The sequence below is a fragment of the Simochromis diagramma genome, unplaced genomic scaffold (genome assembly GCF_900408965.1).
Source record: "Simochromis diagramma unplaced genomic scaffold, fSimDia1.1 OVJJ01000361.1, whole genome shotgun sequence".
NCBI classification, from domain to species: Eukaryota; Metazoa; Chordata; class Actinopteri; order Cichliformes; family Cichlidae; genus Simochromis; species Simochromis diagramma.
The window spans coordinates 2,452,087-2,524,175 of NW_024386860.1; the positions used below are offsets into that span (position 1 = coordinate 2,452,087).

At 40.9% G+C, this 72,089-nt stretch overlaps 1 protein-coding gene and 1 long non-coding RNA gene across 2 annotated transcripts; both read right to left on the reverse strand.

Moving 5' to 3' along the window:
- Nucleotides 1-16,478: 16,478 nt before the first annotated feature.
- Nucleotides 16,479-33,004, reverse strand: LOC120732196. Its single transcript, XR_005695548.1, has 3 exons — nucleotides 32,877-33,004; nucleotides 22,460-22,466; nucleotides 16,479-16,490 (listed from the first exon to the last, which is right to left on the reverse strand). It is a non-coding gene; the product is annotated as an uncharacterized LOC120732196 (long non-coding RNA).
- Nucleotides 33,005-50,337: 17,333 nt separating this feature from the next.
- Nucleotides 50,338-57,384, reverse strand: LOC120732197 (transcriptional repressor scratch 1-like). Its single transcript, XM_040029619.1, has 2 exons — nucleotides 56,152-57,384; nucleotides 50,338-52,222 (listed from the first exon to the last, which is right to left on the reverse strand). The coding sequence occupies exons 1-2, from the start codon at nucleotides 56,264-56,266 to the stop codon at nucleotides 51,495-51,497; spliced, it is 843 nt and encodes a 280-aa protein (XP_039885553.1). The 5' UTR covers nucleotides 56,267-57,384; the 3' UTR covers nucleotides 50,338-51,494.
- Nucleotides 57,385-72,089: the final 14,705 nt, after the last annotated feature.

Sequence of the window (72,089 nt, forward strand, 5' to 3'; positions counted from 1 at the left end):
GCTTGATCATATCATTCTATTTTTATCTAGACCTTAGATATACTGCACTGTGCAAACGTTTTGAGCCATCCCTTGTTTATTTCTATTTATCTTCCAAAGAGCCGGGCATCCTTCTATTTTTAATTTTTAAAAGCCTTTTTAAGCAAGAATTCTTCAGGCTTTCTTAAGGTATTTCAATGTTTTTCTTTGGACATTGGCTGCTTTTTCAGGCGTTTTCAGTCCAGACCATGTACCTAACCATTTTAACATTTTTTGTTTTGTTAAACATCAAAACAACAGTCTAGGAAATGATTTAACCATAGAAAAAGCACCTAACCTCAAGAGATCGACCAGTGTTTCCTCCACATATAATAGATAATTTAGCAAAGAACCCATTTTAAATTGTATTATTATACACTTTGTAACTAGAAGGCCATTTTTTTTTTCAACACAGTCTGACAGACACTAACTAGTATTTAATGCACCTCAAGTTTGATGTTTTCAATTATATTATAGGGAGCAAACACAAAAATGACTTAGACTTGTGAAAACAGGATGTTGTGTTCCGCATCAGTTGATTCTGTTCATCTGGACGTAGCGAGTTCAGTGGGAGAAACGTTTCGTCACTCATTCAAGTGACTTCTTCACTGTCAGCTGACTGCAGGTTTCCCCGACCTTATAAACAATTTGCATCTTAATGATTTGTCATTATGCAAATGTACTGTTTATAAGGTCGTGGAAACCTGCAGCCAGCTGAGACTGGGATTTACTTACCTGGATGATTGAGCATGCATCAAGAGGATGTTGTGTTGCTCTTTTAAGTGTTAAAATTCTGTTTTTAAGCATTCTAAATGCATTTCTCTCCCTTGTGTCTGAGGTTTTTTTGGGAGAGCTCAGGTATAAATATTAAAATCATCAGAGGCTGGCTGTGTTTGTGGATTGTAAACACATCTGTCACTACTGTTTAATAGGTAAACAAGTCTGACCGCTTTCTGTTTGTTTGTAAACAACCATGTCCCTGTGTGATATGAAAGGTCATTAAAACAACCTGATTGCCACTTTCTACTCTAGCTGAACTGTCTGCACCTCTGTGTGCTGATTCGGGGGCACATTTCATTTACATTTAAATTACTGGGCCATAGATGATGGTCTACACATTGCAATTTGCAGTGAATCAAAACTTATTTTGTTAAATCATCAGCACTGTGAGCGCAAAGCTCAGTCAGTTGACCTCAGAAACAAGTGCTGAGGAAAAGGGATGGAAGTCGAGGGAGCGGAGGAGGACGGTATACGACATGCAGATGTGCTTCCACTTTAGTAAAACCTTTTCTGAATGCCTTTCAATTAACCCACACAAAAGGAGTCAACCTTCTGATTTTTAAGGTAATAAGACGGGTCTAAATATCAGTAATGTTTATTTTAGTCAGACTTTTTCTGCTGTTGTAGCTTTGCTAATATAATTTCAAAATCAGACATCAAGTTGTTTGGAGTGAGAAAAACCTATTAATCCAGGTCTCTTATAAAATAATTGCTCTTCTGACACATGGGAAGCCGAGCAGGAAATTTTAGTTTGTTATTGCAGGGCTCAGGCCAATTTAAAGCATACAGTTTTCATATGGGCATCCAAACTAAGACAATAATATAAAGACTAGTAAAAGTTTCCTGAAAGAAACATTTTTATGAAGCATTTATGAAGCAGTGAAATTTGTTTTATTCCTAGCAGTTGTCTTTAGTCTTGGAATACTTTTTGTATCCTTACAGTAAATATGCTCAACCTTGAACTGCTGTTATTTAAATCCAGTGTCAGTTATAATCCAGTTCAGTGGATGCAAAGAAGTACTTTAAATGTGTTTGTATTTGTGTTTGCATATCAATCCCCTGGGAAGACTCAATAATGAAGAACAGAATAGAAGCAGCACGGGACTCTGTCAACATTGAACCATTGTGTGTGTTTGAGTTTTACTGTGTGTGCACAGGCAAAATGGCAGCATATTTGATAAGCTGATGTATTGTCTCAGTGTGTGTGTGTGTGTGTGTGTGTCAGAGTGGCAGTGATCCATTGACCTGACAGCTCTTCCTGAGGGAGTGCACACATCCCTGTCATTACTGCAGTACCCACTGCTGATTGACTGCTTTCAGCACTGCTCAGGAGATGTCTGTCAGTCAGGCAGTCACACTGTTGATTTCAAACCAAAGTCAACACACTTGAGCGCCGCTGACAGAATAGACTGGTCATTGATGAATTTCAAAGTACATTTGATAAACAGTTTTATTTCTCAAAGTTGGTCAGCAAATGCACTGATTTAGCTGACGAAGAAGAACAGCACTGTTATCTTGGCATCGGTATTTTTTTGTAGAAAAAAACCCTATAACAGTTATCTAGAAACTGTGTGGCTTGTTGTATTGTAGTTGTTCTAGTAGTAAATGTGAAACTCGTTTATCAGCACAAGCAGATTCTTTTTTTTGCCATGTGGAGATGACACTGCACAGATGTAGTTTAATTAATAATAATAATAATAATAATAATAATAATAATAATGAATTACTAAAGTTATAACTTACTGGTCAACTTTGCTTATGTATTTGTTCATAAGCTATAAATAAAAGAGTGAAAAGTAACCAGTTAGAAATCACCCTACAGGAGTACTTTGTTAAAGTGTGTCTTTCTTGTACCACATGACATCATCAAATGTGTAGCTGTTATGTTTAGCAATATAGACAAAGCAGTGTGAAGGAAAGAACTTCATACACACATTTATATGTTTGTTTAGTTGTTTTGTGTTTGTCAACCCTCTATGAAAAAAAACCTCCAGGATTTTGTTTATTTCCAACTAATCATTTGTTATTATTGAATCAGAATCAGAATCAGAAAGGGTTTTATTGCCAAATGTTGAGCAGGTTTACAACATTAGGAAATTGCTGCGGTGCTTAGTGCAAACATACTGTCATAAATGCTTAAATAGATATAAAAATAAAAATAAGAATAAGAATTAAAAGTGCTAAGTAGATAGATATATACATGAGTGCAGGTGGTGATCAATGCCAAACATGGAATGATGCAGTGAACCCAGCGTAGGGTCATGTGTTAGTGGTGGGAACAGTCATACGGTTATTGTTCATGAGTCCAACAGCAGAGGGGAAGAAACTGTTCTTATGGCGAGAGGTTCTGGTGCGAATGGACCGGAGCCTCCTGCCTGAGGGGAGCAGGTCAAACAGACTGTGTCCAGGGTGTGAAGGGTCAGCTGAGATCCGAGCTGCACGCCGCAGTGTCCTGGAGGTGTACAGGTCCTGCAGAGATGGGAGTCTGCAGCCAATCACCTTCTCAGCAGAGCGCACAACACGCTGCAGTCTCTGTTTGTCCCTGATAGTGGCTCCAGCGTACCACACGGTGATGGAGGAGGTGAGGATGGACTCGATGATTGCAGTGTAGAATTGCATCATCGTCCGTGTTGGCAGGTTGAATTTCTTCAGCTGCCTCAGGAAGTACATCCTCTGCTGGGCTTTCTTAATGACGGAGGTGATGGTGGGCTCCCACTTCAGGTCCTGGGTGATGGTGGTACCCAGGAAGTGGAATGAGTCCACAGAGGTGATGGGGGTGTCAGTCAGGATGATGGGGGGGAGTGGGGCTGTGTGCTTCCTGAAGTCCACAATAATCTCCACTGTCTTCTGGGCATTCAGCACCAGGTTGTTGTGGCTGCACCAGGACACCAGACGTTCAACCTCCCTCCTGTAGGCAAACTCATCCCCGTCCGAGATGAGTCCAATAACGGTGGTGTCATCTGCAGACTTGATTAGCTTGACAGACTGGTGGGTGGAGGTGCAGCAGTTGGTGTACAGGGAGAAGAGCAGGAGAGAAAGAACACAGCCCTGAGGGGAGCCGGTGCTGATGGTCCGGGAGTCCGAGACATTCTTTCCCAGTCTCACATGCTGCTTCCTGTCCGTCAGGAAGTCAGTGATCCACCGGCAGATGGGATCAGGCACATTCATCTGGGAAAGCTTGCCTCGGAGATGGTCTGGAAGGATGGTGTTGAAGGCAGAGCTGAAGTCCACAAACAGGATCCTGGCGTAGGTTCCCGGGGAGTCCAGATGCTGCAGGATGAAGTGTAGGGCCATGTTGATGGCGTCATCTACAGACCTGTTGGCTCTGTATGCAAACTGCAGGGGGTCCAGGAGGGGGGCCGTGAGGGTCTTGAGGTAGGAGAGAACCAGGCGCTCAAATGACTTCATGACCACAGATGATTAAACAGTTAAACTTGTTAAAGGGATAGACTCGAGATTTTGTGTTTATTTTGTGTTTAAGGCCACACACATCTATCTATCTATCTATCTATCTATCTATCTATCTATCTATCTATCTATCTATCTATCTATCTATCTATCTATCTATCTATCTATCTAGACTGGCATCTTGATGGTTAGTATAGTAGGATGCTACAAAAAACAAATAGCTAGCATATCAGGCATGCTTTGGCATTCTGTTAGAGCATGCAAGGCGCAAGGCAGGCACTGCTTGCCCTATGAAACATAAAAATAGACATCATCAATTAAAACCTACCCAGGTGAAAACAAACTCTTTCCTTACATCTTAGACAATATTCAGTTGCTTAAAGGATCTCTTATTGCCATCCAGTAGATGATGTCATCTTGAGGCCACAAATGGCAATTGTCTCTGGAAGCTAGATTGACTCTACTTGCCACTGGAATCTATAAGATTTTCTCTTACTAACCACCTCGGCCAACATGTATTGCAGAAGAGTTAGTGTGGTAAGAAGAAACATCCAATAACTCCTTTTGCACATAAGCAAGGAAGCCCTAATAAACAAGAGGGGGCATCCAATCCTAGCATGTCCAGTTTATTAAAACAGGTGCAGGCTGTTTTATTGAACAGGTGGAGGCTCAGATTTACATCTGTGAGAAATCATTGATTGACTGAATGTACTAAGTTTAACCAGCTGTTTTGCTAATAAACCACCTTAATTTTTCATTAGCATTTTAAATCCCCCTGTAGATATTGTCAGTAAACATCATCATCATCTAACTAAACAACTAATAATACCATAAATTGCTTTAGACAGGAAGGAGCCCAGAAAAGGGAAAAGAGTCCAGAAAGACTGTAGCTATGTGGTCATCATCTCTGCTTGTAAAAGTCACTACATGTCACTCCAGATAAGCTCAATTTTTTTGTCTTTAGGACTTCAGCAGCTACCATTATATCATTTGAGGGCAACAAGGGCTGCCGTTCATCTGCTTTGCTTTGTTTTCTTTCTCAACAGTTTAGTAAAATAGGTAGAAAAGGCTGGCAATGAAACTATTTGATAAAGGATTTCTATTTTTCAGTATAACACATATATCTATGCTATCTCTATTCACCATGATCACCAGTATACTGTAAGCAGTGTTGGGACTAACGCGTTATTAAGTAACGCGTTACAGTAACTACGTTATTATTGTGGTAACGAGCACGGTAACTAGTTATTATGCCAAAACCAGGAACGCGTTACTCGTTACTGGGATTTAGATAGGCTCGTTATTCGTTACTTCGTGTGGTGGCTATCGCGGAGCTTCCACAGATTCAATAACATTAGCAAGTGGTGGATGCCAGCAGGTGGATGAAGGAAAAGGGAGGCAAGAGGAGAGACCCGAAGCGGCCGCTGGTCCGAGAGTGTCAGGTGAACTGAACTTCAGGTAAGAAGTTATGACCTGCAGTCCATCTGGGTCAGATATAAACCAAGTTTAGGTGGAGTTTATTTTCGTTATGTTGACTTTTTCGTACTGCGTGCTAGCTAGCATTACGGAGTTTCTATACAGCTGGGTGGTGCTATGAAGTTACTGATGTTGAACTTTATTTTGTTCATAAGGTTAATTATTAGAGTTGCCAACCGTCCCCTAAGAGAAAATATTACGCGTTTCGTATTGAGGTGAAAAGGAATGCAGTTTGTCTTCAGCTACAATGAAAAAGACACAAAGCTGGAGTTATTCTGTTTACGCTGCACAGCTGCCTCTTCTCCTCTCATTCTCTCCCCCTCCCTCTCCTGATTCTACTTCAATCATGAAACTGATCAATGATCAGCTGATCAGCTTTTCTCTCTTGTTTATCGCCTACTTTGCGCCAGAAAGAGGAAACCAGCGGATGTCGCGCTAAACAACAGCAGCACGTTTAAGCTTGATCAGCTGTTGTTAGAATTTATTTAATATTACTTTCTAGTATCAGCTGATGTTTGCTGGAGCCACAGCTGTAAAGCTGCTGGTCATGATGTCGGTTTGGATATGTGGTGAGAGGGAAACATGAAGATGAAACCAGGAGATGTCCTTACTGAATCATCAGAGCTGAACAGGTGATGGAGAAACAGGTTTACCTTTTAGGTGACATGAATGAGTTGAAGGGAAGTTATGAACTGTTTCTGAGAGACAAATAACACCAGGATCCTTTTTTTATGTAGCTGACAGCTGGTAACTGTGCAGGGGCGGGTCTAGCAAAGTGTTGCCAGGGGGCCATGTAGGGCATTAACGGGGAGAGGGGGGCACAAGGAAATACTTTTCTTTCTTATTCTCATTTAAAATGTCTAGCTTTTAAAAAAATAATTATCTGAGTCTTACAACAAACGATTGATAGATTAATGCATATATACCATCAGAACAGTGTACATCACTGTCACAACAGCGTTTGTTTTCATTCAAAGGCTTTATGATTTTTCCTATAATGGTGGGCCGGTCTCTAGTCATATTCCCCGGGACGATTTTTTTTTTTGTCCCAGTCCAGCCCTGTATGCAGCTCATCTGCAGTCTGGTGTTACCTACATCTTCCTATTCAGAAGGCAGAATTTCCAAGTTCTGAGTACAATCGAAAGCACCACGACTGCAGTTTTTGTGTTGGATGTAAAAAGCAGGCTAGAATCATGCGGCGGTCAACGACGGTCCAGGCGTGGGATTTCGCTCGTGGAAGTGTGCACATTATTTTTTTCCTTTCTATTGGTAGGTGGCACAGTGCACTTGTGGCAAGTAAGCAAGCTCGAAGACTGGCAGTCTGGCTGGGTATCCAGCTACGGAAGCAACACATTAACAAGAGAATTCTGAGTAAAACCAAAGTTACTTTCCCTAGTAACTAGTTACTCTGAAAGTAATGAGTAACTTGAAGTAACTGAGTTACTTTTGATAGAAGTAACTAGTAATGTAACTAAGTTACTAATTTAAAGTAACTTACCCAACACTGACTGTAAGTGAAGGAACATGGAGGTCACGGAAGGTTGCAGAAGGCAACTTTAAGCAGATGTAATTTAGCTTATGTATGTATGTAGCCCAAGTCTCAAAATACCACAAAGCTAAGGAAATAATGTTAACACAGATACAATGAGGAAAAATGAAAAATGAAAGCATGATATAGCCTTGAAACATACGAAGCACCCATGCAGTGTTTTGGCATATAAAACCTGTAAGTAATCTATAAACCTTTAAAGACCTGCTTCAAGTATTTTAATTCAAACTTAGTTGTTTGTTTTTGGGCTTTATTTGTTGTTGTTGTTGTTGTTGTTGTTGTTGTTGTTGTTGTTGTTGTTTTTTAATGAATGGATGTTGGTAGTCACTTATGTAGTGGTAGTCATTTAAATCATATGCATACTTTTGCCATGATTGCATGTATATATAAAATGTAGTTTAGCCTGAGGGGAGTGTAGGTTTATTCAACAAGGAAAAATTAAAACACACATATATATGCAAAGTACTTAATAAAACATTTTAACTGTTTTTTGTGGGTGTATGGAGTCTATATTTTTACATTATACACCAACATGGTGAATTAAATATGTGATTTCTTTCATCATACTAAAGGAAAATAAACAGGAACAAAACCAGAGAATGATAAGTCGAAAATAGTGCAGCTCCCATTTGACACACGCACAAAGAAAAAGAAAAAACAATTTAGCAGTTTCAATTTATTTCTTCAAAATGTTCTGATCAACAGCTTATGACACAGGTTATTAAGCACAGAAACTACACACACACACACACACACACACACACACACACACACACACACACACACACACACACACACACACAGTGTTTTTGAACTCCAGCCTTGTAAAGGATTGTTCTGCTCAGCACCTTCACATCTGATTAATTGACTTGTCAGCACAGTATTTTTATCCTGCTCCCCTGTGTAAGTGTGTGTGTGTGTGTGTGTGTGTGTGTGTGTGTGTGTGTGTGTGTGTGTGTGTGTGTGTGTGTGAGAGAGAGAGAGAGAGAGAGAGAGAGAGAGCGAATTGGTATGTGTGTCTGTGTCTGCAGTCCTTCCCAGTGTCCTCTGTACTGGTGTTACTCCCTAGGCACTATGGCAAACAAACCTATAGGAGAGTGTGTGTGTGTGTGTGTGTGTGTGTGTGTGTGTGTGTGTGTGTGTGTGTGTGTGTACAATTGTGCTGGGCAGGCCTGGGGGGTATTTTCCTGCTGTGTGCTGCCCTCTGATAGGCTGAAGCCTGTGGGCACTTCCTGGTCTCTTCCTGTCCCAAAGCTTTTTGTGTGTACTTGTATTTCAGATGTTGTGGGGACATAAATATGTTTACAAATTCAGGGTTTGTTTTTAATTTATTTATTTATTTTGGTGCTAAAAGTAAACCTCCACAATTAAATCTTATGTTGAAGTTGTAAAATGCAGTAAATGAATCTAGATGGAATGCTGATCTTAACCTGTTACTAAAGTTAATCTGGCTAAACGAATATGAGGCTTGAGAGCTCACAGAATTGAAAAAGGCTTCACAGACAGATAGACACAGAGGTTTAAAGAAAATGACAGTATATCAGAGGAAAAATTGCTGAACTTGAGAATATATTGTAAAATTGAAAATATTGTACATGCTGCAATGTTGCACCTGCGTATACAAAAAGATTGTATTTCTCTCATTTGCTGTGGTTCCTGTTGCTTTTTTCAAAAATTATTTAAAGGCAAAAATATATCACAATTTTAAGAATTATGTTCAGTATCATAGACGACCCCCGTTTGGGCAAGCATTTGGTGACAGGAAGAAACCTCCAGCAGAACCACGCTCAGCGACGGGAAAACAGTTGGACATGAGGGGAAGAAGACAGGGCAAAAGACACGCTGTGGAAGAGAGATTAATAATAATTAATGTTTAGATACAGAGTGGTGTATAATCACATAGTGAGTGAAAAAAGGTGAGTGAAGAAGAAACACTCGTCATGGGAAGTGCTCAACAACCTAGGCTTATTGCAGCGTAACAAAAGGAGGATTCAGAGGCACCCGATTCAGCTCTAACTAAAAGCCTCATCGAACTGGAAAGTTAAGAGGGTGTCTGTCTCCCAAATTCAAACTGGAAGCTAGTTTCACAGAAGAGTGATCTGAAAGCTGAAGGTTCTGCCTCTGATTCTACTTTTAAATATCTAGAAACAATAAGTAAACTAGCAGTTTGAGAGCAAAGTATTCTGTTGAGGTGGATATGGTACTGTGACTGTCCTTAGGATAAGATGGGTCCTGATTATTTAAGACCTTGTATGTGAGGAGAAAGGTCATAAATTCAGTTTGGGATTTTGTAGGGAACCAATGAAGAGAAGCCAATGTGGGAGAAATATGCTCTCTCTTTCTTGTCCCTTCAGTACTCTCGCTACAGCATTCTGGATCAACTGAAAGTAATGAATTACAATAGCCCAGCTTAAAAGTAATAAATGCAATGAACTAGTTTTTCATCGTCACTCTGAGACACAGCATATCAGCACAAACACCTCAAATCAACTGTCAAGCATGGTGATGGAGAGGTGATAATTATGCTTTTTCTTGCAACCACAGGAGTTGGGCACTTTGCAATCATTGACTCGATGATGAACTCCTCTGCATACAAAAAGTATTCTAGAGTCAAATGTGAGGACATCCATCTGACATCTAAAGCATGGACGAAATTAGGTCATACAACTCTAGGACAATGATTTGGGATCCAAATCCAACAAATGTATCATTTGTTGGATTTGGATCCCAAATCCAACAGCATCAAACACAACAGCAAATCTACAACAGAATGACTGAAAAAGAAACGGATCAAGCTGACTGACTGAAAAGCTGTGGTGGGACCTAAAGAGATTTGCATAAATGAATGCCCACAAACCTCAATGATCTGAAGCAATAAAGTATTCTTCCAGAAAACAAGTAATTCAACTTATTGTTGCTGAAGGAAGTTCTACAAGCTGTTTAATCCTGTGTACTTAGTTTTTCCACATATTTCTTCTGGAGTTTGGCTTAGCTTTTTTTAAAAAAAACAAAAAACTAATAGCTGTATCAATTTTTATAACACCCTGATGTGTAAAACATTGTAATCGACCAAAGGTGTACTTTCTTAGTTTGCCAAAGCCATGATGAATTTATTTCTTTTAATAACACGTATCGTTATTGACTAGCAGTTGCGGTTTACCCAATCTGAAACCTAATTATGAGAGTGATGACAACCGACAACAGCTATTTCATGAGGTGATAACGTTTGACAACACGTACAATAGATAGAAGAATTGACTCTTCTGTTGTGATTTATAATTGTATCTCCATCTGCCTGGTAGAAATTGTTTTGCTTTATTTGCAGCTCCAGTGTAGAGTTTAAATTACTTCCTCGCTAAGAAAAGAACTGTATTGTTAGTCCTTCAAACCTGCTGCCTATTTGCTTTGTTGGCCTTTTGTTTCTCATCCAGTTCTGTAATTATTTCTATGCTGTAGCTGTTGTTCCCACCTCAAAAGATTCACCTCAAATGTGTAATACTTAATTGAAAATCCTTTCTAAGGCAAAGTAGAGGCACACATCAATTTTCTAGTCATTTATTAGGTATTATCAGGATATATGGAGCATGGCTGTGCTGATCAGCACTAATCATTTCTGATTTGACTTATAAGTTTGTGGCATTTCAAGTTTCATATGTTGTAAGGATAATATAAACCAGGAAAAACTTTTTCTGTTGCCTCTTGCTAAACAATATCCTGCAGTTTAGGTGATTTAAATCAGTGAAATTTGCCATCTTGCACCACATGGATAAGGAGGAAAATGTGTTTGCCCTTCATCTTGTTTAGTTACTCTCACTGGGATCATTATGGATATCTGTGTCTTTGCCTTTATCCTCACAGTGGAATTCAAAAATTGGGAGCTGCTTCTTTCTTCAGGCTTTGGCTACAGACACCGTAGCTACTCAACACTGACAGAGATCACAGTCATTAATCTGTTAAAAACAATAAACATCTGGCTTTCTGTCTTCCACATATTGCACCAATATGGTGCAACATGAGCCAATTAAAAACTTTTATACACACAGACACAAGCTTTTGTTCAAACACTCTTGATTACACTCTGTAATTCAGAGGACTGCATACACACTTACTGGAATTGGCATGCGCATACACACACACACATGTTCACGCATTAAAAATAGACAAACATTAAAGAGTTTGAGGAAATTAAGAGAAACACATAAAGAACTTCAGAACTCCAATTCCCAACCTCCCACTGGGGCAATCCCAGTGCTTTTCTTGCCTTTAGAACCAATCGGGAAAGAGCTAAATGAGCCTCAGTCATCAGAGGACTGAGTGATTGGTTTGGGGCTTTGAGGACGAGATAGGGACTCTCAGAGAAACACGTTCATTCCAAAATCCCAAGCAAGACTTAGTCAGGCACCACATGTTGAAGACAAATTTGTTTACAGAGGCTGATTTTCACAGTGATGTGGCTAGATCTCAGATGAGTCACATGAGTGAATATTACAGATATTGTTAGAAAATGTGGGATTAAACCTAACAGTGCAGCCTCAGATTGTTATTTTTACAGCACTGACATTAGCTGTTGCAGTTTTTGTCCCTCAGGATGCTGCAACGTCGTCATAGGTTAGTTGGGTGTCACATGCTTCTTTTCTTGAGATCACAGCTTCATTTAAAGATTTCATTATGCTGTGCTGTAAAATGGCCTTCATAAATTGCCAAGTTAGTGCGATGAAGGGGTTTGTGTGATCCCAGGAGCTATGTTGTCCAGGGCAGTTTGCGCCTGGTAGGATCTCCACAGGAGGGAGATAGGCCTGTGATTGACAGACAGATTGGTGCTGAGCTGAGCAGGAAAGCAAAACTGTAAATATATCAGTCAGTCTACATTGTCACTGTCACCTACGGCCACAAGTTGTGGGAAGTGACCGAAAGAAAAAGGTTGTGAATACAAGCTGCAGAAATGAGCTTCCATAGAAATGGGGAGAAGAGCTTGGTCATTCAGAAGAAGGAGCTCAAAGAAGAGATGCTCTTCCTCCACACTGAAAGGAAAGAGTGGAGAAGGTCCAGGTTCTGACTAGGATGGCCTTTTAGGTGAGGTGTTTAAGGAATGTTTAACTGGTAGAGACCTCAGAGGTAGACCCAGGATGCACTGAATGGATTAGCTCTTGGCTGTTCTTCTTCCTGACCAAGAAGAACACAAAGGCTCATCTAACATTTGTCAGAAAACATCTTGATGATCCCTAAGACTTTGGAGGAAATATTCTGTGGACTGATGATACAAAAGCTGAACTTTTTGCAAGGTTTGAGTCCCGTTACATCTGCATAAAACTAATACAGCATTTTATAAACAGAACATGATACCAAGAGCCAAACATGGTGGTCTTTGGCTGCTTTGCTACCACAGGATCTGGTGAACTTGTTGTTATTAACTCAAACTTACTTGGTTTCTGCAGCAGGACCCAAAACACACCAGCAAGTGTGTTTAATGGCTCTGAAAGGCACAAGGAAATAAAATATAGGTTTTTGTGTGCCCTAGTCAAACTCCAGACTTAAATCCAATTAAGATAGTGGACCTTAACTGTTCATGCTTGAAACCCTCCAATGTGAATTAAATTCTGGAACAAAGTGTGGGCCACAATTCCTCCACAGCATTGTGAAAGACTCCAGTTACCTGTTATTGCAAACTCTTTACTGCATTTCTTGGTGCCAAGGGTGGCACAACAAGTTATTAGGTTTGGGGGCAATTACTTTTTTACACAGGTAGGTTTGGATAGCTTTCTTCACTTATTAAAGGAATTCATCTTTTAAAAACTGCTTTTGTATTTATTAGAGTTGTCTTTGTTTAGTCTTAGAAATTGTTCAGTGATCTGAAACATGTAAATGTTATACATGAAAAAACAAAATAACAAGAAGAAATCAAACAGGAGGCAAATACTTTTTCATAGCATTATAATATTAACAAATTTAATAAGAAGAAACTGATATAGATATCAACAAGGAAACAACCTAAAGCAAGCATACTGAACATGGAGACAATAAGACTCGCAGTAAACATAAAGATAGATACAAGGGAACATGTGAGGACAAAAACATGGACAGGATGAGAAAGATGAGCCAGAGGTCGGAGCAGATAAGAAAACACAGAAGAAACTTAAACTACTACTGATACAAATCAGAAGTCAAAGATGTCAGAGGAAATAAAGCTTCCAATATACTAGAATTAAAAACATCAAACCAAGAACCCAAAAATCTAACAAGCACAGGAATCAAAACTTCGAATACCTGGAATTTAAAAAATAAATAAATAAAAACATCATAAACAGAGAAAAATTCTCCCAAACTCCCAAATGGCAAAAACCCTTCTGATAATAACAACAGATGTTTAGTACATGGACTCCAAATAAAAGAGTGTTTTGTTTAGTGTGCGTACACTGAGCATTGGGCTAGTAGGGTTCTTACGCTGAGCTGTTAGCTAACAGAATCAGTGCATGGACTCCTGTCATATTATTACATTTGAGGCGTTAGCTGGCGAAGTTAGAATGGATATTTTCCCTCCCTGGGTGCTCCTGGGAGGATAAACAGGCCATCCATAATTAACAGCCGCTCCGCCTGCATTCTGATCCACTCTGCTTTTAAAAGAACAACTGTCACCATCAGTTAGAGAGAGGGAGAGGGGGATGAGTAGCGGTAGAGTGGGTGAAACACAGACACACACACAGAGATGGGGAGATCACGCTCAGGAAAAGATTTGCTTCCTGTATATTAAAAGCACCGTTACACATTCTCTCTCCTAGTTTGATGTGCTTTGCATTTCTTGGAAAAAGCTGATCCAGTCAACATCACTGCTGTTTGGTTTACAGCTGGAGAACCTAGGAAGAGTAGTGTGAGTTAAGTGTAGTTGTTTGGGTGATCTTCATACTGTGTTGTGAGTATGATATGTGTTGTGCTTAGCCTGCAGTGTGACTTTAATAACTGGATGATCGTAGGCTCTCTAAGGACAGTGTCTCCACAGCAGCTCACGAACTCCATCTCATTCTAAACTCAAACTGTAGGAAACTCAAACTGTAGGAAACCTGCCACAGCTTAGTGAGGTCGTGTTTTGGATGTTATCTTTAGTTAATATCTGCTGCCTCACTGTCACCGCAGTGGTTTTCTCACAGCTAATAACGGCTGCGTTTCCTCTTTGATTTACTAGTGGCTGGCTCTGTTACCATAGTTCCTTTCATTAGTACCTACTTGGATCGACTCGCCACGGCTCACCACAGCCTGACTCCAATCAACTGGTTTTCCTTTGGAATCGAGTACCACCTAATGTGCGTAGTTGTTGTTATAACAATGCATTCCAGCAATAAGTATGCGCCACAAACGCCACAACAAAGGTGGATGTCGAGGCGACGATATACCTGCTGCTCAGTCTGTGGCTTTTCATCAGACTCAGTGGAACATGGCGTTGTTTTTGTAGCCATTTCCCTCGTTGCCAGGTTTCAAAAATGGTAGTTTTGATTTTTGTGAACAAGACGCTCTCATGACTCATCAAGTGACACCTCTAACTAAAATGTGATGACATCACATTTTAGTACCTGCTCAGATTTTTTTTAATTAAAGCAACACACAGAGAGCAAATTGCACTAACTGCAAACTTCCATGGATCTGGATTACAGTCCAAGACTAACACTGAATCACTGCAGCTAAATTTTGGCAATAGGTGACTTGCAGTTCTTGATTTTTATATCCTTTTTGTTGTTGTTGTATTGTGATAACGGTGTTTCCTCTCATTTAACATGGCAAAACACCACCAAAGCCTCTGGCATAAATAAAGTTAAAGATGTGTTTGTCTTATATTATGACAGCATTAGTAGGCAACTAAAATCAGCTGTTTGCTCTAGTCATTATTTCTTGGATTGACGAACGACTTCAGCCACAAACCCATGCCAACTTTCCATACAGACATATTTTAAACAGATTAGAGATGATGTCACTGATCAAGTTCTTACAATGACTCACTGATGACGATGACTCCTCTGGGTCCTCAGAATGATGTCATCAGTTTAAATAACATGCCGGTGATAACCTACAGCGTTACTAATTTAAAAAAAGACACATGTTTAATTCAAAACATGCACACATCAGGCTCACATATGTGGGAAAGGTACACATAGTTCCATGTAAGTGCTTGCATATGACACACACATTCACACGCACGAGCCCAAACACAGGGAGAAACATGTATATTCTTACTCACCCAGAATATATGCCTCTGGCTCTCAAATGAACAATCTGTGACTTTATAATGTATTTAGTCAGACCATATTCAACATGAAAGCAGGAAGCTTCTACTGTGCTTCTCCGAATGAAAGGATGCAATTATCCAGAGCTTTTACAAAACAGAATATTTCCACCTGCTGAACCTGCCAGCTAATTCAAACCGTAAACAACAACAATGCAATATTTTATACCTCCACCAAGGCTGACAAGTTCCCTCAACACTATACATGGACTGAGTTTTAAGATCCAGAAGTATTTCTGAATCTGTATTAGTTTGTGATATTACCTTAAGAAGATCAAGACAATATATGCCAGTTTTGGATATTTCAATTTGACAAGCATATAAAGATATGATATGAAATCTACAATTTCAGTGTGAATTGCAATGTAAACTGAATCCTTCCAGTCCTTACTAGATCCAGATCTGAAGTCAGATTGATGTTCAAATAAGGCAAAGCCCCACCTTCGGTAAAGTTTTAATCCAAATCAGTGGTTAACACCAAATCGTGTTTGTAGTTAAGGTAAACCCCCCAAAAAATAGTAAAAAAAGAAAAAGGTACAGGCAAATCTAGATATTGTACTAAAGTAGTTGTACTTTTCATTTTGCATTTTTCATTTTGATTCATAATTACAAATAATATTTAACTTAAGTAATTGAAATAATAACCTCTTGTGAATCACCACTCTACCATGATGAATGGGTTTTTGTGTTCCAGTGATTCCAGGAGCTCTGAGTTGTTGTTGTTGTTGGGTTCAGTTTCCCCATCACCAAATTGCTCCTGGGTGAGGACTTGGAATAGAGCTGCTACTCCACATTGAAAGTGCCAGTTGAGGTGGTTTGGGTATCTGAATAAATGCCTCCTAGGTGAGGTTTTTTAGATATGTCCTACCAGGAGAAGAACAAGGCAGACCCAGGGTATGCTGACTATCCTTTCCAGCTCACTCTGAGCTCAAATGGATTGCCAGGAAGGTGGGTCGGTGGATGGATGGATGGATGGTTATTTACCTTATACTGGGCCTTGGTTCAGCACCTATGTTCAAGCACGAACCATTTTAGTACTCTCTCTGTCCATTTGAGCAAACTTTCTTCTGATTGTCCGAAAACATGTGAACAAAAGGTTTGGACTGCAGGACATTATTGGGAATGCTTGCTATCACTGGCACCATACAAAGCTGAGACAGAATAAACAAAAAGCACCAGTGTGGTATTTCTTAACTACTCTGCCTACTGTGTCCTGCATTTGAGTTGTTAACCTGTTGCTCTGTGTTTATATCGATAATGTTCTGGATTTTAAATGAATGAGCACATTTGCATACTTTTTTGGCAGTTTTACATATTATGTCTGATTTGCAGCTTATTTATAATAAATGTGTGTTATTGTGTAAGATGCTTGAATCAGAATCCAGGACAGTTGTCATGGGGACCAGACGGATGGTGAAACAACAGTTGATTGTACTGAATGTTACTGGCACGAAAAAGTAGCACTGTTCCTTTGTGTCTTCTCTCCTTTGTACCATCGCTCCTCCTTTGTCCCCCCTTCTTCTTCACTCTCCTCTCCTGTCTTCCCTTGAGTTTTCTCTCCTCTCTCTTCCTTTCTTTTTGCCCCTTGTCTCCCCCTATATTCTCCCCTCTCTCGCCTTACTTGTGCTCCCATTCTCTACAAATCTATATGCAATCATCCTACTGCAGCAGCCGAATTTAAATGTGGAACAAATGTTGTGACAGACTAAAGCTGGATAGAAGTCCTTATCCGCAGAGTGAGAACTGAATTATCCTGCTTGAGTGAGCTGCTGACACACACATATTGAGATGAACAGAGAGAGAGAGGGCAAGTCTCAACAGAATTAAAACAACCTTTCTGTCTGTCTACCAGTAACCCTGGAAGTCAGTAATTCCTTAATTCCACTGTGGAGACATTCAAACATTTTCTTTGACTTAAAGTTGTCAGGTTTTGCCTTTCCTCAGCGGTAGCCGTGAGCCACCAGGACACCTGTGGAAGGAAACTTAAATAGTTATTCCAGCAATGTAGCATTAGCCCTGGATAGAGTTGGGAGGCTTTAAATGAAAGGACTGCATTAGTCAGACCTTGTCTGAAACTCAATCAATGAAAATCCATATTGGAGGACTAAAATAATCTGAGATAACCTGAGATAACTAAAATAATCTGAGGTGTGGCTCTTTGATTTTTTTCTCTTTATTCTGCTAAACTTGTAAAAACAATAGAGTGTGCCTGGTGTCACAAACAACTTAAAATAAACCACAAAGGAAGTGATCAGGTAGTTTATCTTGGGTAAGTACAAAGTGACTACAAAGTTACTTAAGTTGGAGTTAAGCATCATCTCATGCTAGAGGTGCATTTTTTTCCCATGTTTTTTCTTATTCCCAATATGGAATCAAATATTATTAACACGTTAATGTGGATACAAATGCTGTGGGAAAAAGTTATGCTGCATAAGAATTTTAACTTTCTGTGGGTTGCAATTCATAACTTGCTGTACCAGGATGTCATCTGGGAAATACTGCAACATTTCACATACTTAGGTATTAGAAAGAAAAGATGAGGTTGCAGGACAGCTGGTTTAAATTCATTTTATTATAGTGCATGGAAGTAAAATCACTCGCTGATGATTAAATGAGAAAGAAACAGAAAGAAATACAACACAGCTTTCTTCTTGTTTTATTTCTTATTATCTTAACAGAGATTTATAAAGATATCTTAAGTAATCAGGTAATTCTTTGATCTTTTGCAGTTTTGTCTACATTTCCATTCAAATAATGCAAACTGGTTCCAACCCCCCAAAAAAGCTTCTAAAATTAATAACGTCCCAAAAAGATTATTTTGCACCAAAATGGGTCCCAGCAAAGCTTGCTCTAATTGTTCACTGCAGACAAAACAGTTGTTTATTAGAGACTTTGTGTTGTTGCAATCCAAAATGTTTTTATTTTGGGTCATTCAGCCTGGATGATCCAGATTGCTGCTGTTACAATAACATCACATCAATGTTTAATAGTCTGCAATGCAGAGATAACGCCTCTGATAGTCAGTGTGTGTGTGTGTGTGTGTGTGTGTGTGTGTGTGTGTGTGTGTGTGTGTGTGTGTGTGTGTGTGTGTGTGTAGGTGTGTGTGTGACAGAGGGAGAGAGGTTTTGCATGTCACTGACAAAAAAGAAAGAGAAACAAAAATGATGAGTGTGAGGGATAACACATAAATACATTCAAGTGTAACCATATAACTCAGTTTCCATTAACATTTTTTGAGTCTCACAATCATCCTCAAAGTTGAACTGTTATTTTTGGTCATCCCAGAACGGCGCGCCAATCCTGTTTCATAACAATTTGATTTATTCTGCCAACAGGGACAACGATAAGAAAGCTGATAGTGCTGCCAAGTCCTCAAAGAGCAGAGTACAGAAGACAAAACATGAAACATTCAGCAGAATTTGGCAGCTGCTTTTTGAGCGTAAATAAATCAATTAGATGTACAGAGCCTAGAATAAAACACATTTTCCATTGCTATGGGCCCATTTTCTGGTCCAGAGCTGCTGGTGTTCTTATGAAATGGAGCTCATTTAGTAGAAAAAAAAAAAAACCTCAAAAGAAACCAGGAGCAATAATAATCACAAATATTTTCACTGCACCACAGTAACTCAAGAATAGGCAGCTTACCATTTAATACACTGGGTTAACAAACATCTGAAAAATTATCTTGTATTTTGCTTTAAATACTTTTTCCCACTTGTCAGGAGAGCAAGCTGCGGAAGTCAGACGTCAGCCAGGGGTGAAGTGAAACTATAATTCAAGGCTCAAATTTGACCAGGTGCTAATTATAAGTGTGTTGATATAGTCAGGTTTTTTAAATGAGACTTTTTATATATAACTTGCCTGTGTGCACCACAACGTTAGATTTGAAATCAAAGTCCAGACGTCAGTGTCATTTCAAGAGGTTTGAATGAAATATTTAACTGTTCAGGAATTATAGCCACTTTTGTACACTGTTCCTCGTTTTCAGACCCACAAGAATAGCTGGGCAAACTAACATTAAAAAAGAACGGCTTGGTCATTGAAGAATATCTCAGTTCTTTGCCTCAGTTTTGCAGCATTTGGCTGAATCTGAGCACAAGGTGTAGCCGTGTACATCTAAATTTATCCTTCTACTTCTATCAGCAGGCACGTCATCAATAAACACTAGTGACCTGGTTCCACTGGCAGCCATACATGTCCATGCCATAACATTGCCTCCACCGTGTGTGACAGATGAGGAGGTATGTTTAGGATCATGAACTGTTTCTGTCCTTCTCCTTACTTTTCCCCTTCCTATCATTCTGTTCCAAGCACTTGTATCATCCTTTCTTGTCACACCAAACCACTGCAGGTCCTCCTTCAACACATCCACTAATCAAAAACACTTAAGATCTTATTTGGTGGCAAAATATATTTTGCTGACCATTATATACAGGCAGTTTTTATGTCCAAGTGATCATTGCAGTTAAAGTTTATTTTGTTAACGCTTTAAAATAACTGCTTACATAAGTGCCTGGAGGCATTGCAAGGTGGCAGCAGCAGGTCTCAGCGAGTCTGCATATGTGCACTTGAAAAGCAGATGTGTTGTTTTCAGACCTAAGTTATGTTTGCAAAATTATTCCAAAGTCTGTGACTGGTTTTGTTACTGTGTTTTCACCATTGTATGCCCGAAGGCACATACACGCAAACACGCACACAGGTGGCTGTTGCTTTATGCCACGTTGTGTTCCCCACGGCAACCATGCAGCGGTCTCACACGTACACGCACACACCATCCACTTCTTCTATACAGGCTTCTTCCCTCCTCACATAACCGGCTGACAGACAGCTTAGAGTATCTGTTATCTTCCTGTACATGAAGCACCACATACCCCAGTGGTTTTCAGCATTTTGGTGGCACATTTACAAAAAACAACATGATTCTCAAGCAAACTGGAATGACCCAAATTTGTTTAGCTTGGAGGAGGAAAAAAAACATAAGCTCATTAGATTTAATTTTAGACATGTGGTGTTGATGTGGACTACATTTCAAACAAAAATGTAAACTTCCTACATTAATGTGGCATCTTTTACTCTTTCTGGAAAATAGTACACTTGAAAGAAAAGTAGACTCGTAATTCAAGCTCGATTCCTGCTTGTTTCCATCGCTTGGTTTTTCCCACCTCTTGGGCCATTCATTATATTGTTGTCATCTCGGTTTTGCCAGTCACTTCATTTTTATTTTATCTTCTCTTATTTGTTTGTGTGCTTGTGTATGTGACCATGACTAACAGGTCACTGCTGTTCAGCACTGCAGCCAATCCCTTTAGGTCCTTGTTTCTGCTGCTTGTTTAGTGACCTTGACAGCTTTTTCCTGTCCCTCTGAGTCTCACTATTCCCACCCTTTGTTCCTGCTCTTTCCCTACATCTTTCTCACATATTTCTTGAAAATCCCATTCTCTTCTATTCCCTCTTTTCCTCTAATCCACCTCTTTTTTTTGCGCTTGTCCTGGTCTTTCTTCTCCTCTTTGCTCTATGTTTAGCTACCTTCTTAGGGTTTTCCATCCCTCTAGGTCAAATCTTTCCTAATCACTTTTAGTACCCTCATCTCTCTCTTTCCTTCTTTCTTTCTTTCCTTCTTTCTTTCTTTCTTTACATTTTTTCTTTTTGTTCCATCTTCTGCCATCATTTGCTTCTCCTCTATTCAGCCAGGGTGAAAAGTATCATTACAGCATAAACTCTAATGGATTCTGTCAGTATTAAGTGAATGTTGGTGGTTACATAGCGAGTGATGTCAAGCAAATACATATATTAAGACCTTTGGTCATGACAGCCTAGAGACTCTACCACCAAATAAATAATTATTTGCTAGGTTCGGCATTCAGTTCGGTTTTGGTTATGGTTTTGTCTTATAATAGTCCATCCATCCTTGCATCCTTTTCTTTCTACTTATCCATCTCATTCAGACTATCCCAGGTGTCATAGGGCAAGAGGATCACAGATAGAGGAAGTGGCTGATATTGAGAAATCCTACCAATGGCTGGACAAATCTGGACTGAAAGACAGTGCAGAAGCACTAATCATGGCAACACAAAGTACTGTCAACATCAAGTAGCCATGGCGTGGATTACCTCTGGGGTCATTTCCAAGGCTTCTGCAGTGGTTATTCATTGTCAAGGTTGCACAGATTGTTTTTGTCTTTTATGAGATGAACACAGACTGTTTTATCCATTGCACCTGCAGCTACACATCTCCTACAATGTAATGTGTTTGATTTTGTCATTATGAGAAAAGACAGTATTAAGGCTGCGGTGACTGAGTTTTATTTCTTGTGAGTGTTGTAACTCCCACTTGGAAATAAACTCTGAAATCACTTCAAACAGATCAGTTAAGATCAGCATGAGCCAGCAGACTCTTTGACTTGCCTCCTCCCATTCGTCTCTCTCCTCCCCCCCATGTCCTCTCCATCCCTCCTCTTTCCAACCTCCCCAACATCCTTTTTCTCTAATTTTCTCCTCTTTCTATTTGTACCTCTATTTTCCCCTTCTTCCTCCTTCTCTGTGTCTCCCGCCTTTCTTCTCACTTACCCGCTCTTCCTCTGCCTCTACCCTCCTCTTTCTCTCACTCCTCTCCTAATCCCTCCTCTCCACCCTAATTTAAACTCTTTGAAGCCTTCAATAAGGCTCCATAATAAGCTTCTCCCTCTCCAGGCAAGGCAAGGGAGCAGCCTCTCAGTTCCCTTCTGCCTCTCTGTGAGTGGAGGCATGTTTGTGTGTGTGTGTGTGTGTGTGTGCGTGTGTGTGTTCGCTGTTTATTAGCATTTCTGCTTGTGAGCTTTCATGCCTGTGTTTGTGGATGTAGCGTACAAGCATGTGTGTGTGCACACTTGTGTCTGTGACAGAGAGAGTAGTGTGAAGCTAAATGCTGAGCAGAGAGCCCTGAGGGGAACTGAGGAGCATATTGTGAGCAGATCAAAATACGACTCAGCTACAGATTAAACTGTATAAGTAGGTTATTGATGCAAAATGTTCTGCAAAAGCTGGAATTCACTTAGAAATTAATGAATTGAAATTAATTGAATTCAACTGAGTTTAAATTTTGAACACTTAATAAAACAAATAATCAAACAAGAGGCGCTTTCATCTTCTCTCAGTAACTACTACAAGTCACATAATGCAGGCTATCAAACAAAACACAGTCAGTATCAAAAAGATCTTTTTCATTTGAGCAGGTGCAGGTTTTCATAAAGGAAATCTCTGTACTTTCCTAAGTCCAACTCCCTTAACCCCCACCTGTCCACAACCCTCATAGCATGATTCTGCCACCACCGTGCTTCACCACTGGGATGGTATTTCGTAGGGAGAACCTGGTTTCCCCTATGCATGATCCAAGATTAAGGTCAAACAGTTGAATGTTCGTTTCATCAACCATAGAACCTGTAAATGGGCTTTTAAGTGGCTTTCACTAATACATAGGTGTGTCTGGCTATTTGGCCTTAAAGTCCAGATGGGTGTAGTGGCACCTATGGTTGTCCCTGTGGAAGTTTTTCCCTCAACCCCTGTGTCTGGCTCGTGTGTCAGTCTACATGTTCCCTGTTTTATTGAGACAGTCTCACATCCTGTGTTAGTGTGTTCGGTTTTGCTTCCTGTCTCATTTTGTTAGATTAGCTCCAGCTGTGTTCCCACCTGTTCCCCATCCTCTTGCTACCCCTCTGTGTATTTAAGACTTTTGTCTTCCTTTGTTTGTTGCTTCTGCATATCTCCCCTTGTGTTTCCCATGGTCCAGGTTTCTGGTTGCTATTTTCTGTGAGCTTATGTTTTAGTTTCTTCCCAGTTTAGGTTTTGTTAGTTTAGTCATTGTCTCTTTTCACATTTAGTTTGTGTTTTTGTGCCTGCCGCTAATAAAGGCTCACTTTCAGTTTAGGTCCGTTGTCAGTGTCTGCATTTGGGTCCACACTCTCTCTCATCTCCACGCCGTATGTCACAGCAGACGTGACAAGTACAGTTTTGTGAATAGCTTGCAAAATCTTCTGTAACATTTTCACTTTGTCATTATCTTGGATTTTTTTCAAACATGACAAAATGTGAAAAAAATAAAAGGCTCCAAATGCTCTCAAGCTTTCATTTTATCTTAAAATCTGATCATGATGTCTGGTCGACTTTTCGATGGGTCGAGCATTTTCACAGAGTTTCTGCAATCGCATTCTCCTTTCAAATGGATCTTGGCAGTTTTGAAGGAAGTTAAAACTCTTAGTCTTGGTCACCCATTTATTCAAGACTAAAAGCTGAAGAAGACGGAAGATGCTAACTGGCTATGTTCATGTGGCTGTGTGTGTATGTTCATTCTTGATAAATGAGTGCATTTACATAGTGATATTACAATTTAAAAACTGGCAACAAACAGAAAGCTGCTGTGCACATCCACACCAGAACAGCTTAGGATTTTAGTGATGCTGAAGGCTGCTGTGGAGATTTGATACCTCTGACTGCATCTAAGCAAAAAATATTCTGACATAATTTAGGCATTTATGTCTCCAGAGAGAACTCACTTCACTGGTGATGGACAACGTGTCAGTGTTTGGTTCATTATGGGAGTCCGTGGCAAGGATTTGGCTGGTTATCTTTGTCCACTGTACAGTACATCTCTTTGAGCTATGATAGATTAGGGAATGGTTTCAGCACACACACACATACAAACACAAACTTGCGCACATGCACATACACACACAAATCTCTTAGCACTTGTTTGACACACATATAAGTACAAAAATAAGCAAACACACAGTATACGCGCACATCCACACAAATATTCAGATGGCACACAAATACACATTGCCTATTGGCTAACTGTCCGCACACGCACACACACACACACACACTGCTCCATGGGTTTATCTTCATGATGATAGTAATCAGTATGAAGCCCACTGGCTACAGCAGCAGGCTGCTTGGTAGTCATTACCGTTAGCTTAACTGTTTACACTCGTTAATCAAATTAGCAAGTCACACACAAGCCCTGCACACACTCACACACAAAACTGCACACACACACAAACATGCTTTGCATACACTTTGCTGAAACACACTAGTAAACACACACGCAAACAGGAGATGTAAACATGAAGAAGGGCTCTGAGTTCCATGTGAGATTAATTATCTCTGTCCTAAAGCAGAGACAGTCAGAGACAGGGGGGTGGAAGGGAGGAGGAAAACAGATCTCCACACTTCTGCAGGTAGAGAGATAAAAATGAGATAAATACAGCGAGAGATGGTGAAGAAGAGAAACAGACACCGGGAGCCGGTGGGTGGTAGACAGATGGGAACAAAGATGTACACGGGAGCTGAGGTCACACCTCTACTTCTGATCTTAAAACTGAAATCTCAGAGTACTCTAAGTATCCAAAAAAACAAACAAACAAAAAAAAAACCAGGCAGAACAACAGTGACAACCAGAGCAGGGAGCCTGGAGGCTATAAGAGAGTTTTTAGTGTCTAGTGGTGTCTGCATGTTTTGTCTTGAGGCCAACTTGTTGAGGCAGTGGTGAAGTTTTGATTCCAATGAGGATGGTGAGCAGCAGTGAGGCAAGATATGATATAGCCACACTGAGGATCAGTGCATAGATAAAATAGGTATAATTGTAGGTTAAATAGTCAATGAACATTACCTTAAAATCTGACAATGTAGCTGCCGCTATCAACCCCTCTTTCAGCCATTATGTTAGAACATGTCTGTGAAACACCATACCCCATAAATTTGCTGTATGCAACACTCCCAAAGGCAGCAGTCATAATCAAATCATCAAGCTTGAGTATAGAAGGATTTTCTTCTTTTAAATTACAGTCTGAGCTCAGCATGAACAGCAGCCTTAAAGCGCTTGGTCATTATTGTCCAGTGACAGTTCTAATAAAGTTTATTTGACCTATCGCCTGACTGTTTACCAAATGACAACAGGCAAGGGGGTTATGAGCTTGATTTGTACAACATTTACAGGAAAAGAAAGAGGCTTGCTCTGGTTCTGAAGCACAACTTCCATTGTTGTGGGGAAGCAAGGAGGCTAATCGCTGGTAGAAAGGTTAGTTTCAGAAATAGAAAGTGGAGAAAGACACAAACTGACAGTTTTAGTGCAGTTAAATTACTGTGGGGGCTACCTGTAATAACCCAAAGATGTGTTAGACACAAAGGCATCAGCATAATGGGAGAAAGAAAAAATATGGAAACATTTGTCAGAGCTTTGTAGCACTCACTCACAGGGGAAAAAATAAACTTGGCAAGAAACTCAATCCAATAACAAAAACAGAAATGACTCTGTTTTTTTCCACAGCTTTCCATAAGCACTGAAATGAGAAATGGATTTTAATTGTTTTATGTTTTTTTTTGTTTGTTTTTTTGGGGGGGGGGGGGCAAAAAAAACAATCAGGCCAGTGACGTCACTGCCTCAGAGATTTGATGCATCAGTTTACACTGCATGTTGGAAAATGTTCAGCAGAGGACGATGGTGTCCCCTCGCTCAAGATGTTCTCAGTAAAGATTAATGGAGAATAGGACACACTGTGCATGTGTATGTGGTTGTATTTTTGTGCCTGGTAGCTGCCCTGTATTTGGTTTCTTTATAAAGACGCAGAAAAAGGATAAGACTAACTAAAGCAGCTAAAGCGCAGATTAGCAGGCAGCAAGCTACTTTGTGATCCCATCTTGCAACAGACACGCACCATTTTTATCATGGCCATACATTATATAAATGAACATTTTACCATTTGCACACACACACATGCACATACACACACAGATTAGCAGGCAACCATTTATTTGCAATATAATCTTTCAATCCAGGACTCGCTCAGTGAATTTTAGTGACGTTACCATAATGACTGCAAAATCAATTCCCATAGCAGTGCATTATGTGCACATTATACGGCAAGCATTCGTTTTACAAGTAAATGACTAACTCGGGTCCTGAGGAAAGGGATGCTTCAAAAAAGAGTTCATGTATTTACATACATATTTCACAATACAGTAGATCTTTTTATACATACAGTATACCGGTAAACTTCACTTGAACGATTTGTTTCTATGGTTATCAAGACGCTAATTGAACCTACTCTGCATATAAACAGTGCTTTCTTTTAAGCTCAATATAAAAATGGGAGTTTCTAAGGCACACTTCCGATTCTGTTCTTAAACACCTGATCCTTCTCTGGTATTTTACAAAGTTATATAGCAGGTGCTCGCTGCCCACTTTATTAGACTCTTTTACTTTAAGAGCTATCTTCATGGCACAGATTCAACAAGGTGCTGGAAACATTCCTCAGAGATTGTGGGTCCATATTGACATGATAACATCACATGATGCACATCCATGATATGAATCTCCTGTTGCGCCACATCCCAGTGATGCTCTACTCGATTTAAATCTGGTCACTGTGCAGGCCATCTGAGTACAGTGAACTCATTGTTTTTGAAACCAGTTTGAGATGATTTGAACTCTGTGACATGGCTCGTTATCCTGTTGGAAGCAATGGTCAGAAGATCGGTGCACTGTGGGATTAACATGGTCAGCAACAAAATCCACGTAGGCTGTGGTATTTTCATGACGCTCAGTTGTTCCGGAGCGTTACAGAGTAACAGTGACAGAGTTACTTTTGCCTTCCTATCAGCTTGAAGCAGCCTGGTGATTCACCTCTGACATCTGACGGCAACAAGGCATTTTCACCCAGAAAACTGCTGCTCACTGAATATTAAAGATAGAGAAAACTATCTTTTTCAGACTATTCTCTGTAAACCCTAGAGATGTTTGTGTGAGAAAATCCCAGTAGATCAGCAGTTCTTGAAATACTCAGAACAACCATAAACAACCTTGCCATATTACTACATGCCTAAATACATTGAGTTTCTGCCATGTGATTGGTTGATTACATATTTGCCTTAATGAGTAAATTTGTATCTAACAAAGAGGCAGGTGACTGCCTATGACCTCAATCATGCCATCACTTTCTAGATTGTAACCCAAACATCACTGACATCTCTGAAAAATATATATATTTAATATAGTTACACACCTCATAATTATGCCTGATTATCCGGATTTTTTCATTAATCCTCAAGTAATGAGGTTGATTTGCTGCGTCGCATTTTGCAGAGTTCCTTGTTATCCTTTTCAAAATCCAGCAATTAACTTCTATTCTGTGCAGCATTCTGGGTTTTTTCTTTTATTATTCCAATAAAAATGTATATTCTTTAATAAATGGTTTAATTTATACCATTTTCGGAAGCAAATACTTGCAGGATGTTTTTTTTTATATTGACGTACTATTTTATATTATCAGTGGCTGTGAAATGTGGGGCAAACATCCCCCTTTTCAGCATGTAGTGGGGTTGTTTATTGCATGTTTACAGCTATGACACATTCATATATGCATGAATGCACTCAAACATAAGCACACAGATGAGTGTAGACACAGAGACCATAAACTCACCCAGACACAGAAACACACGCAGACTGCAAAAAACATAGACGGAAACCCTGCCAGGCGCTGAGAAAACAGATAGTGAAAGAAAGGTAGCGAGGAGATAATGAAACGAGACAAGAAGAGCTGGATAAAACACAAGTGGAGGAAAGTGGAGGTTAAAAAAAAATGCACGCGCGCCCACACACACACACACACACACACACACACACACACACACACACACACACACACACACACACACACAGCAAGAGGAAGGTAATTCCAACGTAGAGAGAGAAGAGAGAAATGTTAAATAGGTGGAAAGAATAAGAAAGTTATACAATTAGAAGGTAAAACTTGAAGTAAATAAAAGAGATAAAAGGACATCGTCAACAGAGAGAAGATAGGTGTTGTAAGAACACTTAGTTCTTACAACGGTTTTATGCTTCCAATCTGAGGCTATTCATTTATTCATTTATTTATTTATATAAATGCATCCTTTTTAAATAGCTATCAGATTTATTGACCAAATAAATAAGTTAGAAATGGGTAATCTACCTGATGATGATACTTGATATTACAATCTGCTTTCTGTGAAACAGCAACACGCTATGCAGCCAACACTTGTTAAATTAATAATGCCACCTATTGACCCACAGTGGTTTAGACAAAAGCATGACAAACTTTTTATAGCATACTGTTTGTTTAAACTGTTTTTCTTTGATGCTATATTTTTCCTAACAAACACACACAAGTCGGATATTGTTAGTAATATGGCTACATTTAGTTTTTTCCTAAATTCCAATGTATTTTAAATACTAATGAAAAGGTGCAGTTCATGGCTAAATTGATCATGTTGTTTCTCAGGGCAATATGTTAGGAGTGGATAAAAAGCCTGACGGACTTTTTAGAGTGGAGCTCAAACATTGTATGTTTTCTTGCATGGATCCGTAACATGGTATATACAGCCTTAAAGTCTTAAGATATGCTTAATTTCTGTATATTTTGTTACAAAATTAGAGTTTATTGAAATGTGCAGACATACATGGATTACAGTATATATGATAAAGAGTTTGTATAATTCTACTGAGCTTGAAAGTCGAGATTTGGTGTGACTATCTTTAGTCTTCATCACAGCCTGAACTCTCATAGGCAAACTTTCTGGTAATTCCTTTAAGTAGTCTTCGGGAATAGTTCTCCAGGATTCATGAAGGACATTCAAATCTCTTTTTTGGATGTTGGCTGCCTTTTTGTTCCCTTCTCTGTCAAGATGTCAAAGTATGTTTTTTGCTGCATTGGCAGTCTGTTTGGGATCTTTGAAAAATGAAGGAGTTGCTTTAGATGAATATATTCCAGATGGTACAGCAAGATGGATCAAAATCTGAAGATACATTTCTGTGTTCACATTTCCATCAATTTTGACAAGCTCTCTAACACCACTGGCTGAAATCCAGCCCCAAACCATGACAGAGCCTCCACCGTCAAACCTGTTGCCACTAATTTTCAGTTCAGTTCTTGTGCAACAGCACACCTCAGCCTTTTCTCCCTGATTCCCTTCCTTAAGAACTGCTTCTTGACAGCCACCCTTCCACTGAGACCATTTCTGATGAGGCTTCAGTGAACAATAGATAGATCACCTGAAATGCCTTCAGGTCCTGTGTCAAGTCTTTGATGATTTTTTTTCCTGACGGGACAAGATACTGTTCATCTAATGTAGATAGTTTTGTTTAAGCGAGTCACTTTTTTTGTCCTCCACTTTTCCTGTTTGTCAAAAAATTGAGGAAACACTGCACACCATGCTAAGTTATGCCAAGCTTTCAACTAATACCTGTTATAAGAAATGAGGGGTAACAGTAAAATCAATTAATGAGGACAGGTTGTTTATTTTTAAACCCTTAAAGGTGACATTCCCTCCTTATCTTGTGGTAATAATGCAGGTCATAAATACAGTGTAACAAATTTGTCTGATTTCAGTCCATTTTAACATATGCAGTTTTGTTGAATTACAATTTTGGATGTATGTTTTCAAAGGAAATGGGGGTTTTTTTGCACAGGGAAAAAAGCCACAGTGATTAACAGTATTGGTTTTTCACTCAATTGCATATTACAACCAGAGTGAATAGTCAAAACGAGGCAGGTAGCGGCGGATCAGTAGGAAGCAGTCAGAAGAGACAGAGTTGTTGTGCTAATTGTAGTCTACCCCTGGTGTGGGTGGAAATGAGATCCTGAAATAACTACTTCCTGGTTCTATTTGCAGCTGAGGTCAGCAGCGGAGGAGTACATCATGCTGATAGGTGTGATGTGGCTCTGTCGGTTTGACCCTCACCTGCCGCGTATCCTTTACTCAAACCCTGGAGGGCGAGTGTGTCAGTGTGTGTAAGCAGACATGCATACATGCAACACATGTGTCCAAATACAAACAAGTAACTGTTACAATGTGTCCACGGTTCGAGTGGGCGACCTTGACTGAGAACAGAAGGAGACACAACCACACACACACACACAGACACACAGACATGCCTCACTAGAAATATATAGTTCTTTGTGTTTAGTTTTTGGGGAGTTTTTTTTTAAATGCAAACGCACAGAAATTCTCTCATACGTAGGATTTGGTAAACTTCCAAGACACACCAACATACGCTTGCACACACACCTCACCTATTACCAAATCATTATGTACAAATAGCTAAAAGAGTACAGAAATAACTTAACCTTGCAAGCTGACACACACAAACATATTCTGTCGCTTTCTCTCTCAATTTGCATCTGACACACACACACACACACACACACACACACAGTATAGGCTTTAGCGTGGCATTGAGTCATCAACCCTCTGCTGTTAGTCTTCCTCTTCCCTTCACTGCAGGATCTTTGGTGCTGTGAAGGTCATGCAGACTAATGAACCTACATGAACACGTGCACACCTACACAGTGCACATACAGTACTGTGCAAAAGACGCACAGATACCACCTGGAAGGCATCTGATTGGTTCAAAAATGCACTACAACAACCCTAAACATGCAGCCAATACCAGCTTCAGTGACAAGAAGAACAAAAAGTTCTGCAGCAGATGGTCCAACTTCTTCAGAGTCCAGATTGCAACATCATGACTTCAATCTGGGATTAGAGCAGCTTGAAGACCAGAATAACTGTGGCAGGTTCTCCAAGTACCTGGAAATACTGAGTGCATGTTCTCACCACTAAATTTTGGTTTTGTAAAAGTTTCACTTAAAGTCACTGAAATAATAAGTAAAACCTATTTATAACATTGTTTTTGAAATCCTCCTTGCTCTGCTTTTAGAGATCTGAACCTTTGCTCTCCACTCTGCCTGCCTACGTCACATGTGCCGCATGTACCTCATTCAGCTGTTAACATGTTGTGTGAGTTCAAATTTATATTTTCTTTATGTAATTATACAGACTGTGCAAAAGCCTTTAGCACTGAGATTAAAGTGAGCCTGCTTTAAGAAATAATTAGATTTTCTTGTTCCTGAAGGTACTGTGGCTCTTTGGCACTCTTGTATTATCGGGAGTCTTTATCAAAGTACTATACCTTTGTACTGCATTTGCACATGCTTTGCAATCATGTGCTGTGCATAACTGTAGCGGTGTGTGAATTAGATTTAAGTGAGGAATGAAAATAGCCGGTTATGGTTAGACACAGCTGTGAAGGTCAAGGTTAGGATAACTGGCTGGGGATTGCATTATGCCGGTAAATATCCCCACAAACATAGCCATACACACTTGTGTGTTTGTTAGGGGCCTGGTTTTCTCCTGCAGGCTGGTTTGAATCGATAGCATGGGAAAGTGCTGAAATAGCAGCCTGATGCATACACACACGCGCACACACACATATACAGATACAGAAGGGTGAGTCACTTGAGCAGAAAACATGAACAAGAATGCTGACTTCTGAAATAAGGCAAACATAGAAAGGAAGAAAGAAAGAGCCAAGCTTTTAATGGTGGGAGTATTTGCTGTGCACTTCTCATAATGTGCTGCTAATTCTTTTCCCTTTTTTCTTTTCTTTTTTTTTTTTTTGTTATTATTTATTTTATTTTATTTTCGGTTGTTACAGATGGGACAGACATGACTGGGAGAAAGAAAGATGAAGGAAAAGAAAAACAGAAGGGAAGAGGGACAGTGAGAAAGGGCACTTAAAAAGAGAAAGAAGAAAAAAAAATCTCCTGGATCACCTGTTGAAAGAAAAAGAAGAGAAAACAAGCAAAAAAAAAACAGAGCAACATACTAAACACAACACCATCATGTTAATCTAGCTAAGTGTAAACAGCAGTAAATACTAAATATTGAATGTTGTTGTGTAGCAAGCAGGGCCAACAGCGCACAATGTGCTTGGAACTAGCAGCCAATAGAGGTGTAGTTTATGTACAGTATGAACAGTGAACACCCGTGTGCCCACCTGTGTGGATCAGCGTGCTTGTATTCAAAAGGTTTCCCCATGTAATGGTCTGCTAGAGGATGTAGAGAGCCATAGCCCTGTCCCCCAGGGCATGAAGCAGGCATGGAGGAGATCCAGGCCCCAGACATCCAGAGGCCCCAGAGTGCGAGAGCCCAAGGAGGACCACCGGAGGGGCATCCGTGCCACCCTCCTGGGAAGAGCTGAGGAGAGCCCCAGATGAGGGGTCACCCAGTAGCCACGGAGCAGAAGCCAGAGGGGGCTGCAGTGGCGTGCCCGCTGGCTCTGTGAGGGCCCCCTTTGCCCCGGAAAAGGCCTGACCGAGCAACAGGAACCAGGCCCCGCCAAGTAGTCACCGGGAGTGAGCTGGTACATACCTGAGCGCCCAGCCCCGGACACCAAGAACCACCAACGCACCAACCCCTGAGGGCATCAGTTACCGGCAGGGAGTGTGGTGAGGGGAGATAGGCCTTTGGAGGGCCTGGGAGTTCCCAGAGAGGTGGAGTGTAAGACCCGACCTGACATATAGACACACACAGACACAAACATGCATTCCCATCCTCATGCACACATATACAAATACTCAGCACTCACTCAACGTAGGGATAGACATACATGGACACTGTACACACAATCACACTCCAGGTACCCTCGCCCCTGGAGGGGGGAAACGGCACCTAGACCCAGGAGATGTTACCCTTTCCCCCGGGTGGAGGCAAGCAGACCGCCCCAGGCTCCGCAGCAGCAGGGAGGCCCCGCATCCCAGATCCCAATTGGACGGCCAACACCTCCTTCCAGCCCCCCCGCCCCGATGGCCAGGAGAGAACAGGGGTGTGTGAAGACCCTAAACCACCCTCCTCTCACTCATGTGTAGTGTTGCTGCGTGTTGTTCTAAGGTGCATTTAAAACACGGGAGAGCATGGTGCTGCTGCCAGAGAGCAGCAGGTGTTAGCACAGCCCCTCCCGAGACACCCCCCCCCCCCCCCCCCTCCCAATGTCTACATGGATTTAAAATTGAGAGGTGGGCACCAGAGGTGGGGTTGAATACACAGACCGTCCACTGGATGCCGTTAACGTGCCCACTCTCAAGGCCCTATATGTATGTGTTATGAGAGTGTGAGTAATGTGGATGTCTAAGTTGTGGAATAAAATTGAGGCTCAGGTGGCCAGAAGGGGACGGGGGTGGGATGCCTCCCCTGCACCCTGGTGACACACCCACACCCCAAGGCCCTACTTATGTGGGTGGGTGTGTTGGAGTGGGAAGAGGGAGGCAGCCGGGGATGGGGAGGAAAAGAAGGGAGGAGCAAGATGCCCCTCTCTGGGGCCAGCTCCCCCGCTGACCCCAGTAGGCACCCCTGTCCTTCGGCACCCACCAAGGCAAGGGAACCCAGGCCCATCCAGACCGGGGCCTACGGCAGCAGGACCGCCCAGCCCCGCAGGACCCGGGGCAGCCCACCCGACCCCACCGCAGAGGAAACTGTACCCACCCTAACATTCAGTCATCTCCCAGACTGCACAAGACAGTAGACACCCAGGTTAAGTTTATTCTCCACCTCTCCTATGACTCTCCCCCACCTTCAGAGTGGACTCCTGCAAGGATGGAACAAACTCCCTGTCAGTTGAAGAGCCCCCTAGTTAGGAAGATGCGCCAGAGGACCCTGGCGCCAGGGCTGAGCCCCCGTGCATCCACCCGCCCACGACCTCGGCGACACACCAACAAGGACCGAAGCCAAAAAAAAAAAGCGAAAAAAAAAAAAAAAAAAAAAACAAGGACCGAAGCCCCCAAGGCCCTCTAAGAGCAATCAGAGCCACTAACCAAGTTATGACCACAACCCCTGGGTTAAGCCCTCCAGGGATAACGTCCCTAGGGATTCTCCAGACGCCCTAAGCCCGTCCCAACCTCCACATCAACCACAATGGCGAAGGCGGGACCAAACCACGACCCCCCACCCCCGCTAGGTGATGGAGCCAATCAGAGGAGCCCAGAGGGATTGATCTAATGTGGTGGCAGAGGCTGTCTTGAGACCAATGTGATCTATTAGATGGTTTCTATATTGGCTAGAATTAAGATTATTTTGTTTTTCCAGTTCATGAGAACCATTTTCTTGGCAATGCATAGGGCAGTAAAAACCATGTGGACTGTATTAGTTTCTGTAGTGACATCATCCAATTTGCCCAACAAGCACACTAAAGGGGAGGTTGGAATTTTACATTTGAGACACTTTGATAAGTCTTCACATATCTCGCGCCAAAACTTCTGCACTGGTGGACAGAACCAAAGAGCGTGGATGTAATTGTCCGGTGTATTGCCTTGACAGTGTGAGCAGTTGTTGAAAGATGTAAAGCCCATCTGGAACATCCGATGACCTGTATAGTGCACTCCATGTAGTATTTTGTATTGTATTAATTGCAGACTGGGATTTCTAATCAATTTAAAGGTTTTTAAGCATATCTGAGACCAGAAGTTTTGGTCTAAGCCGACTGACAAATCTGCTTCCCACTTTGCAATAGGAAGGGATATTGATTCATCTATTTTAGAAAGTGTTCTGTATATTTTAGACAATAATTTAGGGGATTTAAGAGTAAGAAAATGTACTGGTGGTGTTTGCAATTCAACTTGACTGAGGTTAAATTTCTTTTTTACTATAGATTTAATTTGTTGATATTCTAAAAAATCTTTTCTTGTTGATCCCATATTGTATAACTAGTCTGTCAAATGGAATAAAGTCTGTTCCTTCTAATATATGTTCTAAGTATTTAATTCCTTTACAACTCCATTCTGGAAAATTAATCATATTATTGTTTTGTAATATGTCAGGGTCATTCCAGATAGGTGTACGTTTGCATGGGATTAATGAAGACTCCGTTATTTTTAGAAACTCCCACCATGCTGTCAGAGAAGAGTTGATGTTGATGCTTTTAAAGCATTCATGTCTTTTGATGTTTGAGCTGATAAATGGTAGGTCTGAAATCTCTAGATTATTGCATAGTGCCTGTTCAACATCTAGCCAGGGCTCGTCTAAGAAGGTACGTTTTAACCATCCTGAGATGTACTGAAGCCTGTTGGCTAAGAAATATTGTTGAAAATTAGGCAGATCTAATCCTCCTTTATCCTTGGTTCTTTGAAGCATTTTTAAGCTGATATGGGGGGTTTATCTTTCCAAAGGAATTTAGAAATATACGAATCCAGAGATCTGAACCAATCTTGTGATGGTTTGTTCGGGATCATTAAAAGTAAGTAATTTATTTTTGGCAAGATCATCATTTTTATAGCGACCCTTCCCATGAGTGATATGGGATATTGGACGATAGCTTGAGGGAAATAAAGGGTCTTTGCCTGGTTTTAGCAGGAGACTAATGTTGGCAGAATTCATATTTGGAATTAAAAAAAAAAAAAAAGAAAGTACCAAAGAAATTACACAGTAATTCAATTACTTGTCTAGTACTTTAACAATACCACAAAAAAATCAACCAAAAAAACAAAACAAAACAAACAAACATGGTTACAGTATAATTTGCGTTTCCTTTCTTGCATAACATATGAATTTATGAAATAGGTGCTACTTACATTTAATTACAGTATAAGAATTTCTTTGTTTAAAAGAAAAAAGAAGAAGAAAAAAAAGAATTCATATTTGGTGGTAGTCTGCCATTTTCCTTGATTTCCTGCAACATTCTGTGGAATACTGGTGCCAAAATTGTCCAGAATTCTTTGTAGAATTCTGCAGGGTAGCCGACTGGACCTGGAGCCTTATTATTGGGCATACTTATCAGGGCTTCCTGGAGTTCACCTGGCGTCAGTGGCGAATCCAGTGCCATTGCTTTGACTGTCTAGTAATTTTGGAAGAGTTACGTTGTCAAGAATCTGATCAATTTCATTTTTAGACGGGTTTATTTGTGGTGAATATAGAGTTTCATAGAAATCCCTAAAAATGTTGTTTATTCTTCCAGGGTCATATATTGTGTTTCCAGATAAACCTTTAACAGCACATACAGGGAGTGCAGAATTATTAGGCAAATGAGTATTTTGTCCACATCATCCTCTTCATGCATGTTGTCTTACTCCAAGCTGTATAGGCTCGAAAGCCTACTACCAATTAAGCATATTAGGTGATGTGCATCTCTGTAATGAGAAGGGGTGTGGTCTAATGACATCAACACCCTATATCAGGTGTGCATAATTATTAGGCAACGTCCTTTCCTTTGGCAAAATGGGTCAAAAGAAGGACTTGACAGGCTCAGAAAAGTCAAAAATAGTGAGATATCTTGCAGAGGGATGCAGCAGTCTCAAAATTGCAAAGCTTCTGAAGCGTGATCATCGAACAATCAAGCGTTTCATTCAAAATAGTCAACAGGGTCGCAAGAAGCGTGTGGAAAAACCAAGGCGCAAAATAACTGCCCATGAACTGAGAAAAGTCAAGCGTGCAGCTGCCAAGATGCCACTTGCCACCAGTTTGGCCATATTTCAGAGCTGCAACATCACTGGAGTGATGGCCCGTGGCTGGATTGGTAAAGGGCAGAGAGCTCCAGTCCGACTCAGACGCCAGCAAGGTGGAGGTGGAGTACTGGTTTGGGCTGGTATCATCAAAGATGAGCTTGTGGGGCCTTTTCGGGTTGAGGATGGAGTCAAGCTCAACTCCCAGTCCTACTGCCAGTTTCTGGAAGACACCTTCTTCAAGCAGTGGTACAGGAAGAAGTCTGCATCCTTCAAGAAAAACATGATTTTCATGCAGGACAATGCTCCATCACACACGTCCAAGTACTCCACAGCGTGGCTGGCAAGAAAGGGTATAAAAGAAGAAAACTAATGACATGGCCACCTTGTTCACCTGATCTGAACCCCATTGAGAACCTGTGATCCATCATCAAATGTGAGATTTACAAGGAGGGAAAGCAGTACACCTCTCTGAACAGTGTCTGGGAGGCTGTGGTTGCTGCTGCACGCAATGTTGATGGTGAACAGATCAAAACACTGACAGAATCCATGGATGGCAGGCTTTTGAGTGTCCTTGCAAAGAAAGGTGGCTATATTGGTCGCTGATTTGTTTTTGTTTTGTTTTTGAATGTCAGAAATGTATATTTGTGAATGTGGAGATGTTATATTGGTTTCACTGGTAAAAATAAATAATTGAAATGGGTATATATTTGTTTTTTGTTAAGTTGCCTAATAATTATGCACAGTAATAGTCACCTGCACACACAGATATCCCCCTAAAATAGCTAAAACTAAGAACAAACTACAAACTACTTCCAAAAACATTCAGCTTTGATATTAATGAGTTTTTTGGGTTCATTGAGAACATGGTTGTTGTTCAATAATAAAATTATTCCTCAAAAATACAACTTGCCTAATAATTCTGCACTCCCTGTACTGTTTGATTATATTTGTGGACTGCCAATTGCGCTGAGTTCCTGTTGTGTTGAGCCTGTCCATTTCTTCATTTAGTCCAAGGTTGAGGTCGCCTCCAAGAATAAGTGTGCAATCAAGGTGTTCAGAGAGTGCACTAAAAAATCCGTGGAAGAATGAGGGTTCATCAACATTTGGACCATATATACTTACAATACATAGCTTTTTGTTAAATACTGATAAATTAATAATAAGGAATCTACTCTCTGGATCTATAACTGTATCGAGTACTGTAAAATTAATATTTTTATGTATTAAAATTGCTACTCCCCTTTGTCTAGAATTATAACAGGCTGCAAACACATTAGGAAACTCGGGTGTTTTAAGTTCGTTTAAACCTGTGACAGGTCTGTGAGTCTCTTGTAATAAAACAACATCTGCCTGTAGTTTTTTAAGCTGGTTAAATATCTTTAACCTTTTTTCTCTGGTGCCAGCTCCATTTACATTCCATGTGACAAACCTTAGTGTGCCCATAATTGTGTGTGTAGGTCTAATGATGTACGCTGGGTGTTTCGTTTAGACGGGTGAAGAGAATGTGGAAACATCACTTGTTTGTAAATAGAAAGAGAAAAAAAATGTGTGGTGAGAGGCTCCATAAGTCTGACTATGTGTGTGTATATTCACTAATATGAACAAGCGTGGCTTGCGTGTGTCCTATAAGTCTGTGTGTGCTGTGAGGCTGTTGTAAACGTGCTGCCATTGAGCGCATGTGTTTGCGTGATCGTGGTGTGTGAATATGCAGAAATAGAGGGTGTTGTTTGTAGGTAAGTGGAGAATTAGGTGATCACAGCAGTGAAAGAAAAGAGAAAGAAAAAAAACACGAGAACGGTGAGCGACAACAACAAAAAAGAAAAAAAATGGAAACATTCCAATTAAAGCAATGACGGAGGGTGACGGTGTTATATCTGCTATGACATCATACTGATATTACAAGGTTAAACCCATTTTAAAGGAGAGAGTGTGAATGAATAAGAAAAGAGTGTAGCGGGTTCTTATCTGGAGTGCAGTCAATATAACCACGGTGTGGTGCCGGGGTCGCGGTAGAGCTGTCCGTCCACGTAGATGACAGCGCGGGAGCCTCTCTGGATGAAGCTACGTCGAACTGGGAACAGGACCTTGCGTCATTCCAGGATCTCTTTGGGGAACTGGTCGTTCACGCTGAAGTCCATTCCTTTCAGCTCCCTGTGGCGACTCTTCACCTGTTCCTTCTGTTTGAATTGGCCGAATTTGGCCACAATTGGACGTGGTCTCCCAGTCGGCGACCTCGCGGCCCCCAAGCGATGCACTCTTTCGAAGGCGATGTTCTTTACGGTGTCCTCCGGCAGCTTCAGGTGGATTTTAATGAAGCTTTTCACTGTTGCTTCTGCGTCCTCTCCGGCAGATTCTGGAATACCAGAAAACACAAGGTTGTCTCGCATGCTACGGGCTTGTAGATGATAACGGATTCTTTTATTTTTTTATTTTCTATGTTTAACTGGGTCACGTTATCGGTGAGAGATTTGACCGACTCCCGTAGCGTGGCATTTTCAGCGGCAAGCGTTTCCACCTGCTGCTGGCTGAATTCCAGGGATTCTCTCAGAGATTTAAATTCCCGGTGTAAAATCTCCACCAGGGACAGCCTCGCATCGAAACTGGACAATCGCTTGTCGATTGACTCCAGGATGTCTGCAATGTCTTTGCTGGCAGGCGATGTTGTGCCGGGGGAGTCTGCCGAGCGACATCTCTTCGATGACGGTGTCTCAATTTTGGCCGGGGAAGATGCACTCTGAGCCTTCTTCATTACTAAATCTTGGAAGCACCGGTCGATGTAATCTTGGAGAGCGTCTAAACTCTCCCTGTTGTCCTCCAGGGTGTTAGAGATGATAGGACAGATGCTGTTAGTTATATGACAATTATTTAGTTTATTTGGCAATACTGAAGCTTAAAGAAACTTTGTTAAATTCTAGCTACCATTCGCTTTTTTTCCACCAAATCTCCGGCGTCTGACATCACCTACAACATGGGTCGCTTACCCTTTTCCCGTCACTTCCGTCACTTACCTCCCGTCTCCTGTCTGTGTACCCTTCTCCCTTTTTGTATTTATCATGCAGCGTTATTGCTCTCAGCTTTCACCTTCACTTGACATCCATTTTTTTTAATGACCGCTGTCGTTAGTGTGGCAGAAGACAGAGTAGGAGGTTCCACCCCACACAGGGTCCATTGAGGCTGTAGATGAATCACACTTGGCTAAAGAGTGACTACGTTGATGGTGTTAATAAAACCAAGTTAATGTGTTGAGCATGTAAGAGGGCGGGTTGAGGAATCTGAAAGATTACACTGTAAACCTGCTGTCTTACAGTAATGTTGTTTGCAGCTATAATGGGTGGTGGTGTGTGGTAACCATAATGTTAATGGTTGTCTGGTAACAGTTTAGTGTTGAGTGAGGTGCTTGTGGAGGAGTGGTGGCTTATTTTCTGTGGACTGCTACCATCCTTTTGTCTAATATTCCCCTTCATACTGTCACATCTTTTAGGGCATTTTGCAAGGTCATGAGGATTAGAAAGAAAGCAGAGAAAGCAGTTAAGAAGTTATGTCCTCTGTTTGGACTTCACGCCTCCGTTTGGCCTTCTTAGTGGCTAATTCAAAGCTTTTAAAGGTCAGTGCAGCACAAAGGTAAGCATCCCCTTAGTGTCTCAGATTATATTAAGACAGGTGTGGAGAGGCTGGGCATTTTGACATGTTTAAGTAGGAATAGCTGTAAATAATGACAATAATCAAAACTGGCTGACATTTATGTAGCTGCTTAAGTTTCAGGGTACTGGTAATGTGCATACTGGCTCACTGCCACACTTGGATAGGACAGATAAAGTATTTACCGAAAGTATTCACTCACGTATACAAATTATTAAATTCAGGTGTTGCAATCTCTCCCACGGTCACGTGTATAAAATCAAGCACCTAGGCATGCAGACTGCTTCTACAAATATTTGTGAAATAATGGGTTGCTCTCAAGAGCTCAGTGAATTCCAGCGTGGTACCGAGATAAGATGCCACCTGTGCAACAAGTCCAGGCATGAAATTTCCACACTACTAAACATTTCACAGTCAGCTGTTAGTGGTTTAATAACAAAGTGGAAGCAACTGGGAATGGCAGCAACTCAGGGTCAGTGGATGCTGAGGTGGAGAGACTACAAGCCAGTTACAAAACAAGGTCTGTAAATACATGAATGAGTTTGGTGTGGAAGAACTTGACTGGCCTGCACAGAGTCCTGATCCCAATCTGATAGCACACTTTGAGATGAGTTAGAGTGGAGACTGTGAGCCAGGCCTTCTAGTCCAACATCAGTCTCTGACGTCATAAATGTGCTTCTGGAATAATGGTCAAAAGTTCCCATAAACACACTTCTAAACCTCATGGAGGTTCACTGAAGAGATAAAGTTGTTATAGTTGCTAAGTTTGTATCTACATCATATCAAACCCTTTGGATCAAGAATAGGATGTTTCAAGTTCATATGCATGTGAGGGCTGATGAGTGAATACCTTTGGCATAAAGTGTACTTTGTTACTGTTATTTGTTATTTTCTAAGACTTTAGATAAAAATGTTCTGCTGTGTAACATGCTTGGTTAATACTGAATAATGTTTTGTAATAAACAACAATTCGAAAAGCTAGAGAAACTCTTACAACTTGATGAGTTATCAATATGATGTGTTAAGATACATGGCAAAAGCAAAACGCATGGCTGTTCTTGTGAAACTTTTGATGAATTGTTAAAATTTCCATGCTTCCTATTATATTGCATTAAAAAAGATTTCATTTAACCATGATGGGAAGTCAAGTAAAGGAATAATTGCTTATTACATACTAGAAACAGCTGTCGACTTGCGGTTTTAGCTCTGTGTTGGGTCCACATGGAACATGTGAACACACCAAATTTGGAAGGATAACTTCCCATCTCTGGAAATGCAACCGTCCAAGAAGCACACGCACAGATGGTATGTAGGACATTATGTTGCCGTGTTGGCGTCTTTCACTTTGACTCTATAGACTCACCCTATGTGTGCGTGTGTGTAACTCAATGTCATAGCAGAAAAAATACTTACAGCACAGGTACCCCATGACAAATAGCATCCTTACTGTTCTGTTCTTTTTCTGGGCAGCTAATAGAGTGCTGATAACAAAAAATAAATATGTAAATATCATAATGTTGCAAATGTTGGGTGGAAGATTTCCATGTTGAGTCTGATTCCTGTGCTCCTGCAGAACCAGATGTGGGCTCCGCTTACAGCCTTACCCACCAGTATCACCAGTAAATCCGGTGCATGGTAGGGGTTTTTGTTCTTTTCATTCCACATACTGTAAAGTGATTCAACAGGCACGAGCTTAACTCCAGCAACAAGAGTCCTAGTCAACAGTGTCTGTGTGTTTCTCTGTGTGTGGGGGTGGATGGATGTGTGCATGTGTATGTGTGTCAGCGTGCAAGTGGTTGGCGCTATTAAACATTCACCAGCTCACTCAGCTGCTGCTGTTGCTGCTGTTAGGTTCCCAATCTGGGTCAAGTCTCCCTCCTCTCCTCCCCGAGCTACCTCTACCCCTCCACCCCGCCTTCTTCCCTCTCTATCTCTCTCTTGCCCACTCACTCGGTCTCTTTCTCTCTCTCCCTCTCTCTTTCTGCTCAGCTCCCTAAGTGCTTTCTCTCTGTGTCTGTTTCATTTCCTCTTCTCCCTCTTTCTCCTCCCACCTTCTCTCTTTCTCCTTTGCCCATTTCTCTTGTCTCCTCTTGCTCTCTCTAAGGGAGTATTTGCTTAACTACACAGCTCAGAGGCAAGCCCATGCTCTCTTCCAGTGTCCAAGTCAAATAAAAGACTCTTATAAATTTTTGAGTGACACGATGAATAATTTGGTATTTTTTTATGTGGGGTTTTCAGCATCAGATTTTTTTGCACTTCTTTGCTAATGAGGCATTGTGTTCAGGCAGAGCACCTACATGGCATCAGCTGCTCCATTCATGCTTCACCACAAGTGGCTCCTTCATCAAGGGCTTTGCTATCACTTAACTAATAACAGAGCTTATTCTAGTGTCACAGACAGTTTCACAGCCACTCTTGCTGCTAAATGCAACAGAGATTATCATGTTTGAAGCTGATTTATGTGGCAACAAATATGACTTTTAAAAAAACATGTTTTTTGTTTGTTTTTTTTTTGTTTTTTCAAATAAACTGGACAGTGGAAAGACCAGGACAAGGTGGGCCTCGGGGTGGATTCATATCCAGTGAGCTAAACCAACACCCAAGATGATGATGGCTTTAGTAATTGCGGCTTTAGAAACAGCAGCATTATTGCTGTGCTGAGTTTCCTCACGACAACGAGGAGAAACAGCAAGTGTCCTTGTTCTTGCAGAGTCTCTAAATGTAGCATTAAATGGAGCAATAATAATCAACCTTAACATCCTTTATGTAATTTCAGAGAATAAACAATAAATGCTGTTGTCGCGCATGTACACGTGCATACAAAAACATACATTTCGGTAAATGAGTGAAGGACATTTCAGAGCAGGCCACTAAACAATAAATAAAACATATCGGCGTCTCCCGTCGCTGTAAGTGCAAGCACCGCTGCTGCTGACGCATCAGATGTGCTGCCTGCAGTGCACCACAGAAGTTGGGAATTAGGAGTTACAAATAACATATGTCATGATGATGTCTGGACTTTTAGTTGGACTTGAGCTTAGTTTTCCCTTCTGTCTTCATGACTGTCACCAGCTCGACACATTGTGCTTGGTAGTGAAACCATTTGATTGACACTGCTGTAGAAATAATACGGGCTTGCCTTTTCAGCTCACTTATTTTCTGGCCCCGCAGCTGTCCTTGGAGCAGTTTTGTCTTCTTGCTAAAACAATAAATCATCCACTGTAAGTGAACCACATCGCCTTTGGCCGAACAACGATGAACACACATGCACATGACTGCACAAAGAATTTAAACACAGACGTGCAGAGTGCTCGCAATGTCGCTGCAACCATCCGACTGAGTAAAGCTGTTGAACTCACATTTTAACATCCCTACTGTGTAACGTACGCAAGCTACAGGTAAGATACGTTGCACACTGTGTCTCCTGAATGCATCTTACATATTAAAGAGGTTCTTTAGCCATTAGGTTTCCTAGTTGCATCCATCCTGTTTCCTCCTGCAAATGTTTTAAATATGTTTTTCTTGCCTGAATATTGTTGTTTGGCGCGAAGAAGCATTAATAATAATGGCATAAATGTGTAAAGCTGCTATCACAGTATGTCAGCTGTCTAGAAATAAATAAAAATAATAATAAAATGTTATCTGTTTGCAGCAGCATGCATGAGAAAAAACTGCAAAAGAACAGAAGAAAGAGAAACAAGGAGAGGAATCATTCCCCAGCTATCTCACTACATCAGTATTGTCTGTTGTATATATTTATTTTTGCTAATGGCATAATCACTAAGTCATGACAGGAAACTCCTTTCTGCAGCTTTGCATTTCATTAACTGCTTGGTGATAAATTGAGAAATTTGAGCTCAACATCTCCCCTCTGCTCCTTCTACACCTCCACCTACCAGAGTTGTGAACAGCACTTTTTCTCAGCCTGTTGATGTTTCTGATGACAGCTGCCATTTCTACAAATAGCCTCGGATGTGGTGAGAACATTCACAACCCTGTCCTACACCGCTTTGCTCTTGACAACGTGCGCGAGTGGGTGGGGAAGCTGTAGCTACATGGATACAGATATTTTACTGTTCACTGTTTGCCTGCTGATAAAGCAGGATGCAAATCTAATCTGTGGAGTAGATGCACGTACTGTTTATTTATCCATATCCGCATGGGATTATATCGAAGTGGTGCAACATAGCCTCATTTATGATGGTAGCAGCTCTGGGAGGGTGTGTTTCATTAGGATCACTTGTAAAATTTCGAGCCTAAAACTCAATTACAAAGGCAGCGTTAAAGAAAAACTGCAAATCTTTATCAGATCAGATGAGGAACAGCAATGCTGCCTTCATCTTTTTGCCCATAGCAGTTATGAGTATACCTTCATTGTAAGAATAGCGCATATTTACATTTGCTTTATCACATTCAACAAAGTTAATTTGGACTTCAGTTAAGAAGTGCAGGGTAACACACTAAAGCAAAATGAAAAATACTGTTGAAGCTAAATTCTTCGGTCTGATCACATTTCAGCTTGTTCATCATTTAAGGCATTTTCTAAATTAATACGCGTTTTCCCTGCACAGCATGGCACTACTTAGTCCATAAAGCACATTACGATGCCTGTTTTAACAGATGACATCACAGAACCCAGAGGAAGCCGGACTTATCACTGCACAACCTGATATAACGAGATGGGAGGAAGTGAAATGAAATGATGAATAATGTGCTCGTTAAATTTGTACTTTTTCAACTTGCAAAACATTTCCCGCAGCTGATCACACAACAGACAAACCCGTGATATCACTGCTTCTCACATTATTAAATATCTCTGCTCCCTGATACCTGGTGTGACCTGCTCTGCAGGAGACAGCACGGAGGAATTAGATTCAGTCTAAATGTCCGGGTCAGGCCGAGAGTTTTTCTTTAACATGGACATTTGGCAAAATCCTTTGATCCAAGTTGGATCTTGCTGAACTAATCGCATAAGTCAGCAAAACTTCCAAAGCACAGTTTCCTTTACAGACAGGACACACTAGAAAGAAAAATAGGATGACAACCTCCGTGGGACTTAGAGAAATTGATGGTTATCCGGAGATCACAAAGATTTTTTTCACTTTCAGCGACCGACTCCAAGTTAACCAACTGAGCTGAGTTTGCAACCACTGGCTGACCACAGGTCGAGTAGTGGGAGGCAATCGGTCTCCAATCACTGCAATCACTCTCAGACAGATTGGTGAAGGTTCACAAAGTATTGACATGTAATTTATAAACACAAACAGATTCCAACAAATTTCTGTTAAGTGTGAATTTCTCTGTGTATGTCAACATATTTGCAATTTTCACTTATCACAAACAGATTGCATACAGTCTCCAACTTGATTCCACTCAATTGCAAACTGACACCAGACTGATTTGGTCCTATTGCCATTTCACTATAAGTTGGGTGCAAGAGGTGACAGACCCAGTACGTTTCTTCAAAACGAAAGTCAAAAAATGTGCACGCGTTCTGACTGGATATACTATTGTTAATTGACAGTGTCATCATTTTTAGTTACTTTTTGCATTAGAATTAACATAGCCTGCATCAAAAACATGGTGATCAAGTCAAATACTAATGACAAAGTGCATTTTGTGAGGATAGGAGTGTTGAAAGGTTCACAGAGTTAAACAATGTGGGAGAAAGACGGGTGGAGGTGGACAGCAGAAACGATGACATCAAAGAAAGTAAAAGAGTGTGGAAAAGAGGGCAGGTGTAGAGGTTTCTGCGCTGTTATCAAATGCCATCGAAATTAAAGTCAGCGTGAGGTTAAGTGAAGAGGTTAATGTCACTACTGGGGACCTTTAAACTTAACTACAGTTTTCACAGATCAGATGTGAACTATCTGAATATAACCTGTGGTATTTTGATTTTATTTTGCACCCTCAGCAGTCCTTCACTTCCTGTTACAAGTAGTGGTTGATACACACATGCACACACACACCAACACACACAGTGTTAATTTGACTTGCCAGGGAGGAAATAGTGTGATTCGCTTGAGTAGGTCCCTGGACATGAATCTAAAGACAGTAGGGAGCGTGCAGAGCAATCAAGTGATAAAGCTTATTATCTGAGAGGAGCTATATTCTAAGACTTATTATCTACCAGGAGTTAAATGACTTTCAGGTCCTCAAAGGCCTGGTGGCCTGGTTTGACTCGGCAGGAGAGAGAAAAGAGAGGTGGCAGGAGGAAGAGGGATGGTAGAGGACAAGTGAAAAGGGAAGGAAGAGAGATGTGTGAGAGAAGCAAACAGGTGATGCCGGCGAAGGGGAGGGAGATGAGAGGGGGGAGGAAAGGAAACCCAGATGTGAAGAAGGAGGAAGAGGAGGCACAGAGGTGGAAGAGAAAACCAAGAGGATCAGAGGGGAAGTTGAAAGGCAAGGTTGGGAGAGGAGAAGGTGATTCATAGGCGTGGGCAGTCACTTTTCTGTCTTCATACAACTGCTGAGAAACCAATCTTCTGTTTAGGGTTGGCAAATATACTCCACAAAGCTGCAGGGTTCTGCATTGTGTCTTTGTTGAAGCAGTTCAGGTAGTTTACCACTATAGATACTGTAGATAGTTTATTGCCTTGGATACCACAGGTGTTGGCATAGCAACAATAGATTTGGAGTGTCTGTGCTTACTAGGAGCAAACATCGGGGCTGAACTGTTACTTCACTTAAGGATGAGCTACCACATGATTGATACAGTGGAGCAGACTTACAGCTGCAGCTGTACTGTAGTGCATGCTTAATGTGTTGTCCATTATCAGAGAAACAGATGTAATATAAAGCAATCAGACTGGGTTTTTTGCATTTTTTCCAGCGTGAATGAAACAAGCTGAGGGGAGGAAGTGATGTGATTCATTCTGGCATAGCACGGCACATGAAAACAGCGTTGTCACATTTGCAGTTTACGTTGCAAAAGCTTTGAGTTAAAGTAGCACACATAGTACTTTTTAGGGATGAAAAGTGACTAGACTACTGTCTCAAACATTTAGGACTGTAGGTCTATAAATCCATGCTTTTTCTGTTCCCTCGGGGGTCTACTCTCTGGTTTGGAAATAATTTTGGATCACATGCTTCTGAGCATCAATCAGGGTTTGTTGGTTTTGTTATCTTTGACTTAGATTTATCCAATAAGGTTATTAACAAATCCCTTACTGAAAAAAAAAAGTCCAACATTCCCCTACTTAACAAGTGTTTAATGTCCTAATACAGAGTTATCACGGTGAACATATTTAACCATCAAGTCAGCTTTGAGTTTAATGTTAGCCCAGTGCCTGTCTAAACATACAATATTGACAAAGCTAATGCAAAGTATGGGCTGTTTAATCAGAGCAAGTGTTTTTCTATGCAAATGAACTGAGCACTCTTTTGACTTAAAAGGCAAACTCACTGCAACAGCATGAACTGAAGAAGAAGAAAAAGCTAACAGGAATAACTAAATCAATTAACACAGTGTCCATTACCTGCAGGTCAAATTACTTCCTGATTTCTATTATCTTGGATAGCAGGAAATACTTGTTTCTTAAGACATGACACAGACTACAACAAATTGCCTTGGTTCATTAAGATTATTCTTTATTATGAAGTGCCACAAAATGCTTTTGTGTTCATTGTGCTTACATTGTCTGAATACTGGCTCAAAAAAACCCAGGAGGTCCTCACTCTGCAACAGAGATCCAACCCTCCTGAGGTAAGGTGTGTCAGATATCACTATACAGCAGTAAAAATGTCTCAATCCAAAGGATTCTTTACAAACCCTCTTGCAATAAATGATTATTTAGGTTTATTACCATTCTTTAACTTGAAAATACAAAAAAGAAGAGAGGTCAAGCTAGTACAAGGTTTTTAATTCTTCTCTACCTGAATTCTAGTTAGTTTCATTGTGCTACTTTCTTTAGGGTGGAGATGACTAAAATGGAAGTGCTTAAAGAGGCCAGACCAGGAGCTTGGCCAGAGACAGACACACAGACAAACAGACTCAAAACGAATCCTTTCTCCTTTAAAAACCACTTAACAGCCACATGTCCACTTTAGCCCTAATACATTTAGACTACAGTGCAAAGTTTCAACCAGAGTTTACAATGATACAATTTGGGATAAGTAAACAGTTAGAGAAACTGCAGAGATGATACTTTCACCCTTTTTTGTCCTATTCTTACGTCTACTATCAGTGTCTGAGAAACGTGTGTAGAAAAATAAAGGTGATGCTTTTGTTCTCTTTGCGTAAAGGGAATCGCAATCATGCTTTTAACACTGTTTTTGCAGCTGTTTGCCTATTTTGTATTTATAACTGTTGTTGGGTATTTTGGCCAAAATCATACATAAAAAGGCAAAAGTGCTCGGCCATAACAGACTGGAGCGCTATGACTAATCATCTGATACAATTCAAGTAATTGCAGCTCAAATCTAGTTCATACATCAGGAAAGGAGATAAGACCTACAATTTGCTGACTCACACACTGATTCGCTCAGTCACAACAGAAGTGCTTCCTTTATATTGCCTTTAAAAAAAGTTTCTTTGTAAAATATAATTGTATTGTATTGTGTTATTGTGCGGCAAAGCATTTATCACAAACTGTAGACTTTTTGACTTTATAAAATTGTCAACCATGGCTGCCTTTGATCATTCATCTCTGAGATAAAAATTTGTTTAGCTAATGCATCCACATAACCGTGCTGTCCTTTTGTCCGTGTGCCCTTATAAACTGTGTTCAATACCAGCCAGTCCGGACTTACACTGAGTGTCTGAGGAAGCACTGCAATTACAAAAAGCTTTCTTTGTTAAAGATTCACATCTGAATATTAAACCTGTTCTATTTTTTTAATTGCTCAAGCTTCACTGTACACAAAAGTTTAGTCACCCCAAATGGCTCGTCAGCAGGCACCGTGTGCTCACATGTGAGGACGTGCACCCATGCATCTGTGCACCCGTGTTTATGTTTCTATGCGAGATTACGATGTCAACGTGCTGCATTTTATGATGAACACACAAACATTTTCCTGTGCAAATCTGTGTGTCCTCAGTCTGTCTCCTGGGAAGCTCCATGAATCTGTAGAAAAGGTTTCTGAGCTGCAGAGAACTGGGTTCAGCAACACTGGTATTGACCACCTAGGTTAAAGGTTAAATCTTCCATGGGGTCGGGGTTGATTAAAGTTAGCCTGTCCGTAGGTTTCTCGATCTTAGAGTTACCCTTCAGTTGGCCCAGTAGGGGTGAGTGGGGCCTACTGCAGAATAATCAGGACTCAGTCTGGTGTATCTACAACAGTTGTAGCTAAGCTGCAATCTGACCATCAAGCTAAAGTGCATGCTGTTCCTGTGGTTTAAGAAAGCACGCTTTATGGGTTGGAAACGAACCGGAAGAGCAGTTGAGTAATTGCATTTCGGCTGAAGTCGACTTTGGTTCAACTTCAACTAAACTTTGTTGTTAACAGATAGCAGCTGCATGTCATATATGCTAGCTGTCAATTAAGGGTGATGAATATCTTATTGCATATTTATCCAATCTGATTGCTATTTTAACCTTAACATAAAGATAAAATTGATGTTAAAACTTGGCCAACTGTGACAGGAAATACTGTTTAAACACATTTAAGTGTCATTTTGCCATCTCATAAACATCAGTAAACCACATGAATTTTGATGTATGGCCAATTATCCAATCTAAGTATAATGAAAAGGCCTGAGCCAAAGTAAGGCCTTGTTTGTTTTTGTTAACAATTAAATCACTAGAGCTATTGCAGAGCAGGGCAGTCAGGGTCATACAGTAGTTATCCTACAATAGGCCTCTCACCCAGCAGGCAGCTGATCCCAGCCTCTCTAGTCTACATCCTACATTAGTTCTACTCACTAAGAGGCAGGCAGTGCATAACAAGAGAGGAAAGACAGGACTTTTCTTTTTGATACTCTAACACTACATTGGCATGTTCCCTGATGTCTGTAATATTAGTATTTTTTCTGTTTATGACTATAGGTGAAGTAAAACATACCTGATTTTTAAACTGCTATACAGTAGTAGGTAATACTTCATAACTTCATCATAAAATACCATGCATTAAGTGATTATTGCTTTTAAAGAGTCCTATGGAGGCTCCAAGAGAAAAAAATAATAATATTGCCCTCGGGTTCTAGCTATAGGATTTTGGCAAAAATCATAAGCTTTTTATGATGTTGGCATAGGTTTTCATAATTTTTTTCTGTTTTGATTTTTTTTTTTTTTGCATGCAATAACGTTAATAAGAAAAAAGGTATTAACAACATAATAGGAAAAAATAGTACTCAAAAAAGTGACATATGCTTTGGCCTGTAGTGGTAAAAAGAGGTTGGCAAATATCCTACATACATATACAGAAATTAAAGTGCAACAAATAATGGCAACACTTTTCATTGTTATCAAATCAAGTATAAACACATAAAAAAGAAAAAAATGTCAAAACAAATAAATCAATAAATAAATAAATAGTATTTTGACCTCAGTAGTGGAGAGAATATGGTCACTTGGTGCAGCAGAGCATTATTATCATTATTATTACTATTATTATTACTATAATTCTTCCAAAAAAGAAACAAAATCAGAATGAAAAAACTTTCACTGCATTTGAGTGCAGGGAGGAAACTAGTAGCTATAGGCTTACTATTGTCTTTGTCGTCATCCTCATCGTCATCCCTTTTTCCAAAATATACGGAGTCATACTGTATCTAGAAGCCAGGAGGAAGTCAGTATTAATGTCTCCATCCTCAATGGACAGAGGAAGAGGACGTGAAGAGTTTTGTTTTTGTTTGTTTTTTTGAGGAAGTGCATGCGTCGATCAGTTAAATCCTTAAGTGGGCAAATCTCAAGGAGAAAAAATTGTGCTATCTTCATCATATTCATTATCACGAATAGGCTCCAAGGGAGGCGAGGTGGGGGAGGGGGCAGAGGGCCAGTGAGGAGGGGTGAGGAGGGAAAGCAAGGTCACATTCTGACCCAAAAATATATTGTTTGTGTCTGCAGTTAAGTCCGTAAGGGTAATTGTAATTCACGTCTGCAGTTTTGTCTCGTTTGATCTATATGGGGGGGTCATGCATCTAGGGGGCCGAGAGGAGAGAAGGGGCCTTTGAAGCAGGCAGACTCATAGTGCTTGTTCAGGTAACTCTTGAGCGCGAAGGTCTTGTTGCAGCGTTTGCACTTGAAGTGTTTGAAGGCCGAGTGGGTCTGCATGTGAGCGCGCAGGTTCGAGCGGTCTGCGAAAGCCTTCCCGCAGTGGGCGCACCCAAACGGTTTCTCCCCTGTGTGCGAGCGCATGTGGCCCTGTAAAAGCCAAGGTCGGCTGAACGCCTTTCCGCACACGTCGCACTTGTGCTTGAGGTCATGAGTGAGCAGGTGCATGGCCATGGCGGGCATGGACACGTACACCTTCCCGCAGGTCGGGCATTTCTTTGCCAGCTTGCTGTCCAGCGAGCGATGCGTTTGTTTGTGCCGGCTCAAGTTGGAAGACGTGGCGTAGGTTTTGCCGCACTCGTTACAGGTGTGCCTCTGGATGGTCCTGGGGCTGCTGAGAGCTTTCCTCTTCGAGCGGCCATCGGTGATGAAGAAGGCATCGACTGTGTAACCCTCGCTCACTGCAGCGTCTCCATTGATATAACCATCTGTGAGTTCTGAGCCAGGGCTGTCAGGAGACTCGGAGTCGGGAGCCCCATAGTCACTGTGGATACCGTCGTAGAGAGGATCAGGAGAGGGGACCTTGATGCCGCTGTCACTCTCACCATCGTACACAACAGGGCTGATGTAGTCACTGATGTAACCAGCTGTTAATGGAAAACAGACAACAGTATTAGCATTTTGAAAAGAGAGCTCATCTTAACATGGTATGGAAATTTAGTGGTGTACAGGACTTGACCAAAACATTAGTTACTGGTGCCCCTATTGACATAACTTGATAGGTAGTAAAGAAACTGCTATGTTAAGATTAAGGTGGCAGAACATTTTCTCTGATCACAGAGAGATCCATACCAACAGGAAATGTGAAGGGCATTAATTCCTGCACGCGGAGAAAACTGCAGGAAACACATGAATAAGTCCAGATTAGCATTAAACTGCTGTAGCCTGCTAGACAAGCTTATCTTTCAGTACAGATACAGTAATGACAGAGATTCAGTACGCTGACCAGAATTACACAATCTGAATTGGTGGAATTAAATAAGCGCTTACTCACTGATGCAAACTATTATAATATGCCATTTGGGATATACAGCTGGCTTTACACAGCTGTGTGATGTTTTCCCCTGAATCTTCTTCCTACTCGAGTGCATTTATGTTTATAATAAAGACATAGAGATGGGATAAATATTTCAAACAGCTGGTTCATCCCACCAGTAACTTGTTGCTGACATGTTACTGTAGAAACACAAGGAAGCCTCCACCAAGTGTTATGGGCAACAACGACAAAAAAACAGTGACATGACAGGTGTTACTGTATTATATTTGATGAAAAACCGATTTGAATTTCCTTTTAAATAAAACCACATATGGCACCAAAGTATGTGAAACATAAGGCAACAGTAAGATCTATTCCTCATCTCACTCTAAATGTAGAGATATAGATTTTAAGAGGCTTTTCAAGTGTGAGTGAGCACACCACCGTAACACTGCCACATCTGTGTCCAAGTCAGATCCCTGCATTTGTCTTGCAGATATGACAGTCTCTGTAATCAGCTCACAAACAGCAGATCAGCAGCAACAGGAGCTGCACGTAAAAAAATGTGAATAGACATTTTAAAATACTGAGCGTTAGTCATTTGCCTGCATAACTGTGGACCTTAGCGGTGCATTGAAAGGGTCTGCAGGGTTAGGGTTTGTTCAGGGATAATTCAGCAATACATTTCCCTTAGCCATCAAAGGCTGCAGTCAAGACACTTCTTCTGTAAATGGTAAATGCACACAAGCTGACCCTGAACTCGAGAGAGCTGATTTAGCGTGTGAAAATGAGCATCAGCACCACGGACAGATCCAGTGCAGTGCGTGTCAGGGGCACGATGACGGCAGGCCTGCAGTACCGGCTTGTGGTGTGGTGTTTCTTTTCTTTGTTTCACAAATCTGTGGAGTTGATGACTTGGAGGAAAAGCTTTAATTACAGGAATCCATTCAAAATCTGTACAGGGACACACAGCACAGTCAGCTTATGCTCCTGTTCCCTGATGATTGATGCATTTTTGGAGAAAAATAACGCTCATTCAAATGTTATGTGGAAAATACTACATATGTACTTCTTTAATGTGTACTAACCAGCATTATATATAAACAAATGGGTCATACATTTTTAGATTTAAGCGTAAATCAATACCTTTGTCAAAATGCACTTGTTGTACACTGTTGTTTATGTTTTTAATATGGATGGACAGGTTGGATAAGTTAATAGCTCCAATTCATCCTTAATTGTCCCTGAAGACAAGCTAATAGTGGCAATATTAGCTGAGCTTATATCAAGCTGCTCCAACAAAAACTATCAATAGAAACACATTAGGTTCATCACATAATAGAGTGTAAAAATGAACTGGAACAATAACCAACCTATAAGATAAGATCCAACTAATCAATGTTTTTGAGAGGCTGTTATTATGATGAAAGCACGAAATAATGACCACAGGTTTTGTGACACCTGCGTCGTAGATTCCTGTGCTCATTACTTATGTAGTCTCGGTAATGAACAAGCAACAAGCTCCATGTGACGCACATATTCTATCTCTCCACGTATGATCACAGCCATGTAACATCCACTACAACGTCCCGTCACATCATTCACTCACAGGACGCAGGGCGGGACATAAATTATTCCAAAGCTGGTTCGTTCAAGCAGAAGGTTGTTCCCAACACTGCGTTCTGCTGTGGGCTGACTCTGCTCCGAGCCATGTAGAAGCTGCATTAAGCTGTTAACATCGCATGTTAGGGATGGAGACAAAAGGTGGCCGGGACAGGCTGAACAGGCGGCTGATGGCGTGTGAGACCTAGCAGGGCTTGTTAACTTCGACGTCATAAATACATCGCTGACAGCTTTCTTGCTTTACGTGCTGAGAATCACAGACAGGTCCGCGCATGGGACGCACATGTTAGCCTGTATATGACACTGGGACGGGAGTCATGCGGTCTACACGGGCAGAGGCATCGCTCTCTTTCTTTTCTTCCCCCTGTAAAATGTGACGCACATAGTTGCAGGTTGTGCGGAAGTTTGCAGCTTTGGAGGAGCACAAAACAGCCACTCATTTTGAGTCTTTTCGGGATAATTACAAAAGTCACCCTCATATGGCTAAAGAAACGTCTGAAAATGGTATAAGAGAAGAAATGCATCCACATTCAACAGTTACAGCGTCATAGCCACGGTGCAGAAATCTGCCAACACTGCAAAACTGGGACAGGCACACCTGTACAGAGCACGAGGGGGAAGGGCCACGCACAACGTCGAAAGATGAGCCTGAGATGAGACTCGTTTTATATGCAAAGAAGAAAGCAATGTTTCAGGGAAACACTAAAAACCTGAGCGTTTTACAAGACAACGTTGCTATATAAAGGATGTTAAAACGATGTGTATGCTTCACCTGCAGGCGAAGGTGAAGACTTATGTCAGAAGACCATTATGCAGCTTTTACACACACACACACACACACACACACACACACACACACACACACACACACACACACACACACACACACACTTATCGGGAGATAACCACGGTGTTCCATCAGATTATTTTCTGCAAACTCAGAGCTACATGGGAGGCAGCTCTTGTGCATCTCAAACATCACCCCGAGCTTGCAGAAGCATAACCGCAAAGGGTTTCGACTAAAACCAAGTGAAAGTGAGCTCGATATGAATAACCACTGTCCCGTTTCTGTCTCCTTTAAGCTTACTTACACTGCGAAGGGAGAGAAAGACCCCGCTGGGTGTAAGCCAGAATCGATGAAACATGCGACGCGCTTGATTTAGTTGATTTCACAAGTGACCTTTTCGCTTCGGCGGCAGCTCAACTCCTAGAGTTGAGCCCAAACGCTTCGACCGAGGATAATGTAACTTATGTACCCCGGTAAATAAAGTCTTAGACTGTGCGGTGTGGTAACATCCAGTTATCAGAGTGCATAGTTTTATGAGATTGACAGGTCTTCTGTGTTTTACTGTCTGAGCTCTTTTGCAGAAGTGAAGCAGCATGCAATTCTTTCACAGTCTGTGCTATTGATAACGCTTTGCTCCACTTTGATATTTTTCAATGCGCTGATTAGTGGAGGGCTTTGAAGCTTTTATTACCCGTGAGAAAAGTAACAAGCGTGTGGTAACTCTATGCTGTCTGATGTTTTGTAATTATCTGCCTTGATTACACCCACATCACCCCACAGGTAGCCAGCCACTCTGCAATAAGTTTCAGAGGTTATTGATGTTAGATGATGCTATACGCAAGATAAAAGGTGAAGAAAAAACGAAATGCTGTGCTGATACACTCTGAGTTCACGTTTACATTTTATAGTTATTGGTTGGCAGGAATGTGCACCGGTGTATCAAGCCCCAGGGTCAATTTTTAACGACCAATCACAGGAGGGAATCCCTTTAAGGCACAACAGGTAAATCCTGTTGAAGTCTCAGTCTTATTTCGGAAACATGTTCCCACCTTCGCCAACCTCCTCCTCTGTGAAATCGATTTTCTTCCGAGACACCTGTTAGTGCGCGCTGTGTAGGCTGCATGACCTACCTTTGTCATGTAGCCGCAGGCTGAGGTCTGTCCTGTGCCGGTAGGCGTTCTCCAGATCCGCCCCGGTGGAGAAATCATCCAGTTTCACCTTTTTTACCAGGAAAGACCTTGGCATGGTGGTGAGACACCGACAAGCTGCGCACACACACGCACTCACAAACACAACGACCCACACTCGCAAACACAGCCGATCGCCGACAGGCAGGCCAGCGTGGTGATTCGCCCGTGACACACCAATCAGACCGGCGGGCCGGGGGAAGATTGTCTTCAGATTGGGGAGAAAGCGCGAGCCTTGAATTGATCCGGTGAAAGAGTTGACGATCAACAAGCGCTTGTGTGTTCTTCCTCTTCTGCTCCGGTCTCTCGCTGTCGTCTGTCCGCCCCGTTTAGTCCTCGCGCACAGGAGGAAAGAAATGCAACTTCAGCACCGGACAGCTCCCTCCGAGGCGCGGGGAGGGGGTACGGGGGAGGCGAAGGGGTTGCCTCGTGCTCTTTTGAGCTCGCGGGAAGGCTGCAGACCAGGGGACAGAGGGCTCGCGAGCAGTCAGGGGAGATAAATAAATAAATAAACGAAACAGGCGATGGAAGACACCCCGCAACGCGCTCGGGCCTCTTTAAAGAAGAGGAAGAGGAGATGGAGCAGGGAGAGGAGGAGGAGGAGGAGGAGGGAGGGAGGGATGCGAAGAAAACAAGAGGGAAAATTGAAGGATAATTTTTGGAAGCTTTTCAGTAAGAGAAAAAAAATCGGTCGGACACCTCGTCCTCCCCTCTTTGCCAGAGAAATTAGTCCTTTATTCCACCTGATGACGACCACTCAGGCCGGTAAGAAAAAAAAAGAAATCACAGTAAGACTCCCTGCGGACGGATACATCAACAGCATCCCTTCTTTCTCTCCTCTCTGTATCCCTCTCTCTCTCTCTCTCTCTCTCTCTCTCTCTCTCTCTTCCCCTCGTCTCTCTCTTTGCAGCTTCCGCGAGGTGTTCCCGTGAGTGTGCCGTCTCGCGATCAGCTGTTGGCATTTATACGGCGCAGTGAGAGAGAGAGAGAGAGAGAGAGAGAGAGAGAGAGAGATGGGGGGGGTGGATAGACGCACGAGTAGAAGGAGTGCTTAATTTAATCCATCCCACATCCCCGGGGAGCGACGACTGGCCCGGATGATTTATTGAAGCTGTTATCACCCCCCCTTCTTTCTCTGTCTTTCATTCTCCTTTCTCCCCTTCTCTTCGTTTGTGTGTGTGTGTGTGTGTGTGTGTGTGTGTGTGTGTGTGTGTGTGTGTGTGTGTGTGTGTGTGTGTGTCTTTGAAAGAGAGAGAGAGAGAGAGAGAGACGCCATGTTTTGAGGAGATAAGACTGAAAATTATTGTTATGGTTTTTTAAGCTCATCGATTTGATTGCGCTATCGCGGCGTGTAACACGAATTTTAAATATTGTCCCATTGTGCACGATTCTTAGCAGTCCATGTACTTTCGTTTTTTTGGGTCTCCCCCTACATTTGAGCATATTGTATCTTTTCTTTCTCTCTCTCTCTTTCCTTTCCCATCACATAGATTTTACGGCGGAATATTAACTAGCATGCTGAGAGCCTACTAATTATCATTAATGTCGCCCCGAAGGCAAATGGTTGCAGACCAAATGGAGTGTTTTACAGTGGCTGAAGGTAGAGTACTGTCAGCTCCAGGGTCACACCGGGTTCACTGAAAACTTTTCCTGCAAGATGTCGATATTATGTAATAACAACCGCGATCTTTTAAGATGAATGAATCACATGTATTCAGACTTTTCAAGTTCCATGAGTATGAGATTAATTCAGGTTATTTCACTGTGAAGTGGAAGAGGGGAAAGTCATCATTTCAATCAGTGTTTTAAATTTGAGTGTCATGCATGATCTAAAATGTGGCTTTGCATGGGCTGACACAATGATTACACACTGCTGTGTTGCTTTGGGCCTAAATGCAAGTGCAAATGTCTAAGATTAAAGGTAAAGTGTTGCTTTAAGTTTGTGAACAGCTGGGAAGTTGATAAACATCTGTTACAGGTTAGAGGGAGCTCAGTGGATAAGTCAGATCCAGAGAGAACACACTTAAAGATCACCAGTTTGTCCTTTTAATAACTGGTGTTAGAGGTTATTGGTGGTAATACGGTCTGCATAAACTTGGTTTCACCTAAACCAAAATCTGTGGGAAATTTGAGGGTAAAAACATTTAGCTTCAAAGGTATTAATTAAAATTTAAATAAACACATCACTTTCTTAATAAATGCTTTATTGTGTGTTCAATCATCTCTTTCTCATTCAGAGAAAAATATTGCATTATCGCATTGTCATTATTAGATTAATAGTACTGTTCTCCAGTACAGCTCCAAAACTATTTTTATTTGAGGAATATCAACATGTGAGGAAAAATTATTTGCCAGATAAATATTAAAGATTTAGACTATTTATGTCTAATGACAGAAACGTAACAAAAGGGATTTTTGTCGGATATTTATTTATTTTTTAGCTATGAGGATCATCCTTGACTAAGACTTTTTTTAATCTTCAATCTTTCTTTTGAAGTAAATTAACTCATAATCTCTGTCAGACAGACAGATAGAGAAGGACAGCACACGGATGTCAAGTTAGAGAGGCAGATTTGGAGAAGGAGGGGTTTATTTTCTTTGTTTGCAGTGATGATAAGAGCTTGTTTGAGCTCAGTGGATGGATATCTAAGGACCGGAGGAGTCATGTGAGCAAAAAAGTCATGTGAGCAAAAATAAGTGTGCAGAAGTTCAAGGTGGTTTGGTGTGACTTGTATGTATGTGCACCTTATATTGATTACAGCCCATGTGACCAGTGCAGTCTGTGTGTTCAGTATTTTTTGATGATAAATCATGACTGTGAAAGCATTCTGTGGATTGTGTGTGTGTGTGTGTGTGTGTGTGTGTGTGTGTGTGTGTGTGTGTGTGTGTGTGTGTGTGTGTGTCCATCTGTTGTCCTTAATCAGGGAAAGAGCAGATGAGTTCCGTCACCTGGAGACTGGCTCAGGGAGGTCCAATTAAACACACAAACTCACACACACACACACATACACACACAACTGGCCTCACACATGAACACACAACACACAACACCCTCTACAACAACTGTCAGTCGACTAAAATAACCCACAACATTAACAATGTGTTTCATCATCACTAGTGGATATGTGGGTACACACACATACACACGCTGACAAACACATATGGACTAATAAGACACACACACACACATCCGATGCACTGAAACAGGTCTTAGTACACACAGGCACACTTCAGACACATGCATAAAGGTTTAAAGTGCTTCCTGTGTTTAGATTAAGTATTAGTTGACATTCAGCATATTGAAAATTAGTTTTACTCTTAATTCAAATGCCAAAGCATGCTAGGCGTCACTCATTGTGTCTGTATCAGACCCAGGAAGTGAGAGTAATTTCTAAAGATATTTCACTGCAAAGTACATGAGTGTGAACTGTAGCCAAAAGTGGAAAGCTCTGGGTGTTCTCTGTCTGCTGTCATCCTCACACTTCGCTAACAGCGCCATACTTTATTTTTAGGGAGGTTTTTAATTTGTGAGGAATATATATATGTGTGTACTTACTGTTTGAAATGTTTGAATGGTGTCAAATGTGTACCTTTGTGTGTCTTATTTATTATTGCAGTAGAAATAGAAGTGATTACACTCCTCATAATTTAAGGGGAGCTCCCTTGCCTCCTTCCTGTGACTGCATTACTGTTTTAGTAAAGTTTAACCTTGTAGTTTCTGTCAAAGAGCACCCAAAGCATTTGTTTTAGGTATTTTTCTCCACCAGCACCCACAGAGGCTGACATTATGCAATGTCCTTCACACTGTCCGAGCTGTCACGGAGACTCTGACTTCCACTGATAATGGTTGTGCAAAGAGCTGGACTGTGCAGTAGTCCATGGACAGCCACTGGCACTATGGCTACTTGTATACCTCCTGATTGTTGCTGGAGCTGAGCACCACTGATTTTTGGGGAGGGGTTTTAGAGGCTCACTGATCTTCTTGTATCCTTTTTCCATTTTTGTGAAGTCTTGCGGTTGGATTTTTCAATTCCTCTGCTAATTCTCTTCGATGAAGTAGCACAGTGCAGAGATACAGACACCATCATCTCCTTTTTGTTTCACTGATGTTTTTTTAATCACAGGTGTAATTAGTTTCACTGCGTTGGGTTTCCACTTGTTTAACAATATAGTTTTCCTTAAGCATTTTTTAAAGAAAATGAAATATTTTTTACTTTAAAGGAAAACCGTGCTCTTCAATTTTGAAATTAGACAGGTATTTGGAGCCGATACGACTTTGAATCACGTAACATGTAACGAATATTGCTCAGGGGTGCACTCACTCCTGTTGTAATCATGTCATGATGTTTGTTTTACATTATAAGACTCATAATGATTCATAGTGCCAGAGAAAAGGACCTTCTATATATTTTTGTTTTAAACTAAAAATAGAAAATGAGGCAGTATTGTCGTTACGTAAAGAGTGATCCATCCACTGTTAAGGTAACATTTTCTTCCATTTTCCCCTGTTTTTCTGTGTGTGTGCACATTGTAAACCCTGTTAAAGCAAATTCTTTAATTTGAATCTTGAGCAAAGAAAAAAAAACTGGCTTAACGTGTGTGTGTGCATGTGTGTGTGCGTGTGTGTGTGTGTGCGTGTCAGGCCTGAGGTTAGTCGTGATAGATGTCCGGTGCATTTTAATTGCCGCGGTGCCACGTCAAAGGACGACACCTGTGTTGTACACCAAACACAGAGACGCTGCCCATCTGCTCTGTGTACATTTTGAGTGAGGATGTGTGTAGGTGGATGTAGGTGGGTGTACAGGCAGCCATGCGACAGGCAGGCAGCATGTGCAGGTCCACTTGTTTTCCATCATTGTATAAACAGACCTAATTTTTTCAGATGTATCTCTCATTATCATATCTCACCCCTGTGTGACTACACATCTGCAGTATTTAAGCATCTTTCAGTATCACTCAGTGTATCAGCATTACATTTAACTTATTATTTGTGTTATAATTTTATTGTTATCATGTGGTTTGGGTGGGGTTTTTTTTCCTCACTTAAAACAAAATATTTCAAGTGTCAAAAATCACATTTCTGCCTCTTTCCCACTCTCTGTCTCTTTTTGCCTCTTATTTCGTCTTTCCTGAAGGTGAGTCTCTGTTCCGTCCTAAAGCTGTTCTGTCGCAGTAACGCTAAATATTGCTGAGCAGTTCTTCTCATCAGGCACACACATACACACACACATACATACACACATGCACACTTGCAGACACGCAAAAGTGCTGGGCTAGGGGAGAAATGTGGCCTGTTTCTTTGCAGTTTTTGATGACTCCCACTGTACTGGTGAAACAGAATGCAGTGTACATTAGCACAGGATAGAGTGTCCCAAAACGGAGGAGAGGAGAGGAGACGAGAGGAGAGGAGAGACATTTTTTTATGGTTGAGATGATTTCATTTGATTTATGATTCATCTCAGCTTGAAAAGATAAAGAGATCATATCTGTGGGTTGTACAGGGTGGGTTAAATATCAGACAGTATCACTCTAATTCACTATACATAACTATGATCAGTTGATTCCAATAAAAAGGGATCATTCTATATTTATTAAACACTTTTCATGCCAAGAGTGACTCTGTCAGTGACTTCAAACAGGATAAAACAGTTATCCTTGCTCGTTGCAGAGTACTGACATCTGCCTTTCAGCAGCTTAGTAATGAAGAATTTATGTCCTGTTTGTGTCATTTGAATCCAAATAATAGTGTAAAAGCTACAAGCTGTAGCACAGGTTGCATGCAGGATTACCGCTTTAGTGGCTCCACTTGCCTGTGTCACTGTTAGGTTGCCAGATTTACCTCACATAGCCCCTGAAAAATCACAACCTATTACACTCTGGGTTTCTGAAGGAAACCAAATATAATATGTTCACTAATCATCTATAGAGGTGCTGGTAGGCAGATTTTATTACATTTCGACAGAGCTGTTTCCCCTTTAAGTCTATGTGTTAAATAATTCTAGCTGTCTGCTGGCTCTAAGTTAATACTGAACGTATGAACACATTAGGGGTATTGATTTTGCTATCTAACTCATGCCGAGAATTTGAGCGTACATGTTATCTCCATAAAATATCCCATTATTACTATACGAGAAAGAGGATCAATGCTATGGTTGAAAAATATAAACCAAATAGACAACAACAATAAATCAGTCATTTTATTTTGTGGTGCAGGACTTTGTCCATTAATATTCAGGGTTGGTAGTGAAATCATATGTCGAGGTGTTCTTAAGCAAAACACGTTACTCTCACTGTGTAGATTAATATACATTTACTGGCCACTTTGTTAGGTACACCTTTCTACCACTGTTGCTTTCTGAACTGTTTTAATTCTTCATGTCACAGATTCAACAAGGTGCTGGAAACATTCCTCAGAGGGTTTGGTCTATATTGACACGATAACATCACAAAGCTGATGCTTATTTGTCAGCTGCGCATCCTTGATATGAATCTGCTGTTCCACCACAACCCAAAGGTCGTATATCGGTTGAGATCTGGAGACTGTAACATACATGAAAATAATCTAATTTTGAAATAAAATATCTCCCTCTGTTACTGCAGCTTCTGCATGCGTGTCCTGTTCATGTTTTGGAGAGACAAAGCGTGAAATGGACACGCTATCGGTAACGGGTTGCATCAGCCTGTCAGTCACCAACAAATGTGCCACATTTAGATTAACCTTAATCACTTTTCTTCCCCATTCCGATGCTCAGTTTGACCTTCAGCAGGTCATCTGGACCATGCCTACAGTGCATAAATGCACTGACTTGCTGCCATGTCACTGGCTGATTGAAAATCTAACCCAGTGGCTGATGAGTGCATATGTGAGGAAACTAGAGAAATAGTGGAGCAATAAAGTAGAAAGCCATTATATATTCAGTCTATATAACATCATACCACTTTATTGATTTAAAAAGCAAAAGTGCATCGGCATCGACATTCAATCAGTTTTCATACAAATTAATATTTTTGTTCTTCTCATGACAGAAACTGTGATTGCGTCCAAATGTATAAATCAATTCTTCTTCAGTCTTTTGGTCTCGCCAGCTCTCCAAAGCTAACAAGAAGCTTCATTTCATAAATAAATCTGGAAAACTATATAGGATCAATGAGCTCTCGTAAAACTGTTTAATGCAGTTGGATTGTGTATGTAATGAAGTGATAACAGAAGATTTCACACTCAGCAGAGTGGAGATGAATGCTTCTGACATTTATTTCCGTTGTAGGAGACAAACAGTACACGTATTCTCCAAACAAACAACTCGTGTTCAGACACAGACTGCTTGCTCGGTTGAAAAAGCACTCGGGTAGCCTTTCTGTGTATTTCCCTAAACTCCTTCTGACCCACAATGCTACTGTGAGAGATATTTCTCTTCCTCTCTCTATCTTGGGGTAATTGTGTGAATCAGGAGAGATTGCATTTACCCAGACAGCTGAGTGGCGAGCTGGCAGGGTAATAAATGGCCTGATAACCAGCACTACTCTGATCCCTCTCAACGCAGAAATAAGAACAAAAAAAAAAAAATCATTACCTCCTTCAGACAGGCCTATTCTGCGATGTCGCCTGTGATAAAGAGATACATATTTCGGAAACACAAGGTGGCAGGAAGGAAAGGAAAAATGGGAGAAGGGATGAGAGACAGAGTGATATCTTAAGTAAAACAGTTATGACAACGTTCCAGGTAACAGTTTTATTTATTTTACAGATTGCCCCATTTCTTTGATGTTTTTGAAACAAGGAGCCTGAAACCAGATACAACAATGAAATGGAATAGTGTCAGTGCCAGGGTTTTGTGTTACATCCTTCCTCTGCAGCAAACGACTTCACGTGGGAGCTTTAACAAAAAAATCAGAGGATGTGTGACCTGTTTCACATTACCTTTAGTTTGTGTCCATCCTGACTGTGTGCACCTCTTAAGCAAGATCAAGCCAATCAAGGAAGTAATCAAAAAATTTGGAAGTGAAATGATACCAGTAGACCCACACACAGTCTCAGCAGTGTATGCAAATGCAAGCTCTGGCTTTGAAACTGGCATTACTTATTTAGCTTGCATTCATGTACAGTACAAAGGCAGTCGCTGCAGCATCAGGTTGATGTTTTTAGGTTTTTGTTTGTTCCAGGACTTGATCACATGACTACAAAGCTATGCAGACAACAATTTGTGTCACACTGAGGCAGATCTGTCCGTAGCTCCAAGAGTAACTGGGAATAAAGACGAGTTTCAAAGAAATACATTTTGATCTCTAAAGCCGCTATAATCAGTATTTAGATCACTACGTGTACATTTCAGGGCGATGAAGCTGCAGAGAATTATTACTTGACCTTTGCTGGGCGTTTAACCGTCCTTAAGCCCAGCATTGTTTTCAGCCAGAGCAGGCAATTCTTCTCAAATGAATAGAAAGCCCTAAAAAGACTGGTGTTTCCCCAGGAGAACAGAAGAGTTTAACTGGACTAAGTGAGCAAAAACACAGCTTCAGACTAATGTCCAATAAATAATAACTGCTTGGGAACAGCCCAAGCAGCACAGCGTTGGAAAGTGAGGACAATTCCAAATACCCTGGAATCCACATCCACATGAACCTGATACAAACCAGTCACGGAAATACTGTCGATTAAAAGGCCCGACAGCACCACTGAACCCTCAAGCCCTTCAGCCTAAGGCCTCAAATCCCAGTGGACCTCAAGTGAAACGCCACAGAGAACCTTCTGACAGGCTGCTTCACCACCTGGTGCCTCAACCACATCAGCAAGCACTTTAAATCTTGTAGAAAGCAGAGCATGTGGGACAGCACATAACTGGGTGCAAGCTCTGCAGCCTGCAAGAGCTGCACACCCAATGGTGGCTCAGGAAGTACCAGAGAGTCCCAGAGTCTCCCTAAAATCTCTGGAAAGTGATACAAGATTGACAAATTGTGCATCAGCAGATTGAAGAGGGTTTTTTTTTTTTTTCAATAACTCATAGGACCACACACACAGATTCAAAACACAAAAAATAGGAAAAAACTGCACGGTTATTCTTTTAATTATATTTTATTTGTCATAATGAAGCATCCCAGCTTGCATGATTGTCCACATGACCTCACAACTTTTTATAACCAAACAAGGAACAAACACTGACTGGAGTCAGCGTTTTCTGTTCTCGTGACATAAACCATCCTGCTGGTACAAGACTTGATTCTCAAACTTCAAATACACCTAAATGGTTCCAGATTTTGGTCTTCAAGTTTAACCACCCCACTGACAAACTTTGTTCTGTTTGTTAAAACGCTCTTTATAAAGTCTTCTAATCATGGCTCTGAAGAGTGCAGTATGAACAGCGCTCAGTGCTGGCGGTAACATGGAGCGAATATGTTTCTTATTTCAAAATCATCAAAAGGAGCCAGATAACCCCTCAGTGGCTACACAGGCTCACTGCTCTTGCTCCCTTCTGGTCTCCTCCTCCTCCACCTCTCAGAGTGTTTCCAATATTATCAGGGGTTTCATCCCTTTGTTCCATCTACACCACTATTGCTTCTGCTTTTTTTCCAACCCCATCTCACACACAAGCAATCTGTCTCAGAAGCAAACACTCGCTCACACACACGCATATGTGCTATCCTGATTACAAATACACATAACCACCCTGAAGGGCACGTGCACAGCACAAACCCCTGCTCATGCACACACTCGCACATGCCCTGCGTGAATGTTCGCCTGAGGCTGGAGCTTCAGTAGCCGCCTGATGTTCCATCAGCAGGACAGCACATAACTATTCCAGCAAACTACGACTCGAATCTTGCAATGTTTTGTCAATACCGCTAAATCAACTTTATTTGCCCCCAAAGGCCAAACGGTTTACAAACGCACTTCTATTATGAACAAATGAACTTTGAATGAACCCATTACATGATGTGTTTTTTTACTCACGTTGTTGTTGTTTTATTTATCTATTTATTTTACAAAAGTGCCCCTGCCTATTTTCTGTTACAGCAGACTAGCCCTCTGAGGTGCCACCAAACTCTGTGTCACCACATGTAACGTGACTGTGGATTTAATGCTTGTTTCACAACACAAAAGCATGATGTACAGTCAAATAAACCTCTGTAGGTGCAATGTCGGGAAGGTTGTGAACAGACGTGACAGCCGAGAAATGTGAAAGGAATTGCATTTACATAAATATAGCGGGGAAAGCTACGAGAAGGTGAACGATACAGGTGAGTGAAGACTTGACTGTTTCTAATTCTGGGACACAGGCGGTGAGGTCTGTCTCCAGGGTTTCTCCCAGTGTTTGCAGAGTGTCATGTGAAAATGTCGCCTCTGTAGTGCGTTTTGTGTAGCGGTGACCTTTTAAGGATCACAAGTATGCAGGAGCTCCACAACACAAAGAAGCCAGACTGTTGGAAGTAGATTATGTTTAGGTTTAAGGAGAAGGACTGAATAATACAAACTATCCGGGGGGGAAGTGTTCACTGAAAGGAGTCACAATGCCATCGCAGCTTTCATGCCTCAGTGACTTGAATTATTTACATTTTTTTCTTTTCAGTTTTATTTATATGGCATCACAACAACAGTCACCTCAAGGCGCTTTATATCGTAAGGTTAAGACTCTGCAATAATAGACCGAAAACTCCAACAATCACACGATCTGCTTTGAGCAAACACTGGCGACAGTGGGAAGGAAGAACTTGATAATATGAGTCAAGTTTCATATTATCATTATTCAATATTATTGCAACCTCAAAACATTTAAAACATTTTTCAATATACTGAGTTTTGCAATAATATATAATGTGACTGATCACCTGTTTCTGATGTCCCCCACAGGTAAATTTGTCAATATCTATTTTATACACGCGATAAAGTTATCAGTCTGTTCCTTTCACTTCCGCTGTTTTTATTCTTGGACGATCCTTGAGCGCAACGATTCTTGTGCATCCTGCCACACAGGTAATTTACATTACTTGTTTTTTTTTCTTTGCATTTTCCCTTCTTTGGTGAAGGGGACTCCTCAGATGACAAAACACAGGTGTGTTCCTTTATATATAATCTGAAGCTGCTGACTCAAATTAAAATTTACCTCCACAGCATGCAAATGCCTTCAGGTTCTCGTCTCAAACTATGTGTCCCACATGTGTAAAACATGATTAAATAGAACGGGAATGTCCATTGTATTCAGACACTGTATTTAAGATAGAGGGGCAACATGGCCCAAACCACAAACCGGCACCAGCTCCTACGTATTGTTAATGGATTACTTCTAAGTTTGTGAGAATGCATCAGATTGCTGAAAGATGTAATTACACACAAATCACTGTATATGTATGTATAAATTATTCTTTTCTTTTCTACTAAATAGATTTGTCAAAATTATTGACTGTACCTTTAAGAAAAGATGAACGTATTAGTATAAACAAAGGTGATTCATTTGTTAAATTTTGCTCTACTAACAGCTTCTTTTTAAGGCTAATTTAATCAATCACGTTTATGACTAAAAGGAAAATATTACGGCCATAAAGTATTAAAATTAATTATGTTATTTCCTTTTTGTCTCTGCCATTGTTTTGACTGTGATCCTAATAATAACCATAAATATGTCATATACAGTTAAAATATCATAGAAATGATAGGATAAATAATGGATTATTTTTCTTTTCACTGGTGTTTTCCTCACTTTGCACTTTAGAGACTTATAATAACTAGGAAAGTAAGTAAAATAAGTACTTAGTAAATTAAATGTTGCTTCACAGCAAGAGGGTCCTGGGCACCTATGGGGTTTTCTCTAAACCCCTTCCTGCTACTATCAAAAAACATGTTGGATTAATGCTGCATTTATTTGGCCCAGGACACTCATAATTAACACTGGAGCTCTCTAGATTAGGTTCTTATGTTTTTTTAGTTTAAACATGCCCTCAGCTATAGCTGGCAATGGAATATGTGCAATAAATTAAGAAGACCAGCATGGAAAAACTTATATACTGACGTTGATTAAGTAGATGTCAGAGCTGAACCTGCAAGGTTAGGCACACACAAATGAAAACTCAGATGTCTCCTGGTGGGTTGGACTTCTGTATTTGACACTGAATCTATTTGAGAACTCACTAAATAATAACCATGATTATCACTATGGCCAGATCCTGTACTGAAAGAGATTTCCTATTTAAATCCACTTCCTGCAATATGTATCAAGTGATTCAAAACACTCATTTTAAAAAGTTATTTGTGAATCAACCAGCACTTTCTCTTGTCTTGTTGTATGCAAGTCACTGCACTATTTTAAAATACTGCTAATTATAAAATGACCATATGATCTTCCATATGGCTCATTCTAATTGCATCTCTTCTCATCTGTCATTACACACTGATAATCAGCTACAGCTTTCTCTGTGTTTATACCTGTTCTTTTTCAGTCAGCTTTTTGTGCCTCTGCTCACGTATCTGCGTTAACCGAAGACTCAGAGACACAAATAAAAATATCACCTGGATTTGTTCCATCATCTTCTCTTTGTCTCACACAACTGTTTGCCAACTTCTCTATTTATTACCTTCTTGTCATATTTGGTTTGTGTTTACACATTTCTTTCTTTTTCTGTTGCATCTCTTTGAAGATGCACTGTCTCCTGCCAAGACATCCCTATCCTCCGTAACATTTCATGCATAAATGCCAGGAACCTGCAGAGACAAATTAAAACTCTATCATTTGCCAGTGGTCATTTGTGTCAAGACTAACTCAATGCAAACCAATTTTCTTGAAGTGTTTTAAAGGACTTTGACATTTTAGGAGGCTTATTCACATTCTTCCTGGGACTAAGATGAGGAGATCAGTGCCAATGATAGAAAGCATTACCTTAGCCTTACATTAGGACTGTGACCAATGGGAATCAGCTATCCTGGCTCTGTCTTCCATACACCCACCAGTTTTTAAATCTCACTAATTAACACTTTCTATTTCAATTGTTTGAGATATATTACCCAAAAAAAAGTACAGAGCAAAACATTGGTGAATTAATTTTAAATCAGTCTCTCTATTTCTTCATACAACAGCTTGGAGCAGTGACTTCCCAGCATCTTTTGCCAGATGTGTACAAACCACCCAAAAATGCCCAAATTCTATTTTTTACATGTCAGCTCTGGATCATTCTGGTGTGTGTTAATAGACTGCCATGAAGAAAAAACATCAACAATGATATTAAAGAAGCAATTGTTTTTATCCATCAATCTGGGAAGGGGTTTAAGTCCATTTCCAAACAACTTCAAGTTTGTCATTATATATGAAGAAAGGAAAACACTCAAAGAAGATGCCAAGTTATCTCAGGAGTGGACATCACAGCAAATTCCCTGCAAGGTCAGATAGTGCAATGCTCAGAGAAACTGCAGAAAACCCAAGCATTACATCTCAGATTATAAAGGCCTTATGACAAATGTTAAAAGTTCATGAGAGTGCAGTTAGAAAATGTCTAAAGGGTTACCAGGACAGTCTCTTCTCTTTAAAAGTATCATGGCAGCACAGCTTAGGTTTGCAAAGTTGCATCTGAACAAGCCACAAGGCTTTTGGAACAATGTCCTTTAGAGCTGATTGGTTACAATACACAGCAAACATAGTATATCAGCACAAACATCTCATACCAGCTGCCAGCACAGTGGTGGAGGGGTGAAGAATGGGGTTTGTTTTGCAGCCATAAGACCTGGGCACCTTGCACTCACTGAGTCAACCTTGGACCCCTGTGTGTACCAAAAAGTCACATGTGAGGCCATCTGTCTGACAGCTAAAGTTCTATAGGAATTGAATCACGCAACAGGAAAATGTTCCTGAGCACAGCATCAAATGAACAAAAGAATGGCTGAAAAGAAAAGAATGAAGGCGTTGCAGAGGTCCAGTCAGAGACCAGACCTCAACCTGACTGACATGCTGCGTTGGAAACTTAAAAGAGCTGTGCATAAACTCAATGAACCGAAGCAACACTGGAAAGAAGAGCGGGCCAACATTCCTCCACAACAGTGAGAGCTGATGACATCATACAGAAATACTTCAGGTTACTGCTGCTAAAAGTGGTTTTATAAGCTACTGAATGATGGGCTGTACTTAGTTTCTCGCATACTGCTTCTGCCTTTTAGCTGAGTTTTTGTTAAATAAATAATAAAACTGTGTCATGTCACATGTCGTCATTCCATCTCAGGTTGTCTTTACCTCATTTTAAGACCTGGTAAAAATGAGATCACTTTATTTTCCTGATATACAAAACCTTAGCAAAACCTTAGATGTGACAGAGAGTGAACTTTTTTCTTTTTTTCTTTCTTTAATATTCGCTGTTGTACCACAGATTCCACCAACTCTGTTTCATCTTAAAAATTTATTTTTTTAAAAGCCTTGCATGTTCCTTTTTCTTTTAGCACACTCTAATTACATTATTCTAATCACAGAAATGAAGTGCTAATAATGTGCATATTTTCTATAGCGCTTAATGAGCACTCCACGAAGTGCAGCTGCTGCTGCTGCTGCAGTCGAGCAAAACACGGGGAATTAATGGCAGTCTGTCTGGTCGGGTGGGCAATTTGTTTATACTACAATCTTTGTACTAATAGCGAAACAAAGACCTGGTGATAAAACCACTGTAGCTACCTGCTTGTTCAGGCAACAGCAAAGTGGTGTCCCATCAGCGATGTCAACCAGTTGAAAGCACCTGTGTGAGGAGGACACAAGAGGAGGTAATGGAGACTAAAGCGATAATATTTCTGCTCTGCATACTCTCATCCTCCCTTCCAGCCTCTTTCCATACACACTGACTTTGTCCCTCACTGTCTCAGTCTCCACGCTGTCATTCTCCTCTAACTCTCTCGGTACCTCTTTCAGTCCCCATTTGTCGCTCCCTCTTTCTTCCCTCCCTCCCTCTCTCGCTCTCCACTCAGTCGGTGAAGATGGATCACTCTGTGTCTGTCAGCAGTAGTATCACAGAATGAGAATGTATTGTCTGCTGTCTCAGATAATAAATGCTGCTATCTACGCTGCTGTTCCCAGTCATAATAGATGGCCCATATCTACACAGCTACTGTTTATGAGATTATCACAACCCTCTGCCGTCCCACAAGCCCCCAACAGGAGAGATGGAGAAATTACTTTATCGCTAGGGGGGCCCGAAAGTTATCATTTGTGAGGAATTCATCGAGTGGGAGCTTTGTGAATTGGCAGTTACTGCCAATTCTGCTGTGGCATCACACGCACTGAAAAGTGTGAGCACAGAAGCAGGAGAGGTTAAACTGTTCTGTGATTTCTCTTTTATGCAGCGGGAATCTATGATGTGTTATATGAGAAAGGCCACCTGAAGGAGGGAGAAAGAGATTAGCATCAAACAAGACTCTCTCTGCTGTCTGTAGGGGTACATCACTATTTATCTTTTTTTTTTTATCTTGTTCAGATTTCTCTAAGCATGTACTTAGTTCATATAAGTAATTGCATATACAGAACTATATATAGTAGGGACACTGCTGAGGGCAGTATTAAGATATCTGGAGCTCTTTCCAACTGGCTTTTATGGCTGCTAATTCAAATCAGTGCAAGTCATGTGATAAATGAAGGTCTGGACAGCAGAAAGAATCAGTCACAGTCACTGGTCACAAGGTTGGCGGTCATTACAGTATGCGTGTTTGTATGTGTGTGCTGGTCACTGAGGGAGTCTGCTGACATTTGACCCCAGTCTTGACCACCTGACCCTTGCTTGACCTCGCTGTCTGGCTCAGACTGCAGAGCAGAGGGTCTTGATGGCTCAAGCTGCTGACTGATGGTTCTCCTCTCTTCTTTTGGCTAAAAGCCTCGACCTGTGCCTGTCCGCAACAGGACTGAGCAGGGTGAGCCAACCGGGGCAGCTCA

Bases quoted from the DNA above. Each gene is read 5' to 3' on its own strand.
- LOC120732197 (XM_040029619.1), bottom strand. From the start codon at position 56,266: ATGCCAAGGTCTTTCCTGGTAAAAAAGGTGAAACTGGATGATTTCTCC. The intron at 52,223-56,151 runs GTAGGTCATGCA...TTCCATTAACAG, and splicing joins CCTGCGGCTACATGACAAAG to CTGGTTACATCAGTGACTAC.